This window comes from Cupressus sempervirens, chromosome 6 (genome assembly GCF_028749045.1).
Source record: "Cupressus sempervirens isolate cs-2001-9-10 chromosome 6, ASM2874904v1, whole genome shotgun sequence".
Taxonomy (NCBI): Eukaryota; Viridiplantae; Streptophyta; class Pinopsida; order Cupressales; family Cupressaceae; genus Cupressus; species Cupressus sempervirens.
In genome coordinates, this window is record NC_143123.1 from 214,189,263 (window position 1) to 214,261,351 (window position 72,089).

At 33.5% G+C, this 72,089-nt stretch overlaps 2 protein-coding genes, 1 long non-coding RNA gene and 1 pseudogene across 3 annotated transcripts; all 4 read left to right on the top strand.

Annotated features, from left to right (window-relative positions):
- Window positions 1-14,677: 14,677 nt before the first annotated feature.
- LOC149552025 (uncharacterized) lies at window positions 14,678-16,295 on the top strand. The gene is made up of 3 exons (XR_016352851.1): window positions 14,678-14,792; window positions 14,993-15,071; window positions 15,747-16,295. It is a non-coding gene; the product is annotated as an uncharacterized LOC149552025 (long non-coding RNA).
- Window positions 16,296-23,333: 7,038 nt separating this feature from the next.
- On the top strand, window positions 23,334-26,141 carry LOC149552026 ((S)-8-oxocitronellyl enol synthase CYC2-like). Its single transcript, XM_089787506.1, has 3 exons — window positions 23,334-23,477; window positions 23,683-23,736; window positions 24,837-26,141. Exons 2-3 carry the CDS (start codon window positions 23,692-23,694, stop codon window positions 25,983-25,985), a joined length of 1,194 nt encoding a protein of 397 aa, XP_089643632.1. The 5' UTR covers window positions 23,334-23,477; window positions 23,683-23,691; the 3' UTR covers window positions 25,986-26,141.
- An 11,063-nt stretch (window positions 26,142-37,204) lies between these two features.
- On the top strand, window positions 37,205-41,875 carry LOC149552027 ((S)-8-oxocitronellyl enol synthase CYC2-like). Its single transcript, XM_089787508.1, has 3 exons — window positions 37,205-37,389; window positions 37,580-37,658; window positions 40,456-41,875. The coding sequence occupies exons 2-3, from the start codon at window positions 37,614-37,616 to the stop codon at window positions 41,605-41,607; spliced, it is 1,197 nt and encodes a 398-aa protein (XP_089643634.1). The 5' UTR covers window positions 37,205-37,389; window positions 37,580-37,613; the 3' UTR covers window positions 41,608-41,875.
- Window positions 41,876-70,131: 28,256 nt separating this feature from the next.
- On the top strand, window positions 70,132-71,325 carry LOC149552028 ((S)-8-oxocitronellyl enol synthase CYC2 pseudogene; annotated as a pseudogene).
- The last annotated feature ends 764 nt before the right edge of the window (window positions 71,326-72,089 follow it).

A 72,089-nucleotide genomic window follows, 5' to 3' on the forward strand; every position in this document is an offset into this window, starting at 1 on the left:
AATATTTGGTTAACCTTATAATGCACCACTTGTTAATGCAGGTGCATCCTATGAGCATAATATAAAGGAAAACTCCCTACTAACTGATATTTGGTTAACCTTATAGTGCACCACTTGTCAATGCAGGTGCAGCCTATGAGCATAATATAAAGGCATGGAAAGTTTGCTAGACCAGTACTTGTATAGAGAAAATTGTATAAGATCTATTGAATAAGTGATCAAATTTGTCTTATAGTATGTGTGGTCATAGTACATGCAAGGGGTAGCAAAACTAGATGAGATAATATAGAGCAGAGTTTGGGAAATGCTTCACGTGTTTAAGCTTCAGCAAGTAGAAATGTTGGCACAACATTTGTCACACCCTCTCTACCTCCTAGTACACAAAGGGTTTTTCCATTTATAGAGGCATTTTTTGTATTATGTGAGAAATATCAGTAAGTAACTAGTGCCACTTAGCATGATTCAGATGATGCTAGTACTAGTGATGCTACACAAATTAGAAAAGAAGAGGTAGGCATGACTTTTGTTAAGTTTGCTAACAAGCATCACAAACTTCTCAATACTTTTGTATGACACCATCTTGTGTTTTTGGAGATCCCTCTCTCATGTTAAAAAAACCTAGTCTAATTGATTTTGACAATAAGTGATCATTTTTCCACTCATGGATTAGACAACAAAATGAGCAGCACAACTATAACCCTCTTTGAATTTGTGTTCGTAGAACATATGTGCTAGAAGATTCTTATAGTCAATTACGGATGTGATTTGTAAAGGGCACTTGATAGTGCAATTTCAAGGAGAGGAGGGTATTAATGTTGGTAGCTAAACAAGAGAATGGTACCAATAACTGTCAAGGGCGATATTTGACAAAGGAGCACCATTGTTTACTACAGTTGGAAATGAATCTACTTTTCAACCCAATCCAAATTTTGTTTATCAAACTGAACACCTATGTACTTCAAATTTATTGGAAGAGTGGTATTGATTTCACCTTTTATCTTTGTTGGTAAATTTTTTTTTTTGTGAGTTGACTATTAATAGCTGTAGTTTTTTCTATCAATGTTTTTGGTAGGTTGCTAAAACATTATTTGATGGTCAATTGTTGGATGTTCACTTCACCCGATCTTTCTACAAACACATACTTGGAGTTAAAATTGCATACCAAGATATTGAGTCCATTGATCCAAATTACTTTAAGAACCTAAAATGGGTGCTTGAGGTGAGTGACCACATTGAGCTTGATTAATAACTATTACCTAAATTAGATATTTCGTCATACATACACTGTTGTAAATTAAGGCCATTGATCTAGATTACTTGAAGAACCTAAAATGGGTTTTTGCTAAGCAGTTCCCAATGTTGTCAGCTCTAGAAATATGAAATTACAAAACCTAACTATATCTGTAGTATATGAGTACAAAATCATTGACCAATGAGAATTTCATTACAAACATATAACTACAGCTAGATTCCTTATACTGCATGTCCAATATATTTTCTTGCATAAAAATTTAGAGATCCATCATTAGAATATAGTAGAGGAGTAAATGAAGAGGTTGACACTCTTAAAGATATCAGATGGTGAGGTTAAAATGGTGCAAAGATAAAAAGTAAAGGAGACCACATTACCTCACACATGATTAAGAAAAGGATTAGTAGGTGACCACAGATAACAATGCACCATTGGAATGGTGCAAGCATATCAATGTTTGAGACAAATTTAAAATTTACTATATGAGGACAATCCATATTTCCTCAATTTGGAAATTAGAATAAAGGAGTTGAATGGCTTCTATGAGTTAGAAAACCAAGAGAAACTTGATCTTGTCTTGGAATTGGGAGGTTGTATAAAATGTGCAAGTAGGGGCAACATATATAACTTTTCTCATGGTGTATAGGTGTATTATAGCACAATAACCTTAGCAAATGATGTAGAAGACTAGAAGTAGTACAACAATACTAGACCTTTTAGCAAGGGGTTCTTAGATATTGTTTAGTTTTCTATTGCAAAAGTAAGCATAGGAAGTCCATCAGCTGTGGATATTATCCCCAGGTCAATGTTACACTTATAGACTGTCATTATAGGTCTTGTTTGGATATTTCTATGTTCTTGTTTAAGCCTACAGTCCTATCTAATTCCCACTCTACAAAATCTATCATCAGTCTACAAAAAACTTAGCTTTCAACTTCAAAGAACTGCCCTTAGAGTCTAGAAAAATAAAATCCTAACTAAATCCACTTAATGAAATCCAACTCCTCTGTGTTTCTTCTTTCTGTGTATTTTTGTATCTATTTATAAAATGCAAAGCCATGGGTATTAAGGGGGAAAATGGAAAAATCATACACTTGTTATAAATACAAGCACAAAGAGGCAAAGGGGAGATATAGCATACATCATAAACCATACATTCAATAGCCTCTACTTGAATGATTGTGTTATGTTGTTATAATCTCGATATCAGATGAAATGGCTTCACTAGGGTTCAACATAATTTTTCAAGGAATTTAGTAAAGGTATAATCTCTGCCACACTACACAGACTCATGCTACCACCTCAACTCATTTCTAGAATATGCATGCATGTACGAATGATTGGATTTTCTAAAATGATTCCCCCTATCTAAGAAGGAAACAAAGGAAAAATCATAAAGTTGAATTCATAAGATAATCAAACAAAAAAAATTGGGATGTCTTCAAGACAGAATCTAATATACCAAAATAAATATTTAAAGGCTTTCTAAAACATTGAGGCCTTTGAAGGAAAAAATGTACAACAGTTGAAAGCCACACAAGGAAAAAATCACCTAACAACCAAAGGAAAGACACCCAAAAGAGCAAAGTGGAAAATTTTAATGCACTTCTATTACAAACAAAATTTTAACCTTGGAATCATTGTCTATAGGTAGAAAACCAGGTTTAAAATGTTGGTTGGCTTGTAACCTGCATCTGTCACAACCACAAGAAAGTACATACAACATGGGCAAAAAAATAATGTCAAAATGATACCAATTACTCACCTTTAGAAACCTTGCCTTGAATAGAACCTAAAACATTAAAAAGCCAGAAGCTCATAGAGAACTATTGTTTTGCAAGGAGAGATTAAAATAAGCACAAGGGAGGAAAATACATGAAAAATTCATAGACATCTAAACCCAAGGGATTAGTGCCTTGAATATGAATTGTTTGATGAAATATAGCTCCCTAATAAAAGAACAACACTGGTCATAATGTACCCATCCACACAAAAATAGAACATAGATATAAGTGTCTCTATAAACCACATTAAAAGATATGACAACATTCCATACCAGATCTGATCCATTAAAAGCTCAAAAAGTAGAAAGCAAAACATCGAAATGAGTAAAAAACTGTAAAAGAAAAGTATGTATATCAGAAATGCTGACCATAAATAGCAGGAAAGCTTCTAGTAAAAAATATAGCAACACAGTAAACCTTGCATGTAGCAGAAAAGTTATCAAAGGTACAAGCCACAACCAACAAAACCAACAAGTAGATAAAAAAATTTGTGCCCATGTTTTCTATTTGCAACCTTACTTGATCCCTCTTTCTCTCTTCCTTGAGAAATTCGTGGACATTTAGAAACCTAATGAAGAAGAAATATCAATGAAATATATTAGCCATCATATTTATTTTCCTGAGTGGGATGCCCATAGAATTTTAGGCCATGATGCTCATTTCTCCAATTATGAAGTATGGCACCATTTATCACACTCACCATTTACTTAGACAATGGCCTTTTTATGATCTAATTTAGAAAAATTAAAGGTTGATAACTAGAAATCTTTGGCTTAACAAAAAGAACATATTATATTGTCAAATCCTTATTTGTGTGAATATCCATATAGATATTCCCTCTAATGGAATCTTTATTTATCTCATGTCCTCCCCTTCCATGTATTTCTGTGACTAGAGAATATCTTATATCTGTATAGTGAGCACTGCATATGTGACAAATTTGTTCTGTATATGATCTGAGCTTCATCAATTTTTATTTGTGAGATACTTAAAGCAGTGCATGTTTTGTATATGCTAGAGGTGTGTTTGAACTGTGAATAAGGAACATATCTTGAATGTTAAGAGTTAACAATGTCTAATTACTTTATCTCCTAGAACAAAATGTTTAGAAAACATTCAGGTAATTATTATGATCGAATTCTCAATGAAGGCATTGCTTGTGTGAATTCCCACAAACATAAGCTAGAATACAATCTTTTTAAAAGGTACCCATAAATTTATTTGTAATTATTATGAAGATATTAACAATGAAGGCTTTGTTTGTGTGAATATGCTCATATATAAAATAGATGACAATCATTTTTTTAAATGATTTCTAGGTAGCCATTGTAACATATTTTGTTTGGATAGCAATTATCATGTGTGGAAACTTGTTCACTCAACTCTATGGGAGAGAGTTTAATGAGGATATAGAACATATTCAAAGAAGTACAGACCTTAACAAATCAGAGTTTTTCAAATACAAAAGGAAGAAAACATTTTGACATCCTATACATGATTTGATCAAAGGAAAGTCTATGTCTAACATCCACCAAACATCTTCAAAAGAAAATAAAATATATCAATCATCAGAGAGAGTTTAATGATTATGTTTCTGACTTGTGCTTGATGTCGATGTTTAATTGCTCATCGCCAATCCAAGGTAACTATTACCCATCTTCTAGTGAAACCAACTTTCCCAGCGATTTCCAAATGCCAGTATTGAGGCAAACCTATAGATTCCCAAACTGGTGATCACCAACGTGGGATGTGTAGATAGATAGTAGTTGGTTCCCACAGGGTAGACTTCTTGAAACTCTTGAAATATTTCCTTTCCATGATATCATGTGTTTCCAGTGGTAAACAACTCCACTGTTGTGACTAACCTACCATAAAATGAATATAAAGGGTTTCACCCAAATAAAGAATTTAATATCTGTACAATACCAACATTACAAATAGAAAAATAGGTGAGATCTAGTATAGATCCATAAGCAAATTTACTACCTATATCAAGTGCAGATCTAGGTATCAAAATAATAGGAACACCCAGCTTCTTCCTGAGAATCTTAACTCTAACAAACAAAGTTTTAGATGGTCCAAGGCTGTGAGCAGTCGACAATTTCCAGTGCAAGTAGTCTTTTTCTAGTGGATTGAAAACCAAAAATCCCCAAGACCAAATTAATTGCAAACCACAAACCTCTAATGCAAATACAAAAAAAATTGACTTGAAATAGCCTATTACTATAGGGTTTTTACCTGTTTATTACACAGATCTGAATTGTTCCCCTTCAAAACGATGATAGCTAGGGCATGAATACAGATCAAAATAAAAAAACAAGAGCTTCCTGCATACAACTAGATTAAAATAGCGAATCTTTAACTCAATACTTTCAGTCATCCTTCCCACCCCTGTTGATAACTTTTGATCAATACTTCTAGTCATCCTTCTCACCTCTGTTGATAACTTGTGATTATGCTCAATACTTCCAGTCATCCTTCCTGACTCTGTTGATAACTTGTGATTATGCCCTATTCAGAACTGGAGTAGTAGTCCATAAATTGTGTTGTATGTTGTAAGTTTGGGAAATATCATGGTAAATATCACATTTAGTCTTATATTATGAAAAGTCATGATTTCCACAATTGTCTTTATTTTAAAAAATTATTAAATTATTAAATATTTTAAATATAAAAATATGTTAAAGAAAAAATATCAATTTTGTCTTTAACTACTGTCCTTAATATCGCTAGTGTGTAGTAGTGGGATGAATTGATCTAAAGTAAAATAATGGACACAAGTGCAAGAAAATAGCATAAAACAACTCTAAACATACAAACCCTATTTTAGCTCTTTAACTCTCATGGCTCCCTCAAACAATTCAACTAGAATAATTTCTCTTGCCATCTTATAGGTCTATAAAATAAATGTAGTGGAGAGCCTATGAGTAAAATAAATGATAGTCTATAATATGAATCATCAAGCTTAAAAGGAAAATCAGAGAAGATTAATACTTACAGTTTAGGATTTGGAAATTAGTAATGTGGAGACCATTATATGAAAAAAATCAGGGGAGATTTCTATGAAATCTACAAGAAGAAATTGAGGTTGACCACAAAATCATTAATAAAAACACACCTAATCATGAAATAGTTGCAACATCTACCCTCTTGCCAAGTTTCCTGGTGACCAACACACGCAACAAACTAACCAACACATGTAGAAAACATGTGGATACCTTGAACATGATGCATATAATTGACAATTTTCTATAGCTAAAATTGAAAAGACTACCCAGAAAAATTGAAGTAACCAATGATAAAATAGTATTGTCAAAATATTGCTCAAAACCTTTATTTTATGAAGATTACACATCATTCCAAAAATAGATTAATACCAAAATGCTTGATGAAAGCTTAAGTCTCCTACCTAGTGGAAGGGACTAATAACAAAATGAAAATAAGCACTAAAGAAAGGATAAGCAAGGTCACAAGATAGGAAAATCGAGAGTAATAGTCCTAAATATTTAAATAAGGAAAATGGAGAGTAACGAGTCTAAAATATCTAAATAAAGAATAATAATAGCAACAATAATTAAATTTTGATTTATCACTATAAACATTTATAGGTGGTCAAACTCACATAATTTCAAATTTTCTGGTTAGTAACTTAGTACAACTAAAGACCTAGAGTTACATCCATTAGTAGAGAACTCAAAAGATATATAATATATAGACCATTGGTATGCAAGCTACAAATGACCCTATATAGTCTAAAGAAATCACCAAGATTTAAATTGACTAAGTCACAAAAAGACACACAATTGCTTGCATATTCAAGTGCAAGGAAGCCTGAATCTTTACAATCAACATAGCTATATTTAGAACATTCTAGAAATATTTACTATAGATATGACCAAACCACTATCTATGACTACAAATATTAGAATCAAAGTCGCTACAATTGCCTCTAAAAGCTACATAAGAAGAAAGCCATAAGTATCCTATATACTTAATAAGGTTCCAGACTGCAGTCCAAGGAACCTAGGGTGTGTTAGAAATATTAATTCATGTTAATCGTTTGATGCTTCTAGATTATTAGGTTTAGGTTTAGGGTGTGTTGATTAAAGTATTTTCTAGAAGTTTGAGTCGGCTATAATATTTTCTAGAAGTTTGTAGATATTTTGTCTTCTTGGCTAATGCTATATTTCTCTAGAATATTATATGCTTGCCTATAAAAAGGCACTATGTACTCATTTGAGATCATGGTGAATGAAATATAATATATTTTATTGTGCGGCAGCACATTGTGTTGTTCTGTGTTTTATTTTATTTTTCCTGCTACCCATTCAACATATTGGTATCAGAGCCCAAGGTTAAAGATCATGGAAAGATAAAGATTTTCGAGCACAAGGATCAAAATCCTGGAAAGTTGAAGACTACAAAGTCAATGGCTGAAAAATATTGGAAAGATTTGAGCTAGTATGAAGCTAAGCTAATATTTTGTGTTGAGAAGTTAAGATAGCAAATGGAAATGTAGAAAAGGCTGATAATGAATGGTTGTTTAAAGTTATAATTCTATGAAGAGGAAAATGTGTGACTTGATTTGTTTCAGATGTGTTATTATACTAGTTTGTAGAAAATGAATGAATGAAGTTTCATGTGTTAATTGCTGAAAGGGGTAAATATTTATTTGTGACAAAAGCTTTGAAGAAGTTCATAAAGAAGTCTTGAAAGGATACAATAGTGAGTTGTTGAAAAAGGATAAAGTGTGTTTAATCTCTTTTATTTCAATGGGAAAAGTTGGTAGAGTTCAAAAAGAGAAGACAAATAAATTAGAAGAAGACTTAGTGATGGTGAAGAAAGAAAATGCAAGATTATTGTGTGAAAAGGATATTTTGCAAAAGGAATTGGAAAAAGTAAGAAATGAAATGTGAGAAGAAAAGTCTAAATTGTTAAATGCAATTAGTGTCCATATAGAGGCAATTGAAGAGCTAGAGGATAGGCTAAAATTTGTGGAAGAAGTACATGATTGGCAGGTGAAGAAAACATGTAAGCTTAGAGAGAAAAATAAAGAATTAGAAGAAAAGTTAAATTTTTTTGATGATGTTTAGAATATGAACAAAGTTTTAGAAGAAAATGTGAAGAAATTGGAAGAGGAAAATAATATGTTAAAGAAGGAATTGTCTACTTTGAAACAAAAGAAAGAATGTTTGAATGTGAAACCATTTGTAAGTGTTGTATCATCTGACACAAATGATTTTCTTGATTATGCAATTGAGAAATGTGATTTTGCTAAAGCTAAAAGTGTTTTTGATGAAAAGTGTAAGAAAGTAAATAACAAGAAGTTTGCAGATTTTGTTTGTTATGATAATAATAGTATTGGTTTAAAGATTATGGAAAGAATGGGTTTCAAAGGTAAAGGTCTAGGAAAGGATGAACAAGGATTAAGAAATCCAATTGAGACTATAGTCAGGCCAAAATATGCAGGTCTTGGATATGATGCAGGTAGTGGAAAGATGAATAAAGGTTCAACAGAATCAATTGAAAGCATAAAGATTGTGCAATGTACACATTGTAACAGGAAAGGGCATACAAAGGATAGATATTGGGATATACATCCTTGTAATATTTGTGGCTTGAAAAATCATTGTTATAGACATGTTGGAGTAGAGACTGGAAAAATGATTAAATGGTAGGTTGTATAAAAATGGATTGTGGATGGAGTTATGGATCGAGTTGGCAAAGAATTGTAGGAATAATCAAAGGTTTATTTGGGTACAAATGTTCAAATGTAAGAAGGAATGCAGAAACATTGGGAAACTGATTAGAGAAAGGCATCAAAGAGGCAAAAGGTTACTGGCATTTGTGACAAATGAGGCAAGATTATCAATGGATCTAGTCAAAAGAGGAAATCGTTGGTAGCCAATTGTTGACAAAATGTTTGTAGAAATTAAAGGTTGTAGCCTTGGAAGACACTACTCATGCAGTAACCGATATGAAGATTACATGGCACATTGGAATTTGTATGCTAAAAATTTTGATAGTAGAAATTAGGGGGGAGTGTTAGAAATATTAATTTCTACTAATCGTCTGATGCTTCTAGGTTATTAGGTTTAGGTTTAGGGTGTGTTAGTTAAAATGTTTTCTAGAAGTTTGAGTTAGCTGTAATATTTTCCAGAAGTTTGTAGATATTTTGTCTTCTAGGCTAATGCTATATTTCTCTAGAATATTGTATGCTTGCCTATAAAAAGGCACTATGTACTCATTTGAGATCATGGTGAATGAAATATAAAATATTTTATTGTGTGGCAGCACATTGTGTTGTTCTGTGTTTTTGGTTATTTTTTTTGCTACCCATCCAACAAGGTGATGAGGAATCATAAAAGTGAATGCACTCCCATCATATCAATGAGTACAAACATAATCCTAAATAGAGGTATTAAATTAACTTAGTGCATAGGGATTTATGATTCTCTTCTCAACAACTATAGTTTGGGAGTCATTGCATGGGAGGTGGCTATCCTCGATCCAAACTATACAGTTGACTCATTTTCAAAAAAAGTTTGAAAATTTTAGCATTTGATCTTGATGATCTACATAGTTTGTAGTCGAAAACAACAAAAAAATTTGAAAAAAATCACTACATTTTTGTGAATCTTGAAAAAAAAAGGTTTGACTTTATTTTGTCTTTAGTACATTTTGAATGGAGATTAGCCTGTCCCCAATGAAAATACATCCTCACATACATGGAAGAAAATATTCATGGGGATTCTTTGAGGTATTATTGTTGATAGGCTTTCACTTGTGGGCAAGAGCCACCAGAATTTCTTCATACTGTAGCTTCCAAATGAGAACTTTGTTATCGAAATGTTTCTTGTTGATCATTCATGTTGTGCTAGTAGATACTCTAATTCACAATATCCAAACACTCGATGTGCATTGGAGCTATTGTGGTGGCTTTGCCAATGTGTTACTTGCTGCAGGAATGGTGCCACAAAGCTTCTACAGTGGGCTTCTCCTCATCCGTCCAAACTGTTGGATAAAAATGCCACTAAACACCTTGCTTCGAACTCGCATCAGACACGGATGTGCTCACTATGAATTACCACCTTAGCTAACATATATAAAGGATGCACAAGAAATACTATTTATAGTAGTAGAGTTATTTAGAGAGAAGATCTCATATCAAAGAAATTGTGAATATAGGGGCGCTTCTTATCTTGCTTTAAGTTGTTTTATTATGAGTGTTTTCTTTGTTGTTATTTCCAATTCACTTGTTGATCTTATAATTAAGAAAAAGATATTTGAATTATAGGAGGGAGAGTTTCAGGGTTAGCCAATGCACTAGCATTCCATAAGTAGATATTCCACAAAAAAGCTCATTAAATTTCTCATTTACTTCAACAATTTAGAATCTTCATTGTCACATAGTCATTGTACTTGAATATGTGGCCTAATTCTTGGAAGGCACTCAATGCTTTGGACATACCAGATTCTCTTTGCCGATTTTACACTAAATTTGATGAATCCTATCATAGCCTATATGGCTCTAAAGGACATTGTCCATCTCAGCAAATGTTTAGAACAAGCCATCAAATCTATTAACATGGCAGATTGTGGAGTAGAGAAGAGGACCCAGTACTTGAATGTGTTCCAATAGTTGTGATAAAAGTTGTTCACTTAATACCTATACTTATTGACTTAATGTCCAATTTTTTTGACAATATTGTACCAATACTTGTGATGCTAACTACCCAAAATTGAATAAAATGTACCCTGAGTTATAAAAATTAACCAATGATGTGATGCCACATCAACTGTTCAACTATGGGTACCCTTTATGCACAACCATTGGTCTCATTTTTTTTTGGGTTGTTTTAGACAACTTGGAAAAAAACATGATGATGTGGCATCATAATGGGTGACATGGACTTGAAACCTTAGTTATAAGTACATGACTTGCCAAGTAACCTACTGTAAAAAATTGGGAGCAATTTGAAATTTTTACGCAGGGTTTTGATAAGTGCAAAGTTAGGGTGTTCAAGTACTGGGTCCTCCCCTAGTTGAGATGGAAAAAATATGAGTATGATTTCAAATGAAAAGAAAAGCCAAAACTGGGCGAAGCCCAATCTGACTATCACATGGTTGATGACCCATACTCTGGAGCTTCAGCCAGTGAGGTACTTACCATTGTTTATTCATAGTTGAAAGTTTAAAGCATATCAGTAGAATGGTGACATTATTTATTCCATTCATGATCGTTCCTTCCTATTAGAATGAGATATTGATTACACAAATGAATGATAACATAACACTGATGTAATTACTTTATGAATTTATCATTTCAAAAGTGAAGTTCGAAAAAAATTAAACAGATCTTCCACATTAAAATTGTTATGGAAAATCACTATTATAGAATTGATGTTGAGCCACTGGGCCATAACCGATCATCCCAAAATCTGTCAAGGTTGTATAAAATTCTTGCAACATTGCCTCAAAAAAATAGAGATTAGTTAAGCTTGTACACATTGTTTACATGTTTGCATTTAAAACAAAATAAAAGCATTAGAGAAACAAGAAATAAAATCAGTTTGTGATTGGAGCGGAAAAATCAGAACATTGCCACCAAAATCAATCCAAAAATTCATATGCTTGGTTCCACATTTCATCAAGAACTGCAAAAATGCAAAAGAATTATCCACCACTACATGGTTCTTTATTTGATTGAAATAAGAGACAAAATTATTATATGCCTATGAGTGACCATACCTTCTAGGACATTTTCTTTTTCTTCTGTTGTGAGTGTGTCTCAGAGATTACTCCTGTAAGACCAAACAAATTGTGGTACTATACCCCCTACTAAGCATTGCCTAATCCATTATCATAAGCTTCTAAAATGTCTTTGGCTAGCACGATCTTTGAATATTTTCCCATTGCCAAGCTCAGGGTTACCCTCGGCGAAGAAGTGGAACAAGTTTTTGTGAACCAATTCAAACGAAAAACTCTCGCCTAAATAGGACCAGTGTAATTAGGGGCTTCTATGTCATGATTGCAAGTATACGCTGACCAAATTGGTTGCAAAGAGGTAGAAATCTTCAAGAAAATGTAATGTAATGGGAAGGTTCAATGCTACATTTCATAATTATTTCAGAGTGCATGCTACTTGTGTAATAATGGAATGGGCATCTTGAAAGCTCAAAATTCACAAAGTCTTGGCTTGAACATAGATTTTGTAAGTATTTTATTGTTGGACTTATTTTTTTAATTACCCTTCTTTATGAAGTTCAAAATAAATAAATAATTTATTAATTAATTTACTCTTTATTGGTAAGTTGATTTGAAGCTTATTATTCATGACAAAGCTACAACTATGGATTCATAAACATTGAAAAAATCTCATTTATAGTTTCTATTTCAAAGATTGTATTAATCCATATTAAATTATTGATTGTTTCTATTTCAAAGATTGTATTAATCTATATTAAATTATTGATTAGATTGGTGGAGGCATGCAAGGTATGAAATGTTTGGAAGGATGGTCTTTTATTTTTGTAGTGTTGATTTGTCATTTGATGATGGCTAATAAATTTTAAAATAATTCTTTTGTCACTCCAATTATGAATTAAATGAAAATAATGATTCTCCAAGTGTATTATTGCTACATTAAACAACTTTTCCAAGACAGATTATTGTGTTAGAATTAGATTTGAAGAATCAAAAACTAGTTTTATTTTGTTAATTCTTAAGCTATGATAATTGGGTATCAAATAAGAAATGTTTTATAAATTATAGTTACAATACTTCAAAGGCGGAATATGTTGTTGAATGATTTAGGTCATCATAATTGTTGTTTCTTTGCACTTATCCTTTAATTTGTTTGTGATTTATTTATTCGTTCTTTAGTATCCTTCGTTAGTTTTAGTTAGTTATTGAATGATATAAAGGAAACATGAGTATTTTTCAAAATATAAATATTTCTGAATTAGTTTATTGCCTACCAACCAATTTTTAATATGTTATTCATTTTACTATAATTTGGAGAATAGTATAATTTAGATTCTTTAAAAAATAGTTTAGTATATATAGATATATCAAACATGATTATTATAAATAGACAAGAGCCTACACAAACCTCTCTCTTATTAGAGAGGGGTGTTGGGTTATTATAATTTTTAGTCTTGACATAAGTAAATAAAATGGAACACAATTTAGTTATTTAAATAAAATGAAACAAATAACTAGAAGATGTTTTAAATAGTATTTAAATATAAATATATCAATATTCAAGTGAAGTTAAAAAATTGAAACAATTAAATCATATAAATTTATATATACGAAAGACAACAATTTTCCAATAGTTTGAATGGTGGGTAGACCGTAGTTGATGTAATAAAATGATATATAATCAATTGTTAAATGATTTTTTTTTAAATAGTAATTTTGTAGCATTACAAAACAACAGGATGGAAGCGAAGGGATAAGTGTTAGTATGACAAAGGGAAAATTGAGGGGAGAGTGTAGAGAGATGAATCGACATAAAATATCAATCTCTGGGATAGTCATTAAGGGATCAAATAATAAATAATAAGAAGTTATAAATTGATAAGCTACATATGTTGCCTATCAGCTATACACTTGCACTAGCTTGGTGGAAGTGCTAGTGTTAAACAGTTCATCTACCTTATTGGACAATGATATTTGTACCATGAAATACTCAAAACTAACGAATAGGGGTTTCATGTTCCAGAGTATCGTGAGATTTTTGAATCATTCTTTTTGCTATGTAGATTTTCGTTTCATTTTGTAAACTCTGGAACCTAAATGAGCTTTGGAATATCATGTCTGTTGAGCAGAGTTGCAGTTAGAGCAATGGGTTTAAGAATGAAAAAACATGAATGAAGATTAACAAGTATTCAAAAAACAATGAACTCTTGCCTATCTCAATTCCACTTAAATTTAATGATATTAGGTAGTCATTTGCAGATGGATAAGATTGTTTCTTAGGAGTTCCCTTGCAAGAAGCATAGTGTCCTCTATATTTCTATAATAATCCAGCAAGCATGTAAGTGTCAATTTAGATTTTCCACCTATCCCTTATGGGTTTACCTCATTGCTCATGGTAAGCACTAAGGTGGCTTGCCTTTGTAAAGTAATCCACAATAGTAGATAATAGTTGATTCCAACTTTGTGTTGACAAAACAACACAGTGTCACTCCTCTGCAGAAGGCTTTGTCATGACCTACATGCATCCTCCTCCTTTTTGGAGAGTGGGACTTTTTTTTATTCCCTTTCTTGTTTCATGTGATAAAGGATTTTTTATTCCCTTTTTGGAGAGTGGGACTTTTTTTTATTCCCTTTCTTGTTTCATGTGATAAAGTATTTTTTATTCCCTTTTTGGAGAGTGGGACTTTTTTTATTCCTTTTTGGAGAGTGTGACTTTTATTTATTCCCTTTCTTGTTTCATGTGATAAAGTTATATTTTTGGGTTTGAAATTACAAAGAGGATAATCTCTATCCTCATTCCTCAATTTCTAACCTTCTAGAACTTTTTCAACATTGACTAACTTGTCTCCCACATTGACTAACTTGTCTCCCATTGAAGTAGAAGATATCATATTGAATCTTGTTTCTTTCATAAATCAATGTTTTAATTCCACTCAAGGAACTAGACATAAAGCAAACTCCACATAAGTCACCTCATTGTTAACAAGCTTAACATTCTTGATTGTTCAAGCTTTACATTCTTGATTGTTCAAGCTTTATTTTCATTCGAAGTAAGAGCTCACAAAATTCTTATAGAATTAGATCGAATTCATTTGTATTTTTTGATGATCTTTATTCATTGTTTGCAAATTTGTTGGACTAGTCTTGCTACTTGCAATTCTCTATTTAGTGGATGAAATAGCAATGAAAATATAGATATTCTACCCATTATGCATCTCCATCTCATATTTAGGTTTACGTGCTATGGCAGGTTAGCATTCAGGTTTTTTTTTGGATCCCTCACAATGAGTTGGTACTCATGGTGGACAGGCACTCTTGGTTCTAGAGTTGTAAGTGTTATAATTGTTCGTATGTTTCATTTATAATCTTGCTTAACGTTTGAGAGATTTAAGGTTTGAACTATGAGATAATCAAAGACAGCAAAGTAGTTATCAACCCTACTGGCTATATTGCTCTGCAATGGAACCCAACTCAATCAAAGTCCTTTGTAGGAACAAATGTTAATTTTATCGAATGTCTCAAAGAGACAAATAATGTTGATTAGAGTTTTAATTTCCAGGAAAGATGAAGCTCTAGCTATAATAAATGTTAATCAAGGTTTTAATTTCTAGGAAATATGAAACTCTAGCTGTAATAAATGTTAATTAGGGTTTTGATTTCTAGGAAAGATAAAACTCTTTCTGTAATAGGCTTCAGGTGCTTCAAATATTTAACATGAAAAATATTTGTAAAGATAATCAATTAAAATAGCATAAAGTGTAGGGTTAGTTTGTAAACAACTATTTTATAAATCAATCAGTTTGAACCATTTTTGGGAGGGGAAATAGATTTGTGTGATTTTGACAAGTTTGTAATCTTTTAGTTTCGTATAATTGGTTGTGAAAACAAAAGGATTTAGAATTACTTGGGAATAATTTACGGATATATTTGATGCTGAATTGATTGCGGAGCAAGAAGTATGGGCTACTGTGGAGCTGCTAAGAACCAGGCCTTCAATTGTTCAGATGGAGATGTGCTCAAATGGAAAAGACTGTGGAAACTACTAGCAGAGAAATTTGAGCTGGAAATGTTACCATATGAAGGCAAAGAATTTTGTCTGGCTGAAGCAATGAAAGACAAGGGACCTATCTGGGAGGCAATTGTGAAAGAAAATAGATTATACCCTACCAAAATTGAGGAAGTTGGAAATTGGTGGTTTGTAGACATTTTACTAAATGCTCCATTTGAGAGTGCCCTTAGCATGAACAAAAGTAAAGAGCATGGTTTCTTTGGGTTTCGTAATATAGAATCATCTTTCATGTCATGGATTGATAAGATGAAGTCATTTAAGATTATTCCATAGCTTTGACCTACATGCATGAAACCTATTGCCAGACGGTAGAAGATTAGCAGGCTTGGAGTAAGCTACATAGCTTGTCTTCATTCTAGTTGTAATATTGTATGCTTTTAGACTTTGAAGTATTTGCAACTTAAATGAGTTCTGGTGTCCTAAACATAGTATGGTTGTAAATAAAAGTTCATCAGCTATAACGTATGTATTTACCTTGACTGCATCAGAGTCCACTATTAACGATGATATTAAATGTGGAGATCATTCAAGAATTTCAAGAATTTAAACAAGAGCTCTTGGCGAGCTAGAGTCCCTCCCTTTTGTTATGGTGGGAAGAATTATGAAAATGAGAAACATGAACTAAGTTTAGAGCTCGATTGAAGACTTTAGAATATAAAATTAGTTGTTTACTTGATTTATAAATTTTAAAAGATGGTTTACTTACATAATAATTTATATATTTTTAACAATTTTGAAGTAAATTTATTTTATTAACATTATTTTAGTATATTTAGTAAATTTTAATATATCCTAATTTATTTTTAAGTTTATTAAATATTTCTATATATTTATTCTAATATTATTAAATATTGTCCAAGTAAAGTATTTTGATCATAAAATTATATAAATTATATTTTACAAAAAATTTCATTTCAAAAGTTTTGAGTAATTTTTGAAATATTATTTTATAATTATCTTCAAATATTTTTTATAATTTATATTTTACATTTTAATATAGTATATTAGATATCTTATGATTTTTCAGTTTTGGTTATATATTTTAGTTGATATAGATTATATAATCTGATTAATAATCGACAGAATTATAATATTATATTAATTTATAAAATAGAAAATCAATTAGCTAATATTTATATATATTTAAGTTATTTTCTATTTTGTTTCATAATAAAATTTATATAATTTTAAGTTATATAATATTTATATTTATTTATTTTTTCAAATTTATTAAATATAGTATTGTTATTATTTTATTAATGAATTGATTAACAATGTAATGTTAATTTTTAAAATTAAAAAATGAATGTTAAAAATATGTGATAATATGCAATTAAATATTTTAATGATAATTGAACTTCCATAGTCCACAATAATATTGTTTTTACCATTGGCATCTAGTTGGAAAACCACTTGTCTTTTTGAGAGCATGTGCCAGTTGTCAGGCCGAAAAGTGAGACTACACTATTTTTTAGCGACGCTACCAAAACCAATGCTTTTCTGACCAAGTTAGAGTGTACGGGAGGACTCAAGCACATACTCCTTATTAGTCCCTACTGCCCATAGGCAGGGACTAATGTTTGGCAACGTCTATACAGCCACGAAAATGCACTTCCATACGAAGGAGAGGACTTAGTTAATTTTTTAAAAAGTTAGAAAAAGCAATGTAAAGGAACTGCATTTTTTGTGGCTATATAGCCACGGGCCTAATGTTTTCATTTCACTTCTCCATTAGATGATGCTTCGGGACTCGAGAAAATGTTAAAACAAGCCCACTAAAATCCACCTTGGTCTTGCATTTTCATTTACCATTATTTTCTGTTTGGTTTTTTTGTGTTTCTATTGGTTCCAGATGATTTTTTCGGGAGTCTTTTCATTATATCGCCAAGAAAATTTGATTTGAAAAAGTGTACATTGCATTCCACCTGTTGAGCATGTGCCTTTTTGCATGTTCCTGACAATTCTCGAGCTTCTCAAAGTCTGTTTTCAAGATGGGGTTTTCTTATTACCATCATCTTCTCTACTTTACCCTACCAGAAAATTCTCCTGCTTGTGAGTTTATCTTGCTCCTTTTCTCCTTACTCTACATAGGCACATTTCTGTCTTCATCTCATCACAATTTCAAATGTAGTCTTGATTGATTTTGTAGTTATGACTCATTTATGTGGTAATTTTGCCTGCCTCGATCTATTAGGGCTTTATTTTTGTCTCTCTATTTTCTATGTTTCTGTGATCTTAATGAAGCTCCTGTGATTCTGTGATTGGAAGTCACCTTTACATGGACCAATTTCCCTTATTAACAAAGAAATTTAAAAATGGTATACAATATGTTGTATTCTTAATTTTCCCCATTGTATCTCAAATTTACAATATTATGATCTTTCCTGCTCAATTTGCATGCTTAACTTTATCAGAAGACACTCTACATTGTTCGATGTTTTCTTTGAGGAAATGATTTAGTTATTTTTTAATGGTGCATTTCATCTGCTCGACTGTAAATCACACATTTTCATCTTTCAAAACAATCGACTAGGTATAGTAAAGACAAGCTGGAGAAAAACCCATTCGACTTGACATTTCTCAATATTTATGTTCTTCAAAAAATCACTGAATATCTTCATAACAGCGACATTGAGACTAGAATGAAACCATGGTTTATTGTAAAGTTCCCCAAATTCCTTTGTATCATCATAGGAGTTAACTCACCCTACCATTTTAAGGGATCACCAAAATTGCACCATTCTATAGGGAGGCCAGAGAATTTTAGGGCACCAGTAGTATCAAAAACGGTATCAACGCCCCTACTCTTCTATGGGTAGTTTGAGATCCATTGTCATTTTACCTAGAATCGTCAGTGTCCATGGGAAAGGCAAGGGTAGTAATGGAAAGGCAGGAGTACATGAAGCAATTGCCATATAATTTGGGAGGACTCAGAGCTAGCCCCATAATATGAGAGAAGGGGCCCCGTAACTTATTAGATGTTGCATTCTCCTAGATTTTTAGGTTCGATTACTCTAGAGTCCCATTGACATTGTCCATATTGAATTTCTTGTCTAAGCCATTACTATTCATATTTCCTACCAACTCATGGACAAGATCTGCAAAAGGGGAAGGGATTTATTTGCAATACCTGTTGTAGATAATTTTATTTCTTTTCAGTTTTTGAATTGTTGTTTACCATTTTTTGCTAGTAAGTTTTATGTCAAAAACATATTTGGGAGAATTGACGACTAAAGAATCTATAGGCTAGGGTAAACATTGGGAAAAATTACGATGTGAAAAACTCCACATTCGATTCTCTTACAGTTTTTCTTTACACTTGTTATTTCTTTGTAGTGATGGAGAGTGTCTGAAGCACAACTTCATATACTTCTACTGAATCTTAACATACATTTCACTGCCTTCAATATGTGCAGTCTGCACTTGCAGATGCCATCTTTCAGAAATATTTTAACCAAAGATCTCCAATTAGAGTTTCCCTCTGCCAGCTCCAAAAAAAAAATTTATGTTATCAATTATATGAACTACTAATATATGCACTATACATTCCTATGCTTTTGAGTCATGTTTTATGAAAGTAATTATTATAATGAGGGCCATGATGTACACAATGGATCTACTCACCCTAACTGTGTCTAACTTTCAATGAGAACATAAAGTTTATATATTTGGTAACATCTAAAAATTAGAAGAAACAGTTAACAAAAAAAAAACCTAAAAAAGATAAGACTTCTGATCAATTATGAAATTATGAAGTAATACATTCATAGAATTATGGAAACATCCATGTGTGACTATGCTTCGTTGACATGTAAAAACCTTTCCTTGGATCAATGGAGATTTTCAGCAGACCACTTCACTCAAATAGACGTTCCTATCAATGTGCATTGCTAAGTTTAAACCCGCAAAAACCATGCACACCTGTGTTGAAGTGTCCTATGATGTACTACTTATTCTCTTCTATCTGTTAATCCTGCCCATGCGACAGACAACTCTCGCTAACCCTGCCAAAGGCAGGGACTAGTGCTCCACAGAGCCCTTGTTTTTGTATCTGTAACAGCTCGATATACTGCCGATGATCTCATTTTCAAAATTCAATACTCACCTACAAAACAGCAAGTATAACCATTGCTGTACAACTAAAATAGACTCGTCTGCTTTTCATTCGTGACACACAACTACACATCTCCTTGCCTTTTCATATATGAAAACATGCATCGACTAAAATTTTAAAAACTCCAATTTCAACACAATACCATGCACTTCTCTTCACAAATGGCTCCATCATGGTCAAAAAAAACTCATATCGCTTTCATTTACGAGCACATCCATTCCTAATGGATTTGAAACATGGTGTTGAATAAGCATACGACCCATGTTCTTCATGCCCCATACAATTTCTCACTGCCACGACAAAAAAATAATAACGCTACGGGTCCAATATAAAATATGGCCTATAAAGTAGCTGGACAGACAAGAATCTGAAACCATTAATGGACTGCCCAAACTCATCCGTTGCACATAAGGACTTCACTAACAATGTTGGGTGCTCTAATTTATGCCACCAATGAAGGGCACAGTATGTAGCCACGTGTCCCCCCCGATGAGATTAATTACAGTAAAGAGTTGGTCATCAAAGAAGCTCATAACGTGGAAACCCGGCCATTGAACTCGCTCTGCAGTTTCAGCACGACGTCTGCCATTTACCGACATTACTAAATTTTATGTGTGGTTGTTTGCCAAAAACACTCATATTAAAAAACCACAAGTGCCACGAGATTGACAGGTTGCCATATAATATGTAGTGTTCCCGTACTGAGTCTGGTAGAGGTGACAGGTATTAAATGTACTTCACCCACCTTGTTCATATTTTTTTGATTTTTTGGATTGGAAAAAATGACAAAACCCCAGCAAAATTGGGAAGGACCAATAAGAAAATAAGAATAAATTAATTTAATAATAAAAACTTTAGCAAACTTTAGAATCTGATTTGCTGAACTTTGACAAATTAATAGGAGGTGAAAAGAAAACATTAGGACTAATAATAAGTGTATCTAGCAAGGTTGATGTTTATGTGTCCAATAGGAAAAATATTTGATCAAAATATGAATGATTTGCTTTTTAATGCTAAAAATGATTGGAAGCATAAATATAAATATAACAAAATCAAGTAATTGTTGCACATAGTGTTAGTATTTTGGAGTTCTATAATGTTTTTTCAATAAATATTTAGAAAACATTGTATTTCTCCATAAGTTTAGGGGAAATTAAATAGAAAAATATTCAAATTAAATATTAAGTGATTTATAAAAATATTTAAATTTGAATTTTATAACATTTTTTTGAAAGTTTAAAATGATGGAATAGTATAATATAAATTAATTGTATTATCTAATTTAAAAATCTATTGAAATGATTGAGTAAATATGCTTGTACATTGAGATGATGTGCAATTGTTCATGTTTAAGTGAATATTTCGATTTACGTCCAAATCTTCTTAGAACACCCAAAAATTCTTCATATAAAATAAAAATTGTCTTAGCAAACCACCAAACTAATTTGCTCAAGTTGAAGCAAATTTACAAGCTAAACATACTTTATGTAAATTAAGATGCATTCAATATTGATAAGGAAAACCATAACCAATTGAGAATCAACATAGTCAGCATATGGATTCCAAAGGTGTAGATAGATCCTAGTCTAAACATACATGAGCACTAAAATATATATATGTAGTTTGTATTTCTTAAGCATTTGTTGAAAATGTCACACTTATGATGATGGATTTTGTAATGAAGGTAACTTGTTGGACAAAGAAGTTATTATTGACTTCAGATTCATGGTCAGTTGATATACAGTCTTGATTCCATATACACTAATTTCAAGGACCGATCTTTATTCTTAGGTTTTCTATTTCTCCAGTGTGTTAGATCCATACTTTGCACAACTAACTAATGATGGTTGTGCAATTCACAAAAACAAATCCAAAACACACATGTTGAATCAAAATTAGAGGTTAATCTAACCCTTTCTATTAGTCATTTTATGTTGACTTGAAGTACATAATATATATGTGCCATCTTTGGAGTTGTATTTAAGGTCTAACCCTAAATCATGTTTAGATGTGATTTAACAAGGGGTGCATGCGCCAAAGTCTAGTATTGCATGAAAGGGAAATTAAATTAGTTACAATTTTTAGCAAAAATTTGTTGACGATAAACTTTTTTAGCTACTTAATATATATATATATATATATATATATATATATATATATATATATATATATATATATATATATATATATAACTTAAATCAAAGTACCAAAATATGTAGTAAGTTTGAGGGATAGTATTAATGGTATAAAAAATTGGGCAAAATTGTAAAATAGTAGCTAATAAAACATATGCAAACTTTTAAAAAATAACATTTTACAATTGTCAATAATAAACATCAATGTAAAACTAACAAGAAATATATATAAAATAAGAAATAAAAAACATTTAACTTTATATTTGAACTTGGTAAGATAACTATTAAAATATAGTGTAAACTTAAAGAAATAACATTTTACAAATTACAAATATAAGCATCAATGTAAAACTAATAATAAATATATTTAAAATAAGAAATATAAAACATTTAACTCTATATTTGATTAAAATATTTAAATTATACAACTTAAAAAATATTTAACTCTATAAATTCATATGACTTCTTTTTCATAAACTATCTTAAATAATAAATGTATTTAAAATAAGAAATATAAAACATTTAACTCTATATTTGAATTTGGTAAGGAAAATAGATAGGGATAATTAATATTGATTAGAGATTCATTTGTGAGGTGGAAGATAAAAATGATTGTTTGAAAAAAAAGTTAATCCACTTGTCACAAATGTGAAAAAGATAAAGTTGTAATGAATGCATTCATTAATAGAGTTAGAAAAACATGCAAATTAATATAGTTTTTGCAAACATCAGTATGTCTTCAATTTTTTAGATTTATGTAACTAATATGCACTCTAATGATTCCATTAGTTTCCTACCAAAGACAGGGACTAATAATTGATACCTAAATATAGTTAGAAAATTCATCATAATTATTAGAAATTGTATTATCTGTGCGCATGGACATTTAAGGCATTCTCTATATGATTTCCTATTGCCTTCAATCCCTAGAAATTTTAATCAAAGAAGATCCATTCATTTTTCACACCCCCAAAATTTATTATATGAACTTATTTATATAAAAAAATTTAAATCATTCTTTAAAAAAAATAAAATGAAATCTTCTTTAAAAAATCCTCCATCCCTTATATTGTATTCAACGTGATAATTTCCCATCGTACAATTCCTGTTTTTTTCACATAACTTTACAACATAACAATTTCCCATCCGACAGTTCTAAATCACATTTTCTTCCTCAATTTCTAACCTTCTAGGATTTTTATCAACATTGACCAACTTGTATGCCATTGGAGTACAAGTTATCATGATATTGAATCTTGTATGCCATTGGAGTAGAAGTTAGAAGTTATCATGATATTGAATCTTGTATGCCATTGGAGTCGAAGTTAGAAGACATCAAGCCGACTACAAATCAATCATCCCATTGTTAACCAGCTTGACATTCTTGATTGTTCAAGCTTTATGCTTTTTTGTTGAGGTAAGAATCCAGGATATCCTCGAAGAATTACAGCGAGTCGATTTGTATTTTTCGGTCGTCTTTATTCATTGTTTTGCAAATTTCTTCCTACTCCTGCTGCTTGCAATTCCCTTTTTCTTTTGTTGGATGGAATACCGAATTAAAATATAGATTTTATGCCTGCTATGCATCTCCATCTTGTGTTTTGGTTTATGTGTTACGACAGGTACTCACAATGAGTTGGTACTCATGGTGGACAAGCGCTCTTGGTTCTAGAGCTGTAAGTATTTTAGTTGTCCGTATTTTAATCGAAGACAACAAAGTAGTTATCAACCCTACTGGCTACGTTGCTCTGCAATCGAACACAACTCGTTAATCGAAGTCCTTCGTAGGAAATAAATGTTAATTTTATCAGAAGTCTCCGAAGACGAAAATAAATGTTAAATTAGGGCTTTAATTTCTAGGAAAGATAAAACTCTAGCTGTAATAAATGTTAATTTCCAGGAAAGATAAAGCTTTAGTTGTAATAGGCTGCAGGTACTTCAAATATTTAACACGAAAAATCACTCTTGAAGATTCCAATTTCCATAAATCAATCAGTTGGAACCATTTGTGGGAGGGGAAATAGATCTGTGTGATTTGAAAGGTTTGTAAATGGTTGTGAAAACAAAAGGAGTCATATCTGAATCAAAGACAGTGATAAAGAGGGAAAGTGATTAAGTGACAGACCTCCTAACAGAAAAAAGTGATTAAAGGATTTTTTTGGGGAAATATCATATTAAAAAATTGTTATATCTGCCAATTATGTCCTCCTAACCATTGAAATGAAATCTATAAGACATTATTCAAGTTCCAAACAACAAATTCCTTAGTTAGAATCCATTCTGAATTTGTTATTATGGCTTCACATGCTATGTCCGTAATGCTCTTGAATGCCTTAATTCTGTTCGAACGATCCCTGCTGAACTTAAAGAACTGGGATTATGGAGGATGAATGAGGCCCCAAGATGAATTATCCCAGACGAACAATAGAAGCCCATTATGCTCATTTTTTGCTTCCTCACAGCTGTGTGCTGCATCCATTATTTGCCACCAACAGATTATATTTATATAAAAGGTCTTGTATCAAAATTTGGACATTAATCTATTTGCATGTCCAGCTTGCAGTAAAGTTTAGGGAAATGTTGGTTATATGGAGATGAGATAAGAAGCTGATATTTCCTCCTGTACTAAAACTCAATTGTCCATTTCTTATCAATAGAAGTGAATACTCCATCATCATTCAAATAGGAAACAACGAGTGTTGCAATATTTGGGCTAGCTTATTCTTGTCTTGTATTATCTAGCAAAATTTTGTATGTGACTTTTATCTACACGCAGGGGAGAATCCAGCAAAATATTGAAGGTTCACAAATAAGATCTCACAAGCAAAGGGTCGCTCTGATCATTGGAGTCACAGGAATTGTAGGCAACAGCTTGGCTGAAATCTTGCCTTTGTCTGACACCGCTGGTGGACCCTGGAAAGTTTACGGTGTTGCAAGGAGGCCTAAGCCTGATTGGTCTCCAGATAATCCAGTTGAATACATTCAATGTGATGTGCTGAACAGGGGAGAAACCCTAGAAAGGATTTCTACTTTGAAGGATGTGACTCATCTTTTTTGGGTTTGTTGGGTTGGTAGAGAGACAGAGGACCAGAACTGTGAAGCCAATGGAAGAATGTTCAATAATGTCTTAGATGCACTACTGCCTAATGCCCAAAATCTTGAACATATCTGTCTGCAGACTGGTTCAAAACATTATTGGGGTTCATTTGATAGTTTGACCAGTGGAAACATTCAGTCACATGAGCCACCCTTTCATGAAGGGCATCCTAGGTTACCCGGGCCTAATTTCTACTACACGCTTGAAGACATACTGTTTGATGCTGCAAAGAAGAAAAGGGGACTAACTTGGTCCATTCACCGCCCTACACTCATATTTGGCTTCTCTCCATGTAGCTTAATGAACATCATTGGTACTCTCTGTGTCTATGCTTCCATTTGCAAATATGAGGGGCTTCCTTTCAAATACCCAGGAAATAGAATTACTTGGGAACAATTTACGGATATATCTGATGCTGAATTGATAGCAGAGCAAGAAATATGGGCTGCTGTGGAGCCTAATGCTAAGAACCAGGCCTTCAATTGTTCTAATGGAGATGTGCTCAAATGGAAAAAACTATGGAAACACATTGCAGAGAAATTTGAGCTGGAAATGTTACCATATGAAGGTGAAGGATTTAGTCTGGCTGAAGAAATGAAAGACAAGGGACCTATCTGGGATGCAATTGTGAAAGAAAATAAATTATACCCTACCAAAATTGAGGAAGTTGGAAATTGGTGGTTTGCAGACATATTACTAAATGTTTCATTTCAGAGCGCCCTTAGCATGAACAAGAGTAAGGAGCATGGTTTCTTTGGGTTTCGTAATACAGAATCATCTTTCCTATCATGGATTGATAAGATGAAGTCATCTAAGATTTTTCCATAGATTTGATCTGTGTGCTTGGAAACTATTGCCAGACAGTAGGAAGAGTAGCAGGTCTTGAATAAGCTAATTAGCTGGTATTGAGTCTAGTTGTAATGTTATATTATATTGTATGCTTTTAGACTTCGAAAATACTACTTGTTATGAAGTTTAAGTGAAGTGGTTTAATCTTAAATGAGTACTGGTGTCCTCAATACAGTATGGTTGTAAATAAAAGTTCATCAGCTAAGCCTGTGTATTTACCTTAACTGCATCAGAGCCGGTTATATATGATTATTTGTTTATTATTGACAAATTTCTTTAGATATTAACAATAAAGTTAAAAAACTATAACTACTTTCAAAAAGTTTAAAAGGAATGAGGTTGGGATTGTGCCCTAGAATAATAAAAAAGAGTATTATTCCTTTCAATTATTAAATTATTTAAAAATTTAATAATATTTTTGGTCAATAGACATTGGTAATATAATAGTAATTTTAGTTTTCCAAAAACAAAACATGAACAATCCATCAATCTACACACTTGTTTAGCTGTCAGGCCTTCTGAGAAGGTGGGGCATATCTGTTGCAATATTGGATTGTTTCTAATATTGGATTGATTCTTTCCTAAACTATTCTTTCCTAAATTGATTTTTTCCTTTCCTTATTCTTTCCTAAATTGATTCTTTCCTTTTCTGTAGCTATATGCATATGGCGCACAACTATATATGTACCTATACAGTTTTATGTGAATACAAGAATGAAAAATATTCTTCTTGATTTCTGATTTTCAAGTTGGTATTAGAGCTTTGAAGCTTGAATCATTTGTATCCCTTCATGGAACCATGGTCAATTTAGATTCAGAAGTATTTGAGAGAAAATCTGCTCCCATTATTATTCAATATGAAGGTTCATCGTTCAAGGCAGGATTACACTCAATGAAACAAATTATGATTTGTGGTCTCAAATCATGGAGATGCATATTGTTGGGAAGGAGAAACTCTCTTTCATTCGTGGTAACTCACGGCCACCTATCAAGAAGGATGATGGATATGAGAAGTGGTATGCAGACAATCAAAAGGCCAAAAGATGACTGTTGATATCTATGTCCCCAGAAATTATGAAGTGATACATTCGCTTACCCACCACTCAAGATATTTGGAAAGATCTTTCTAAGGCTTTTTATGATAGAGCAGATGAATTGCAGGTGTTTGTCTTGAATCAGAGGGCTTGCTCTGCCAAGCAGACTGGCAGAACACTCTTTGTGTATTATGGAGAATTAACCAAGATTTTTGGTGAGTTGGATCATCGTGATAAAGTGATCATGGAAAGTGAGAATGATGTTGAATCTTACCAAAAATCAGTTCAGTGACAAAGGGTGCATATTTTTGTTGCTAGATTAGATGGTGACTTCAAATAAGTTCATGGTGGAACTTTGAGAAAGGATCCTATCCCCAAATTAGAAGCATGTTAAGCATTGGTCCACCATGAATTTGTTCGATGCACAACAATGATTGGAGAACCAGAAAAGACTAATGCTTCAGCCATGGTGACTCAAAACTGATCAAATTAGAATGGGCCTCCTCAAAATCCGCCTAAGATCACTAATGGTGTTAATAAATCCACCTACAAATGCACTCATTACAATCAAACTGGTCATACCAAAAGTCACTGCTTTGAACTTGTTAGACAGATCTCAACATTAGTAGGTAATGGTGGTAAGTCTTTAAATATGTCTACACTTGTTTCTAATAGTGCATGGATAATTGATTCTGATGCTATGAATCATACGACATTTGATTCTAGACAGGTCTCATCCCTTAAACTGTCCTCACAAAAATTTGTTTCCACTGCCAATGGGTCTCCGGCCCTAGCTATTGGAGAAGGATCCTTACCTCTCACTGATAATTTGAATCTAGATTCTATTTTAGTAGTTTCGTCTTTGGATTACAATTTGTTGTTAGTTTCCCAAATCACCACTGCTTTACTTTGTGTTGTAATTTTTTGGCCTGATTTCTATGTGTTTAAGGACATCCAAACGAAGAAAACTATTGGTTGTAGTGTTAGGCGAGGGAAGTTGTATTACTTGGACTTGGTGTCAAAGAGTTTGGACAAGCTGTGTCAAGCTCTAGCGACGGATGGCTTTGAGGGGGACAAGCAAAAATCTGAAATCTAGTTATGGAATCAACTTCTGGGACATGCTTCCTTTGGTTACCTGAAGAAATTATTTCCTAGTTTATTTGCAAAATTTGATGTTTCTAGCTCCCTATATGAAGTTTGTGAACTTGCAAAAAGCCATCATGCTTCTTTTCCATTAACTTTGAAAAAAAGTCCAGTTCCATTTATGATCATATATTCTAATGTTTGGGGTCCGTCCAAAGTCACTACCTTGGGTGGATCACTTTGGTTTGTTACTTTTATTGATGATTGTACTAGGATGGCTTGGGTATGCTTAATGAAGTCTAAAAGTGATGTGAACTTGTTATTTCAAAAATTTTATAACATGATTCGTACTCAATACAATGCACAAGTTCAAGTTCTTCGCAGTAACAATGGAGGTGAATATTTGAGTTCTGAACTTCAGTAGTATCTAGAAGCACACGAAACTATTCATCAAACTACTTGTTCCAATACACCTTAGCAAAATGGGGTAGCCAAGAGAAAAAAATGTCACTTGTTGGAGGTTGTTCGGGCTTCTCTAATAGAAGCCCATATACCATTATCCTATTGGGGTGAAGCACTTACCTTTGCAACATATTTGATCAACTGGGTACCCTCCAGCACTATTGACTTCTAGACACTATCCCTGGCTCTCGCTGAGGCGGTTGTTGCTCTAGCTGTCCCAAATTTACCTCCTCATGTCTTTAGTTGTGTAGCTTTCGTACACCTCCATAAGCATCAGCACAACAAGTTATATCCTCGAGTGTTGCAATGTGTCTTTCTAGGATATGCTACTTATCAAAAGGGGTACCGATGCTATCATCCTCCACCCCAACAAATTTTTATTACATTGGATGTAGATTTTCATGAAGACTCGATGTATTTTTCCTCTGAGCCTGAACTTCAGGGGGAGTACCAAAAGGAAATTCAGACTCTAGACTATGATGATGACATCTCTGAAGATGTAGGTAGCTTGGACATTTCAGAAGATGTGGATAACACCTCTGAAGATGTGGATGTTCACATCTCTGAAGATGTGGGTGTAGACACCTAAATTTGATTACACTGCTTTGGTAATCTAATTTAGCCATCTCTAAAGGCATCATTAATTAAATTTTTTTATTTAATTAATCCTTTGTCATCCCCTAGTTGATTAATTTAATTAATCATCTATAGTCCTAATTGATAAATCAAATAATCTATTATTTATCAATTAAATCCTATTCTTCTATCTAATTCCAAAAATCCCCATTTATTAAATAAATCTATTTGATAAATGAAATCCTCAAATTCAAAAACCCCTAACCTATCTCTAATCCTCCATTTAGCCTAATCCACCCCATCCACCCATACTAACCAAGCTTAGCCACTAACTCACCCACCCTCATTAATGCCATCCACTTGCACATCTCTAACATCCCTAATCTAATCCTAAACCCAAGCCTAATCCACCCCCTAATGTTGTCACATTCCTTAAACAAGTTTAAGACTTTCCTAATCCAAACCAAAGTCTCCCCTCAAAAAAACCCAACCACTAAGTCATGAGTGCTCTTACAAAACATAAAGACTCTTACAAGCCCACTCATGACTCTTACACCCATCTTCCACACTCTTCCCTCTTCCACACTCATTCCTCTTACATCCCTCTTACATACTCAACCCCACTCATCATGTCTTTAACCAACCCTTTACCCTACCCTCTCACACTCATCCTCCTTGTGACAAGTGTCACCTTCCCATTGGTGCTAAACAAGCACAATCCATGTGCTCTCCTTTGAGTGCATCTTAGCCCTCCTTAAGCCTTCATCCATCCTTGCATCTAAGCCCTCCATCCCTCTACCCCTTAGCCTATAAATTGAATCCCATCCCAAGCCATTTCATCAACAATCTTTGAGCTAAAGTTACCATGCTATTTGGAGAACCAAAGCCATCAATATTACCCTTATAATGCCAAATTGAGAGCTCACAAAGCTACCAATTTGCCATTACCCATCTCCATTGAAGCAAGCTTTTGAGCATCTTGAGCATACATCCACAGCAAAAGGACACATCTACAGAATCAAGAAAGCATGGAGTGCTTTTTCTTGTGAGGTTTGCACTTCTTGTTTTCTTCCTTTGTCTAAGCATATATGTGAATTTAGTTTTTGGTTTGTGAATGTTTACTTTATTTGTTAATGTTCTTTGCATACTGATTCTGGTTCTACAGTGGGCACCTTGGAAATCTCTGAAGAAGGGGAACTCTTTGAACTTGTTAATCAAGAAGTAGGTGAAACTTTCGATCAAAGTAGTGATGAACACCCAGAAACTAAAGTTGTGGGTCCACCTCTATCCGAGTCCCTCACACCACACCAATTGCTTACTAAGGATGTTCCTAAACCATCTAGAAAATAACTACCTCAGCGTCTCACCAGAGGTATCCCTAAATCCACATGTGAACCTGAACTTTCTAGTAAAGTTAAATATCCTATGAGTCATTATGTGTCTAACCATTTTTTGTCAGTATCAAATCAGTCATTTGTAAATCAACTATCTACTGTATTTATTCCTAACAATGTGCAGGAAGCCTTAGCTGATCCAATGTGGAAAGCTACTATGAATGAGGAGATGAAATCATTATAGGAAAATAAGACCTGGGAGCTTGTTGATTGTCCACTAGGAAAGAACCCAACTAGATGTCGATGGGTTGTTAATCTTTCAATAACCAATCCTTCTTGCCATCTTGAACTAGTCTTCAATTGATATAGATCATAAATTTAGCTTTTGTCACTCCACAATAACAAGACATGCAATTTAAGGTGACAGACTCCAAGTGCTTCTTATACTCTAATGTACAACCAACAACCAACTTTGAAACCACTTGACATATTCAAGGACAAAGAATTCCTAAAAGACATGTCTAATCTTGCAAAAAGAATATGCAATAGCATGAATTCCACATAAAACTAATAATCATTGAACAAACTTGGAAGAAATACCACTAGATTATCATCAAGTTGGCTTGCAAATGCATATATTATATAGACATTGTTAATATACAATTACTATAGGTTTATAACTGATCATTCCCCAAAACTATGGAACTACAAACATACTAGAGTTATCTCAGTTGCTTCTATGAATCTATTCTACTTCCTAACCATGGAGCATACTTTCCACACTTCTCCCTTCCTAAACTAGAACCACTACCCTACTTATATACAAGATCAGCAACCATAGGTTGGCTTATCTAATCATTAATTTCAAAGACAAAGGAAACATATTACAAATAGATAGGTCAAGACCCAAATCATAAGAACAACCCCACATGAATGCATTGTGTTTTGCGAACATACAAGATGGTTGATTAAATGTGTTAAAACATAGAATAATGTGCCAATTGTCTTTGCATGTTGTGAATCTTCATCACAAGTTACAACTTGCCACGTTGACTATTAGAATAGGAAAGTCAATATAGGGTTGGACCAATCTTAAGATAACTTCATCTAGAAACATTTAAATACTATGCAAAGATAGATATAAGACCTTCATAATGCCTAGACCATGTCATCAGAATCATAGAGGAAAAATAACCAACTGGATCAATTGCAAGCCAAAAAAATAGGGAAACTATCTAAATAAACAATAAACAAATAAATTGAAAGAAGACAATTATGGGTGATGCAAGATCTCCAATGACCCAAGGATGCTCTTACATAAAATTATCCCTTCATGTATTTAAGATATGGTTCACACTTTCAAATTGCGAAAAAGAAGTAACAACTATCCCAAGATTTGCACCTATCTTAACAAGTACAAGACCCATCATTGTGGTATTTTCCCTTGGTTATGGAAAGTCACACATGACACTCAAAAGGTTGGGCAATAAGAAAATGAATTTATGGAAAGGAAATGATTTTTATATTATAAACTATAAAATTCCATTAGTCATCATGTATTTCCTTAGATTCTTGAGGATTGACCAAAGAAGAATCAACATTAGCATAACAAACTCTCCAAATATATTCCTAAACAATACTAATTAGCTAAAGTAAATCATTAGAATTCATGATCTAGAAGGAAAAAATATAAACATTCAATATAGAACATATTCATATATCAAAAGTTAGAGTAAAAAACCTAGACTAGATTTGTTGTTGCATATTAGATTCATTTTTACAATTAAAAAATGGACCACTATAATAAATTAAACTATGATATTTAAACTCCAAACAATCATTTGATAATTACTAATTTTTTGACAGATTCATGAATCATATGCAAACCTATATCTTAATATATCTACATCAAAATTTTTACTAAATTTAACTTTATTTTATTTCAACATTCATTTTTATAAGGTCTAATATATTATCTTCTTAATACGGCATTAATTTATCCTTAAAATGACTAAAAATAAATATTGAGTATAGTGCTAAATTAGTTTAGATGAAAAAAGTATAAGCAAAGCATAATTTATATATTTAACATTATGAAAATAAAAAATGACTTGTTTTATTGTTTTTGTATGGCCTAATAGAATACCCAAAATATATATGTAGAAGGCTTTTTTTTGTTGGAGTGGGCGAACAAAGATCATTTGGTGGTGAATGTGGGGGGCTTGGGAGCAAAGACATTTTGGTAGATGCATGGCCCTCAAGTTTGGTGGTGATCGATGAGCTTGCTTAAAACTCAAAGCAAGCAAGCTTTAATCGATTTTGATAGATAAAAATGTTAGAATCCATCTCGAGACATTTGTATGCCTTGAGAAATAACACCAACATGGTTTGAAGTTGATTTCCAAATTTCTTTGTAAAGTGGAAGAAACTAATAATACCATTATAATCATAATAGATGTCTCTTGTAACAATATTTTTGAGGCTATCTTCAAGAATTGTCAATATTCATTTTAGTCAAGCCTATAAAGGGACTTTAAGAGAAAGCAATATTGTATTTTTGAAGATTAATTAGAATACGAGGGGCATCCTATTTATTGAGTACTACGAGTTTAGTAAAACTTGCCTAAGTATGATGAATCCAAATGAGTGTTTTTTTATGTTGGTCATAGTTTAACTTTGTTGATTTAATTAAGATCCTTTGATATTCTTGTAGTTTTCAAGCTTGACTAGTATGCATGTCTCATTGAAGATTCTTTAATTTATTTCCTAGTAGATGTTTTACCATATCAAACTACATTAAATAACACTTAATATAATTGATAAAATTGAGCTTGGAAGGGGTCATCACCTATTAACGCATTGAAATGGATGGTTAGCATGAACAATGCAATATTAGAATTTAATTGCAATATCCAAGTTTGGTAGCATGATTTTTCATAACACTAATTCAGACCAATTCTTAATCATAATGCTAAATTTAATCTTAATGAAACTTCAATCCTAATTTGAGCTTTAACCACAACATGACACTAATCCAAACCCTAATTTTTGAATAAGTCTTACATTTATAAAGAAGATAAATCAACAATCAAGATCAAATGTATTCATTCTACTAGCTTATACATGACTTACATGATCTCACTTGTTATTTATGTTTATTATGACATATTGAGTTATTATGACTATTTTGTAATGTCCCAAAATTTTAATAAAATATCTTAATCAGGTTAATTAATTAAATGGTCCTAAAATTAAATAATAATATCACAAGGACTTATTTAATTAATTGATTTAATTAATAAAGAGGCCTAATTTTATTAATTATCCTAAGTGTTCGTTGTGTAGGGATTCTCTTGTAAACCCTTAGGATTTATCTGTGACGGGGTATTTAAGTGTGACATGTAGGTAGTTGTTAGTATGTGATTTGGGTTATTTTCTTCGTTCAATATATTCTAGTTGGAGTTCTCTGGTGTTCGCCATTGCGAAGGTGAGATATCTTCCCTACTTGGCTCTCATGGTTTCGGTGGGATTCAACCCTCACCTTATTCTGACCTTTGTACTACCTTGCTTGGATTTGGAAAATCAAGGTGTCATTGTTGTTTAGGGATATAATATTGTGCTTCTGTGATAATTTGTAAGTCTTTGTATTTAGTAAACTTTTGGAATTCAATCATCTATTTTAGTTTTCACATTCTTGAATTTTACATCGACATTTCTCCCAGACTATCCAACCTTCCACTCGTACAACTTCACACTACTTTCCCCTTAGCACAACTTCTCCCTTCGTACTGACCATCACCACTGTAAGAATTTGCCTTAGGGCAAAATAACACCAAGATCAAGAAGCTTAAACACTAGCACAATATGGACCAATAATTGATGATCAGAATAACAATAATAAGAATATCATATGTACATACACATTAGAAGTACTTGTATATAAAGGCATCTAGAATGACTAAGAGTTAGCAAAGTGATAAGCCTCACAACTAAGCACATGTCCACCAAGAGTGGATTATCCTCCATTGAGTACAGGAGTTTGTGTGATGATGAGAGGATAATCTTACATAGGTGTATCTTGTAAAGAGATGTTGTAGACACCATGTGCTTAATTAGAGTGCGAACAATTGTGTTGTCTACATGACAACTCAAATATATATGCAAACTCCTGTGTTGTCACCAAGACAACTTATATGACTACACATACTCCTAGGTATCTATATGACAAATAATAAAATAATGCATTTAACCTAAGTAAACTTAAGTAAAGTGTAATAATAATTAATTATTTACACTAACAACCACACTCCCTTCAAACTTGTCGTATGCATCTCACCTCCCCTCTTCCATCTGTACTGTCAATCACTTGGTACAAACTTTTCCCCTTCCCATACTCCCTCTTTCCCAACTACCATACCCACATATTCATATGGTCCCCTGTTTGACCATGTGCACTACTCCCTCATGGACCCCATACAATGTAGGGTCAATGACAGGAACATTACAATGGTATTAGAGCTGGTGATTCTACCAGCTTGTTGGGGGAATTGAGAGTCTAGACTTGGATCACACTATGGCACCCAACAATGCCATATGGTCTCTCTTAGTTTCTAGCTGATTGGAAGGCACATCTATTGGTCAAATACTCTAAGAACACTTTTACATGCAAATTGAAATATGACGATATTCAGGACGATTGATTCAAGCTAATTGATGACATCATCTACTACAAAGACATAATCCATTTCATACTCAAGTCCAAGATGAAGGAAAAGATTTTGGAAGAAGACACTTGTGCAAATAGCATTGAACCAAAACTCGATGATGAACCTAATGGAAATATGAGTTCTACCAATGACTCTCTAGATAAGAAGGCTCTACCGGTAGTTGTTCATCTTCCTGGTGATGCAGACTTGATTAAGGATTGTTTGTAGGAGCAATCTTTAGAATTGGTTGAACACGGAGTTTACCCCTTGGCTGAGCTTGAGGCATACATAATTTCTACATCTTTGTGTGAGGGACATCCTCATGGAAACTACAAGTTGTACCCAAGCTATGAGCATGAAGGTATGAAGGCTTTGGATATGATCATTAGAATGTATCAATAGGATCCTAAGGACTCTGGACTTGGCCATGTCTATTTCAGAGTGGCACAAAAAAAGCTTGATGGATATTTACTTTTCTCACCTACATCCAAGTATGTGTACATGATCAAGATGTGACATGAATACTTCAGTATATACAACTATTTGTGCTTGGTTTGGGATTCTGGAGTTGCAATGGTCAAACCGTTTGATGATGGATTGCTTGAGGGAAAACAATCTTTGCATGATGAGGATTTGTAATGTCCCAAATTTTCAATAAAATATCTTCATTAGGTTATTTAATAAATGGTCCTAAAATTAAATAATATCACAAGGACTTATTTAATTAATTGATACAATTAATAAAGGGGCCCAATTTTATTTAATTATCCTAGGTGTTTGCTCTGTCAACATTATTTTGTAAACCCTTAGGAGTTTTCTTTGAAGGGGTATTTTAGTGTGGCATGTAGGTGTCACCTTTGTTCAGGAATATAATATTGTGCTTGAGTGATAATTTGTTACATATATGCATTTGGTGTACATTTTGTATTTGTAAAACATTTGGAATTCAATCATCTATATTAGTTTTCACATTCTTGAATTTCACATCAGCATTTCCCCTAGACTGTGCAACCTTCTAGTCGTAAGGCTTTACACTACTTTCCCCTCGGTACAACTTCTCCCTCTGTACTTGCCATCACCACACTCCCTCTACTCCCTTCAAACTTTCTGTACATATCTCACCTCCCTTCTTCCATCCGTACCATCAATCACTCTATACATATTTTTTCCCTTCCCATACTCCCACTTTCACTACCACCATACTCACATATCCATGTAGTCCCCTCTTTGACCTTGCACGCTACTTCGCCGTGGATCAACAAAGGGAAGATTACATTTTATTTTATTTTATATTTTCAATATAATATTTAACATATATATCTACTGAATAAAATTGTAGGTATTGTTGATTTGAATGTGAACAAGATCATGGTGTTGGACTTGGATGACCCTAAGGGTGTGGAAGAGTCTCCTAGTTTAAAAAGAACTAGGTGAACAAGAAGGAAGTTGTAGGCCAAGAATGACGAGCTAGACAAAGGGGATGTCAAAGCAGTCATCGAAAAGATCAAGGAAATGCAAGAAGAGATGGCTCTTGTGCCAACCTAAAGTGTGATTAGTTGTTTGTCTAGCTTACTACTCTTTTTGTCTTTTTGAGTCCAATGGATAGGTCTGTAGTTTGGTTTTGTTGTAGGCCTCGGTCAGTATTGTGTTGGTTTCGCAGTGGGTTGCTGGTTGTGTGGGGGTGCACATTGTTTAAAGTGGTGAACTATTTTTAATATTTTGTAGTAATTGTTAAAATTTCGAATTCCCTATAAAAAAACCTATTTTGACCCTTAATAAAAAAACACACATATGTAACTATCACTTAATTAAGTTGTACCTAATACACTTTTTAACACTTTAATTCAAATACGCTTATGTAAGTTGGCAAATTATAATGACCTCTCCTTTCCTCCAAAAAAAAATCCACAATACTTCATCATTCCTTTTGGACCACTTCTAGGAGTTTCTTGCACATTCTTCTCTTTTTAAAATTCTAAAAATGATATTTACTTCCTCAATTTATTTCATTCTAGAAATTTTCCGACTTCGGCGCCATTAAAGGAGTTCTAAAATAATCGAATTTTATAGTCTTTCACAAATAATGTTCGAATTTTGTTAAATTAAGCAGACGCTAAGCGCGAACCAACACACTGTTGACAAGCCCAAAAAATTCCAGATCGTCTAGCTCCATTCGTTTCATTTTCAGGTACAAGATAAGAAATCCTATGTAGTCATTAAATCTTGCCGATGTGTGTTTTTTTGTTTCATCCTTATTTATTGTTTTTGAATTTTTTTCTTAGTTCTGTGGCTTGCAGTTCCCCCATTCATGGATAGAATAGCGGAGGAAAATGTATTAGTTCTACCCATCTTATGTCTAGTGATATTTGTGATGGCAGGTTACCATTCGGGTTTATTTTTTGATCCATCACAATGAGTTGGTATTCCTGGTGGACAGGCGCTCTTAGTTCTAGAGCTGTAAGTATTTTGATTGTCCATATGTTTATTTAATTTGATCTATTTGCGATAGATAGAGAGGTAAACTATGAGATAATTGAATGCAGCAAAGTAGCTTTTAACCCCACAGGCCACACTGTCTGTGCGTTGGAACCCAACTCCTTAATTAATGCCCTTTGTAGAAAATACATGTTAATTGGGGTTTTAATTAGCAGGAAAGATGAATTCTAGCTTTAATAGGCTCCAGATAGCTTCATATTTTTATATTTATTCTCTTAGTTAAGTACTCAGTTGGGCAATCTAGTTGTTATTGTCCGCAATCTGAAGTTTGGTGAGGCTCAGGGCTTTGGCAATCCTAACAAGTAAAGAATCATAGCCTAATGCAAAACAGTAGGACGATGTTCTGATTAACATCAATAAAAAGAATAAGCAATTGTGAAGATAATCATTTTTAAAAGCATAAAGTGCAAGGTTGAGGTATGCACCCAATTTTCATGAAGAATCAACTTTAACTATTTTAACTATTTGTGGGAAGGGGGAAAGATCGGTTTGATTTTGGTGAGTCTATATTCTTTCAGTTTCGTGGTAATGATTAGGGAAGATAAATCAGTCATAATGGGGCTGGTAATTTAGTGGAAAAACATTCCAACAACAAATGGGAGGTTCTAAACTTGACTCTAACCTTAAGTTCTTTATCCTTACCACCATGTTAAAGTTTGTATGGACCAATTAGGAGTTTAACTGAAGAACTTCTATTTACTGTTGGGATCTTCTGCTACTAAACTATCAACCCTCTTTATGATTGGTCCATTCTTAATTCAAATATGACTAGCACAAGCAAAAGCTTAAAGAATAACATAAACCTTACACCACTTTATACATAATGGAAACTTAGTTTTTATACAAATCAAGTAGAAGTCTATGATCTCCCATTTACTTCTGAGGTGCTCTGATAATAAACTGCCAGTCCACTTTTGTACTGGTTCATCTTTATTTCAATTATGGCTCCATTTTCAATAATATTTCATCAGCCATACCAGAACTGAAGATGATCTGTTAACAAGAAGATATTGATGGTACTGGTTCATCTTTATTTCAATTATGGCTCCATTTTCAATAATATTTCATCAGCCATACCAGAACTGAAGATGATCTGTTAACAAGAAGATATAGATGACTTAGTAGCAGAGCATCCCAACAGTAATAAGAAGTCTTAAATTCAATTCCTACATCCATGAAAAAAAATCAAATTAACTTTTAATGTAGAAGATAACGTATGAATTGTATCATTCTTTTTAAGTCCTTGCTTCCTTGTTTTCCATTCATACTACGTTCCAAATGTTGGAGGCATAGAATTATTCATCCATACCTTTAAGAGAAGTCCAATAAATTTGTTTAAAATAAGTGAATATATAATTTAATAGAGATTGTAGAATTAACCAAACACATGATTAATTGTGTCATATTGTCATATATTAGCAATTGAATGGGGCCATCAGTTCCCTCAAAAAAATTTGCACTTGCTACTAGACAAAATAAGCGTAGCAGCTTTGCTCTCGTACTGTCGCAATCCCTGCTGAACTAAAAGAACAAAGCTGATTCAAGGGAATATTTTTAGTGATGATAGAGCACATGGGATTGTTATGGAGATCTTGGAGATTGGCTGATCATGGAAGATGAATGAATGTAGTCTTCTTGTTGGACCACTCTATATTTTGTTTTAATATTTACAAAAGCAGATTATACAAAGTAATAATGTGGTTAGAGATATATTTCTTAGAAATAAGATGAGTTGGGCCCATTTTAGAAACCCGCAATTTCAAGTTAGATAACATTACAGATGCAGTCCATGAAAGAATTCTAATTATTTAGAACAATGAAATCATATATTCATCAATAAGTGGTAAATCTGATTTATATGTTCTTTTCCATATAAGATATGCAATAAGGAGACATGGTAGGGTGCCTTAGCCATTCTCCGTCCATGCAATCTTTCTCTATTCTTACATCATTGGAGATCTTTGGATTTGTTAACATCCCCTCCTCTTTAGGCCATATCTTATATGACTGAGATTCACATGCCAGTCAGACATGCTGCTGATTAATATATAATTTTTGTGTTTTAATAATAGATTTATTTCATGAACTGCATTTGTAATGTTGCCTAACTTGATTGTGGGTTTCTTATCTCATTCTAAAACCAAGACTGCATCATTAACTATATTATATGCTATGCTGTGTTTTATCTGATTTTCTAAATTCAGGACAGAATATAGACTAGTCCAGCAGAAGGACATCGCAATGGAGTCACGAAGAAAATTATCCCAGATGAACGATAGAAGCCTATTATTCTCATCTTCGCTCACTCAGCATGAGTGATTTCCCTTCCTGACTTGGCATTGCCTTTGTTTCAAGCTTTGTAGTCTTTTTGGTCCACATGCTTTGTTATATTCAGGGTTTTGGGTTTGACCATGGAAAAGAGCCGGTGTCATTCGCAGCTCTGTGCTGCATCATAATCTGTCACCAATAGAATATATTACATATCGGTTTGAAGTCCAAACAAATGGACACTAACTTAATTTGCATGTCTAGCTTGTAGTAAACTGTAGGATGATTGTTGGTGGTAAGAAAATGAGATCAGAAATTGAATATTAAAATATTTCCTTCCTCTTGCTAAACTCTTGTCCATTTCTTAGCAATAGAATTATATTTTCACCCCCACCCAAATGGGAAATAATGAATGAACTCCATAATTTGGGTTAACTTACTGCTGTATTATCTAGCAAAGTTGTGTATGTGACATTTTGTTTACATGCAGGGCGGAGGCCAGCAAAACGTTGAAGGCTCAGAAATAAAATCTGACAAGCAAAGAGTAGCCCTCATTATTGGAGTCACAGGAATTGTGGGCAACAGCTTGGCTGAAATCTTGCCTTTGTCAGACACTCCTGGTGGACCCTGGAAAGTTTATGGTGTTGCAAGGAGGCCTAAGCCTGATTGGTCTCCAGATAATCCAGTTGAATACATTCAATGTGATGTGCTGAACAGGGGAGAAACCATAGAAAGGATTTCCACTTTGAAGGATGTGACTCATCTTTTTTGGGTTTGTTGGGTCAATAGAGAGACAGAGGAAGAGAACTGTGAAGCCAATGGAAGGATGTTCAGTAATGTCTTAGACGCTCTATTGCCTAACGCTGAAAATCTTGAGCACATCTGTCTGCAGACTGGTGGGAAACACTACCTTGGCCCATTTGATAATATTACAAAAAATCGAAATATTCAGCCCCATGAACCACCCTTTCATGAAGAGCTTCCTAGGCTACCTGGGCCTAATTTCTACTACACGCTTGAAGACATACTGTTTGATGCTGCAAAGAAGAAAGAGGGACTAACTTGGTCCATTCACCGCCCTACAGGCATATTTGGCTTCTCTCCATGGAGCTTAATGAACATCATTGGTACTCTCTGTGTCTATGCTTCTATTTGCAAACATGAGGGGCTTCCTTTCAAATACCCAGGAAATAGAATTACTTGGGAACAGTTTACGGATATATCTGATGCTGAATTGATTGCAGAGCAAGAAATATGGGCTGCTGTGGAGCCTAATGCTAAGAACCAAGCCTTCAATTGTTCTAATGGAGATGTGCTCAAATGGAAAAGACTGTGGAAGCTCCTAGCAGAGAAATTTGAGCTGGAAATGTTACCACATGAAGGTGAAGGATTTAGTCTGGCTGAAACAATGAAAGACAAGGGACCTATCTGGGATGCAATTGTGAAAGAAAACAAATTATACCCTACCAAAATTGAGGAAGTTGGAAATTGGTGGTTTGCAGACATTTTACTAAATGCTCCATTTGAGAGCGCCCTTAGCATGAACAAGAGTAAGGAGCATGGTTTCTTTGGGTTTCGTAATACAGAATCATCTTTCCTATCATGGATTGATAAGATGAAGTCATCTAAGCTTTTTCCATAGATTTGATCTGTGTGCTTGAAACCTATTGCCAGAAAGTAGGAAGAGTAGCAGTTCTCGAGTAAGCTTTATTATATTGTATGCTTTTAGACTTTGAAAATACTACTTGTTATGAAGTTTAAGTGAAGTAGTTTAATCTTAAATGAGTACTGGTGTCCTCAATACAGTATGGTTGTAAATTAAAGTTCATCAGCTAAACCTGTGTATTTACCTTGACTGCATTAGAGCTGGTTATATATGATGAGTTTAAATATGAAGATCGTTTCACTCATGCCAAGGATTTAAATAAGTGGCATCTAGCAAGGTTGATGCTTGTGTGTCGACTGTGAAAAATATTTGATCAAAATCTGAAAGTTTTTGCTTTTTATTTTTACAATGATTGGAAGCATAAATATAACAAAATTAAGTAGTTGTTGCACAGCAACCGTTTACATGTATACATTGATAGTATTTTGGAGTTCTATAATGTTTTTTATGGTATAAATATTGATAAAACATTTGCACAGCAACCGTTAAAATGTAAATATATTGTTACTATAATGCTTTAGTATAATACTGATAATTAATTGTGGGGTGGGGGAGGGTAGGGTGGGTTTACAAAATTAAATAAATTTACTATTAAGTGAGTATCTTAAAATATATAATTTTTTATTTTTAATATCTTTTTAAAAGTGTTAATGTTTAAAAATAATGGAATGGTATAATATAAAATCATTGTATTAATTAACTTGAAAATTTGTTTAAGTGACTAGTAAATATTTTCGTATATTCAATTATGGTATCTAGGAGAATACATTGATGGTCCAATGATACTTCTGAATTGAGAGACACAACTTTGTACAATAACACAAACCTTCATGTCGATGAAAATACATGTATCCACAAGGAAAACCATGACTGATTGTGAATGAAGGCTATGTAGGAATGTATGCACTCCAAAGAAAGTGATTCCAAAGGTGTAGATAGATCGTAGCCAAAAAATAAATCAGCACTACAAGAAAGTAATTTATGTAGTGCACATATCTTAAGCATTTTCTTAAAACGCCACATCTTGTGATGAGTATTTTAGTAGCTACAAACTATTTATGTTTACAACATAGGTGACTATGGATGAAGAAACCTTTATTGGTTGAGATTTTAAGTTTCAATGCTTTAATGAAAAAGAGGGTTACAAATTTATTAAAACAGAAAGGATTACAACAAGGAGAACTCGATAAAGAGCTCTATCATGAGCAACAAGTTCATCAAATTCTTGCACCATCTCAAAGGGAAGCTGCCCCCTATTCATAATATTCTAGGCCGAAGCATGACTAGAAGCCCATTTGGCCAAATAATCAGCAGCTCTGTTCCATTCATGAGGAATGTAAGTAAACCTAACAAACTCAAGAGAGGTACAAAAGAGAAGAGTTTGATTAACAACAGCGGCCAGTTGCCAACTAACATCCTCAAGCTTCTGTGAAGAAAGCAAGTTCACCACCATTGGGAGTTAGACTCACAGATAATCTTGTGCCATCCCCACAAACAACATTGTACTTCCATGAGGTTGTTAGTTTAGTCAGCCTTATGCACTGAGAAAAATAATTTAGTGCCACCAAAACTACAACGAGCCACTCCCCCAATACCAGCAGGGCCTGGATTCCCTTGGGAAGAGCCATCAATGTTAATTTTCAGAACTCCATGGGGAGGAGGATTCCGATGCCCATCCTGATTCACCTGTCCTTTCCTCTATTTTCGAGGCTGCGTGGGCACTTTTTGATATCATTGAGTTGCAACCCCATCCTAAAGATGAAAATTGAGGTGATTGCATATAGCAAGATCAACCAGATCCATACCCCCATCTAGCGCACACTTCACTTGAATAGTTTCCTGAAGAGAATGGGAGATCTTCCACCAAAGATGCATAACACCAATCCGAGCATCTTGGAGGTGGTTAAGGAATTCTATTCTAGCAACTAGATGCTTCAGGCATTGAATTCTACTTTCCTAACTCTTATTCCAAAAAGAGAGGGGGCTAATCAACTGCGGTTTTTTAGACCAATTGCCTTATGTAATGTGGTTTACAAAGTCATTACTAAGTTGATTGCTGAAAAAGTGGCTTCCCATTATTATCTCAGAGGAACAAGGTAGTTTTGTTGCTGGAAGACAAATTTTGGATGGGGTGATTATTGCTACTGAGGCTATTCATTCTATGGCTAGTTCAAGGGAGAGATCAATGTTTGTTAAGCTAGATATGGCTAAGGCCTACAATAGAGTTAAATGGAGTTTCCTAAGGAATATTCTTCTTACCTTTGGCTTTAGCTCTAACTGTGTGAGTTGGACTATGAGTTGTGTTACTTCTGCCTCTTTTTCAGTTCTTCTTAAAGGTCAACCTTCCCAGCTATTTGATGCCTCTAGAGGTCTCTGCTAGGGTGATCCTCTCTCCCCCTATCTTTTCATCATCATGGCTAAGGGCTTGGGTAGATTCATTAAGTATCAGGTGTCCCAGAATTCTATTTAGGGGTGGCGGTGAGGTAATGGTTTACCTACTCTTTCTCACCTTCAATTTGTTGATGATTCTGCTCTTGTGGGTCTTGCTAGGATCAAGCAAGTTGAAGCCTTTCGACATACTTTGGATATTTATTTGGCAGCTTCAGGCCAGAAAGTTAATGAGCACAAATCTTCCATTTACTTTTTTAACACTCTTGATTCTATTTAGTAAAGGATTGTTGATATCCTACAGTTTCAGACTGGGTTGCTTCCTTTTACTTATTTTGGCATCCTTATTGTTGTTTCTAGGTAGCCACGACTCTTTTGGAAAAATTTGATTACCAAGCTTCAGGATAAGGTAAATCATTGACTCATAGATGGTTTTCTACTACTGCTTGGGTTACTCTTTTTCAATCTATTATTCAAGCTCTTCCTACTTATAGAAGCATGGTTTAGGCTGCTCCTGTTTACTTTCTCAAGGAGTTTGATGCTCTTTCTCATAAATTCCTTTGGAGTGGTAATTTGTATAGTATTAAATGGAATTTGATTAGTTGGGAGACTGTTTGTAGGCCTAAAAAGGAGGGTGGTCTTGGTCTTCGATCAACTCCCTTGAGTAGTCAAGCATTGGCTGCTAAGCTTTATTGGCGATGGTGCTCTGGACAACATCAACTTTGGGCTCATATTATCACCCATAAATATTTTCATGGTGCTGATCCTTGCTCTATTTTTGCACTTCCTCTTGAAGGTCGTGGCTCTATGGTCTGGCATACTCTGAAGATTGGTGTTGTGTTAGTCAAGAGAGGTCTGTTCTGGATATGTAAGGGAGGCTTTGAGGCTTTGTTTTGGTCTGATGCTTGGGATGGATTCCCACCCATATTATCCATGTACTCTCATCTTCAGACTCTCTATGATTCTTTTCATGCTACTGGATGGGATAAAGTGGCCCATTACAAGACTCATTAATTGGGACTTCTTGTTGGTTACAGATGGAAGTTTCCATGCTTTAAATATATAAATATACATTACATTATTTAGATGTTATCTCCCACTTTGTAAGACATATTTTGTAGCATTTTCCCCTTCATTACTGTATTGATGATAATTTCATGATTATGATGCTTACATTATGAGTGCTCATATATTTTTTACCCATAATTATTATATCTTATGCTTATGCCTAATGATGACCATTCTATTTCCTAACAATACTAACATCACTAATAGATAATACTTACATGTGCTTGTAAGATCTTGTCTACTTTAATCTATGGTCCTATTTGGGAGCAACATTGGGGACACCTTGGTAACTAGCATTCTTTCATCATGAGAATGTCATTTTCAAATGATAACACATTGCCCTTGTTGACCAAAATGATACCCAATGATGTCATTGGCCTTAGATCATATATTTGTTGAACATAGTTGAAATCGGCTTCGGCTATGCTCTAGATAGAATGCACCAAAAGTCCATTTTCTTTAGATCTCCAAAAACACGATGATTCAAAGGTGCATTTTGTCTGGAGCATAGCCGAATCCATCCTCTCTCTCTCTCTCTCTAACATCACATTATTCTTTTAAATCTATATAACACTACTTTCTAAAATCTTTTTTTATGTTATAGACTTCTAAGATGAACCCCCTCTCTCACACACATCCCATTATTCTTTTAAATCTATATAGCACTACTTTCTAAAATCTTTTTTATGTTATAGGCCACTCATTCCAAAGAAGCATGCAAGAAGAAAAACCATTCATATCTACATACATATCCTTTTGACGAGTTCTTAAATTTACTTTTACTTCAACGTGCATTGTTATGGTAATTTGTGTGGTGTTGAAAAATATAATGATAATAAATACATTGCACTTTTTTATTTCATTTTCAATTGGTTAATAAAACCCATTAAACAATAAGAGTACAAGTGGTGTGATTATTTTTCAAGACTTGATATATAGCCTTGATTCTATATAGCTCATTCCCAAGGATTGGTATTTATTATTAGTTTTTCTATTCCTCTACTATGTTAGATTCATACTTATAATTGGTGATGATTGTGCAATTGAAAAAAATGAACCCAAAACACACATTTGGAATCAAATTTTGAGGGTTAATCTAATCCTTTCTACTAGTAGTTATATGATAGCTTGAAGTATAAAATATTACATGTGTATCTTTAGAGTTGCATTTAAGGTCATGATTTGTCATAGTTCCTGCCTAATGCGCTGTGAAAAATTAAATTGTTGTCCTATATGCTGGATTTAATAAAATACAAATATACATAATAGTGAAAATTATATAATATTATGAGAGTAACCTAAATTAAATTAGATAATGTTATTAGTATACAAAATTATATAACTGTCATGTATAGTATATTAAATAATTTTTTAATATAAATTTAAGATAAAGTTAGAAAGTTTATATTTGATTGAAACAAATATAGTCATATTTTTAGTTATAATTTTTATATTAAATATTACATGTAACTTTACTAACATAATAGTTTTGTTTAGCAAAGAGCCTACAGCACAATGGTAAATTGTGAGCCTCTTATCGAAGAGGTCTTGGGTTTGAATCTACCCATGCTTAATAAAATAATAATTAATAATAATACATAATAATTAATCTTGGGTTCGGCCTCTTATCGATAAAAAAAAAAAACATAATAGTTTTGTTAAAATTATTAGTTCTTATATATTCTTTCACAAATTTATATAATCTTAATTTTAGAATATTTTGAATTAGAATAAGGTAAATTAAATTTGATTCTATTGATCATTTAAAAAACTAAGCAATTAACTTTTTTATGAAATTTTTTGTTATTCCATACTTAAATCTTAATGTTAATTTCAAACTAGAAAGGAATAATTTTTTTTTTAAAACATAAATCTACACTGAAAATCTATAAATGTACTAGTTGGCTAGTCATATGGAGATGTAAAAATGAATGATAATTTATTTGACAATGTTTTAGTCAACTTCAATGCTTTTAATGTACTTGGTAGAAAAATGTGACCATTTCTATCTAAATTGAGAGTGAAAATACAATTTTCATGGATGAAAAAACATTGCTAGACAAGTACTATGACTATCATTTTGTAATTGCATGGCTATGACCCATTCATGCTAGATCTCTAAGTAGTTTGACATTATAGGTTAGAGAAGTGAAGAAGAAGCTTATTCATCTCCTCATTTACAGTTAATTTAAAAGATTTATTTTAATTACTAATTACTAATTTGTACGAAGCAGCTTATTCACCTCCTCAGTTATAGTTAATTTAAAAGATTTATTTTAATTACTAATTACTAATCTGTATATATATTAAAAAATATAAATTATGGACTATTTGTTTATTACTGACAAATTTCTTTTTAGATATTAACAATAAAGTTAAAAAGTATAATTACTTTCAATTATTAAAATATTTCAAAAAATTAATAATACTTTTTCCAAATATATAATTTTGGTCAATAGACATTGATAATAAAATAAAAATTTTAGCTTTCCCTTCGTTAGATCTATAGGAGGATTGAGAAGAAAGAAAATGCATCTACTATATTAAGGATGTGTTGAAACAGAACGTGTTGGTTGGGTAGAGGCACACGAAAATCAAAACACAAAAATACAATGTGCTGCTGCACAATAAAAATATAGTATTTCATTCACCATGATATGAAATAAATACATAGTGCCTTTTTATAGGCAAGTGTATAATATTCTAAAGAAATCTAGCATTAATCGATAAGACAAAATTTCTACAAACTTCTGGAAAATATTATAGCTAACACAAACTTCTAAAAAATATTACAGCTAACACAAACTTTTGAAAAATACTTTAGCAGACACAACCTAAACCTAATAATCTAGAAACATCTAATGATGGACAATTAATTCTAAGTAGAAATTAGTATTTCTAACTCCCCCTCCCCTAATTTCTACTATCTACATCATTAATATTTACAATTCCCAATGCTTCTCTCAAAATCTCAAATTGTTCCTGTGCTAAAGCCTTGGTGGAGATATCTACAAGTTGCTCCTCTGATCTGCAATGCTGTAGATTAATTTCTCTATTATTAACCAGCTCTCTAATGAAGTAATACCTTGTGTCAATATGCTTTGTCCTCTTGTGAAACACATGGTTCTTTGAAAGTGCAATAGCTGACTTGTTATCACAATAAATTGTAGTAGGTCCATCTTGAGCTTGCATTAAGCCTTTCAAAATTCTTCTCATCCATACTGCTTGACATGCTATTATTGTTCCCACTACATACTTTGCTTCGACTGATGAGAGAGTTACTATAGGTTGCTTCTTTGATGTCCAGGCTACAATGCCTATCCCAAGATCAAATGCATATCCAAATGTGCTCCTTCTATCTTCAACATTCCCTGCAAAATCACTATTTGTATATCCAACTATTTAAAAATCATTTGCAGTAGAATACAATATGCCATGATTCATATATCCTATAATATATCTTAATATTATTTTTCCTGCCTACCAATGTGAGTTCTTGGGTGAGTCCATGAATCTAGAGATTAAACTCACTCCATGCATAATATCTGGTCTAGTAGCAGTGAGATGCATCGAACTACCAACCAATCTTCTGAATATACTTGAGTCAAAACTTTTCTCAATATCTTCTCTATTTAGTTTGGTGCCTACTAGCACAGGTGTAGAAACTGGACTAAAATTTATTAATTTAAATATTTTCAAAACATCTTTTGCATATTTACTTTGATAGATGAAAATTCCTTTATCATTTTTGTTAGCGTAAGGGTATGTGCATGATCATGGTAAACCAAACTATGGCCTTAAGTGGTAGTGAAAAACTAGCAAATCAAGGTTATGTCAACTTGACACATAATTTTAAAGTGGTTTTAGACTTTAAATCAAAAAGTTGTAAGAAAATAATCTGTAGGAAATTGAATGTAGTTTCTAAATTACTAGGCCTTATCTAGAGAAAAAAAATTTGATTGGTCAAAAGTTTGGATTGTAATGCAGTACTACGAAAATTTTAGGGCAAAAATAAAAAGTAGGTATATGCCTGACCACCTTAATCAAAATCAAATGATAATATTTTTTAATATAATTATAGATATAAAAAGTAGACTCATGCCTGGATGTGACGCATATTTTTTGGTATTTTTATTTCAAATAAATAATTAAATATGAATTTTTTACTTAAACTTAAAAAAAAAATAAAAAAATCCCGTGTCTTACCACCTTAACTAATTGAAAACTTTACCAATTTTTTTTTTTTTCCCTTATACTAGGTGAAGCATAGAATGTGATGCAACTTTTGGATTTATTCAATCAGTATGTCAATTAACACTTTATAATCATTTTCATTGAAAATTAACTAACAAATACTTATTGAACTTAGAATTTGATAGCAATTATATAGATGGAATCTCGAGTGTTATAAAAAAACCCTTTTCATTTCATTCAATTTCGATAAAAATAACATTGTCAGATGGCTACTCGAAGTCTAAGTGTCAGTGAAACCCTTCTCAAACACGTTTTTTGGGTTGAACAAATAGGCTTGGTAAATACCGAGCCTAATTGGATACCCAAAATAAAATTAGGTATCCGATCTGTAATCAGATACTCGATATGAAATTGGGTATTTGATCATTGTGAGTTTTCCAATTGCAATTTTGGAGGGAAATTTGAGAGGAAAGATTTTCCAATTACAATTTTGGAGGGATGGAAATTTGAGACAAAAGAAATTTTCCAATTGCAATTTTGGAGAGAAATTTGAGAGGGAAACTTTAGAGAGTTTTAGAGGGAAATTTATTTGGGGGAAGTGTCGACATTAATATTATTATTACATATGATTATGATTATTGTTAACTATTATTATTATATATGATTATAATTATTATTATATATAGTAATATGTATAATTATTATAATAATAATTATAATAATAATAATAATTATAATAATAATTATTATTATAATAATTATTATAATAATAATAATTATTATAATAATTATTATAATAATAATTATTATAATAATAATTATTAAATATAATATAGTTATAAATATAAATATTATTATTATAACTAAATATAATATAGTAATATATATGATAAATATTATTATAATTAAATATATATAGTAATATTATATGACTATTATTATATATAACAATATATATGGTTATTATTCTTATTAAAACTATAATCTAGTAACATATACGATTATTATTGTTATATAATCTAATAATATATTATTATTATTATATGAAAATATACAACATTATATTATTATTAAATATAATATTGTCATGAAATGCATCGAAAGAGGTCACATGTTAACCTATGACCCCTTTCGACACATTTCATGACAACATATGTCCCTAAGGCCCCTAGTGACCCCTTTCGACGCATTCCCAATGGGTCCCTAGGGATATACATTGTCATGAAATGCATCGAGAGGGGTCATAGGTTAACCTATGACCCCTCTTGACGCATTGGAACCAACCAAATACATCCTTAGGGGCCCTAGGACCCCTAGGGACATAGGTTGTCATGAAATGCGTCGAGAGGGGGCATAGGTTAACCTATGGCCCCTCTCAACACATTGGAACCAACCAAATGCATCCCTAGGGGTCCTAGGGCCCCTAAGGACATACATTATCGTGAACTGCATTGAGAGGGGTCATAGGTTAACCTATGACCCCTCTTAACGCATCCCTCTTGATGCATTAGAACCAACCAAATGTGTCCCTAGGGATCCTAGGGCCCCTAGGGACATACGTTGTCATGAAATGCATCGAGACTCTCGATGCATTGGAACCAACCACATGCGTGTCATGAAATATGTTGAGAGGGGTCATAGCTTAACCTATAACCCCTCTTGATGCATTGGAACCAACCAAATATGTCCCTAGTGGTCCTAGGGCCCCTAGGGACATACATTGTTGTAAAATGTGTTGAGAGGGGTCATAGGTTAACCTATGACCCCTCTCGACGCATTGGAGCCAACCAAATAACCTATGACCCCTCTTGACGCATTGAAACCAACCAAATGCATCCCTAAGGGTCCTAGGGCCCCTAGGGACATACGTTGTCATGAGATGCATCAAGATGGGTCATAGGTTAACCTATGATCTCTCTCGACACATTGGAACCAACTAAATGCGTCTAGGGCCCCTAGGGACAAAGGTTGTCATGAAATGCATCGAGAGGGGTCATAGGCTCGATGTATTAGAACCAACCACATGCATCCTTAGGGGTCTTAGTGACCCTAGGGACATACGTTTTCATGAAATGCATCATCCCTCTCGACGCAATAGAACCAACCAAATGCGTCCCTAGGGGTTCTAGGGCCCCTAGGGACATGCGGTGTCATGAAATGCATCGAGAGGGGTCATAAGTTAACCTATGACCCCTCTTAATGCATTAGAACCAACCACATGCATCCCTAGGGGTCCTAGGGCCCATAGGGATATATGTTATCATGAAATACGTCGAGAGGGGTCATCCTATGACCCCTCTTGATGCATTAGAACCAACCACATGCATCCCTAGGGTTTCTAGGGCCCCTAGGGACATACATTGTCATGACATGCATTGAGAGGGGCCATAGGTTAACCTATGACCCCTCTCAATGTATTCGAACCAACCAAATGCATTCCTAGGGGTCCTAGGGCCTCTAGGGACATCCGTTGTTGTGAAATGCATCGAGAGGGGTCATAGGTTAACCTATGACCCCTCTTGACATATTAGAACCAACCACATGTGTCCCTAGGGGTCCTGGGGCCCCTAGGGACATACATTGTCATGAAATGCATTAAGAGGGGTCATAGGTTAGATGCATTAGAACCAACCAAACGCATCCCTAGGAGTCCTAGGGCCCCTAGGGACATACGTTGTCATGAAATATATCAAGAGGGATCAGGTTAACCTATGACCCCTCTTAACACATTAGAACCATCCACATGTGTCCCTAAGGGTCTTAGGGCCCCTAGGGACATACATTGTCATGAAATGCCTTGAGAGGGGTCATAGGTTAACCTATGACACAACCTATGACCCCTCTCGATGCATTGGAACCAACCAAATGCGTCCCTAGGCGTCCTAGGGCCCCTAGAGACATATGTTGTCGTAAAATGCATGACTTATTAGAACCAACCACATGTGTCCCTAGGGGTCCTAGGGTCCCTAGGGACATACGTTGTCGTGAAATGCATTGAGAGGGGTCATAGGTTAGCCTATGACCCCTCTTGACCCATTAGAACCCCTCTTGACGCATTAGAACCAACCACATGTGTCCCTAGGGGTTCTAGGGCCCCTAGAGACATACGTTTTCATGAAATGCATTGAGAGGGGTCATAGGTTAACCTATGACCCCTCTTGATGCATTAGAACCAACCACATACATCCCTAGGGGTCCTAGGGCCCCTAGGGACATACACTATCCTAAAATGTGTCGTTAACCTATGACCCTTCTCGATGCATTTTAGAACCAACCAAATGGATCATAGGTCATAATAATAATAATAACAACAATAATAATATATGTTGTTATATTTAATAATAATAATAACATATATTAATAACATATATAATATATTACGTTATTATGTTTAATAATAATATAATATTAATATACATATCTTATATTTATATATTATAAGAATAATATATATTATTATAAGAATAATATATATTATTATAATATAATTATAATATATACAGTATTATTATATTTATAGATTATAATATTAACATTTATTAATAATAATAAGAAGTCATACTAATATATAATACATAAAAAATAATCTTAAATAATATTACTTGTCATACATTCCCCTTAATTCCCTCCAAAATTTTGGCATCAATATCGGATATCCAATCAGAAATCAGATATTCGATTTATTATTGGGTATCTGATCTTAGATCAAATACTCGATTAAACTGGCATGATTTTAAAAAAATATTCCTTGTCACTGCAGACCCTTGTTCCGGCCGTGGAGACCATCCATTACCCATGGCCACCCCATACTGAGGAGTCTCCAAGGTGCTCTAAGTGCGTTTCAAGGTTGATCTTCTGAGGGTTGTAACTCGAAGCTCCTGAGGGCTATTGATAAAATATTGAATGCTATAGGACAGTGATGCCAAGCTCTAAAATAACCTATCTCATTTTTGAGAGATCACATTCTATTTGGATTCGGCATAACAATCTTGCTTGATGCTAAAACTTGCAGTGTGCCTCAGTTCATAGGTGCACCACAGTGTAACTTTGAAACCACTGATCTTGGCATCAAATTGTTAGTGCCATTAGCTCCGAATGGGCGGGTGAACCCTAGTGACACCCTTGTTCTGGCTGTGGAGACCATCCATCATTTGTGGCCACCCCATACTGAGGAGGCTCCAAGGTGCTCTAAGTGTGTTTCAAGGTCAATCTTCCGAGGGTCTCAACTTGAAGCTTGTGTGGGCTATTGATGAAACGTTGAATGCTACAAGAAAGTGATGCTGAGGCATAAAATAACCTATCTCATTTTTGAGAGATCACATTTTATTTGGATTTGGCACAATGATCTCGCTTGATGCCAAAACTCGCAGTGTGCCTTAGTTCATAAGTGCACCACAACGTAACTTTGAAACCGCTAATCTTGGCATCGAATCCTTACCACCATTAGCTCCAAATGGGTGAGTGAACCCTAGTGACACCCTTGTTTTGGCCATGGAGACCATCCATCTTCCACAGCCACCTTGTACCAATGAGACTCCAAGGTGCTCTAAGTGCATTTCGAGGTCAATCTTTCGAGGGTCGTAACTCGAAGCTTGTGTGGTTATCGATGAAACATCAAATGCTATAGGATGGTGATGCTAAGGCCTAAAATAACCTATCTCATTTTTGAGAGATCACATTCCGTCTAGATTCGGCACAATGATCTCGCTCGATGCCAAAGCTTGCAGTGTGCGTCAGTTCATAGGTGCACCACAACATAACTTTGAAACTATTGATCTTGGCATTGAATCGTCAGCGCCATTAGCTTCGGATAGGTGGGTGAACCCTAGTGACACCCTTGTTCTGACCACGGAGACCATCCATCGTTCATGGCCACCTCGTATAGAGGAGACTCCAAGGTGCTCTAAGTGCGTTTCAAGGTCAATCTTTTGAGGGTCGCAACTCGAAGCTCATGCAGGCTATCAATAACCCCTTACCAAGCTTGGTGAACTTTTCTAATTAAGAATTTAAAGTTATACCAAAAATTGCTAAAAAATGCAAATACTTTTGCAACTTTTTCTTGCAAAGTGAAAAATGAATGCAAAGAGTCAGTTAGGGGTTTGAGCATGACCATAAAAAGCTGGAAACACCTATATAAGGTGTGAAATGATAGTATGCATTAATGAAGCCAATTTGTTAAGTGGATCAGTATGGGTAATTTGATCAATGTGAGAAATGTATTAATGTTATTCATATGGATATGGTATTAGAGAACCAAGTTAAAAAGGTTTGATCCAATCAAGTCTCTTATGTTGAGATATTTTGAGGTTATGTTGAAATTGAAAAGTTGTACTATGAGGATAGTAACAAAGTGAAGGGCTAGTTATCAAAGATTATGAGTCTACAAATGAGTTCGTGGTTGGGAATAGAATCCATTGTTGAGGAGTGGAGTCCTTAAGTGTGTTGAGATTAGATTTGAAGCCAAGAGTTAGTTTCAAGGTTGAAGCTAGAGTTTAAAATTAGATTTTGGGTTATGTGAACCTTGTGTAGGAGGTTAACAAGTGTGTTTATGTCATGATAGCACTTCAAATCAAACACTGCATCCAAATTTGATAATAAAGGTTGTTAAAATGTTATTCACAAATTATTGCATTTGAATCGAATATAACAAACATGATCAAAATTAATGATATTCCATAAACATGAACAATACACATGATCCACGATAAATTGAACAATACTAGATACTAAATTAATATGTATATCATTGTAAACATAAGTGACAAAAATATATATCAAAATACATGTATCCATAGACAAATTACACAAATATATATCAAAGGTCAAATTACAGAAATATATATCAAAATACATAGATCCATATACAAAATGTGGCTGATCATGCCATCAGAATGTGTATAATATCAATGTTTCTGTAAACAATGTGACAGATGCCATCTCAAAATGTCTCATGATGCATCCTATGAAAACTATACTATCCTAAGTTGCTGGTGAATGATCAAAATACAACCTCTTCGCTACACTAGGTGGATCAGATGCCTCCTACATAAACAAAAAAGGAAAACCCAAAGTTAGACTACTAAATTTATATGAGTCTTTGTATCTAACATTAAATTACTCAAATACATAATGATATATTTTTTTAATGATCTTTTATACTATTAAACTTTCATAATAAATACCACTCTCATCGACCTCCTGTTTCGATGTATGTTCAAATATGTTTGTTAGATGAATCTACAACTTAAACTATAACATTATAATTCATAGCATGCTAAATTTATAACATATTTAATCAAGAATTCAAACTACAACTTACTAGTGTAGGCTCCTCCTTAGGATATGGTGGCTGCATCATCAAAGAGAAAAACTCTTCCATCCAACCTCGTGTGTACTAGGAGTTTCATATCAGATACAAAATAGTAGTTGTTAATATCACATAAATTAGTTTTGAATTTATTTATGAAGATAAGAAAAATAAAAAATAAATGATAATTATACATAAAATGGGGCTGTCAGTGCGAATGGAAATGCCTGAGCATCTATGACGCAAAATTTGCATGGGCTCATCGCCAGTAGCCATGCCCTATACAATAAAGAATGTAATTAAATTTCATTACCACAAACATTTTACAAGAATGCATCGATATTTAATCAAATATAAAGCACCTAATTACCTTTCCTTTGTCAATGGTTCATAGATCATCCCCCACACTTTGCCCCCCAAGGACAGGTGGTACCTACAACATAAAAGAAAGATTAGAAACCATATATGCTACAATATCAAATAGAAAAAAATAATGAGAACACAACATAATGTATCATAGATGTCTCAATACCAAATGAAATAGCTGAGAATGTGGCATCATCAACCTGTCTCAACTCCTCCTCAGTCATCAACTAAATATGAATGAAGATCACATACATGTATAAGTTAGTATGGCTTAAAAATTAAAATCACTCTATTATAAAAATTAACTTTAAATTGCATATGTCATAACAAAAAAAATTATACACGTACCGACATAGAAGGAGTCCATGCCTCTGCATGCCCCTCCTCTCTCGCATTAGGGTCTATGGCCTCTACACATGCATTTGGTGTATCCTCGTCTAATGCAAGCTGATACTCAAGAAGATCACCTATGAGACCCAGAAAAATATTCTTGCATGTAATGCAAGTATGAGGCACATGAATGTGTGATGAGCTAGCTGATGATGAACTTATGCCAACATCATCAACATGGGGAGGCAAGAATGACCTAGCTTGAGATATCAATAAGCTACTCAGTCTATGGATGGCTCTAATGGTCTAAGAGGTAGCCTCTACAATAATATCACGATGCTACACTCGAGGAGGGGGGGAGACATCAGCAGGGGGTCAAAAGTGCTAGCTTTCTTCTGCTAGGAAGAGGGTCTATCCTAAGGAGCTCCTAGACCTACACCAATGTTGGGCTTCATGCTCCAATAGTTCACCTTGACTTTCAACACAAATTCTGCATATAATTTTCTAAGGAAATAAAATGGTACCTCTAAATTTCTATGTGGAGGGATGTCAAAAACCATCCACCAACGATCCCAAAAGTTTGCACGTATGGCATCATTTGTGCACCATTTAATCGATAGTTTAGGCTTTTTGTGGTTGATTGGTAAACCAGTTTTTTGGTTCGCAAAAAGGGCAACCAAATCATCTTTACTTATATTGAGGGCCGCAACTTCATCATAGTCCAACCCATCATCAAACATCTCATGCATTTCATCATGCCAACAAAGAGTGGCATTTTGTTCCTTGGTAAGTGTTTCAATGTTATCCACTATTGTGTTTAATGTGGATAACATAGGAGCCAATGCAGGTACAATATTATATGTTGTCTCCAAAGCCCTCAATTTAGTGAGATTTTCAAATATCAAATCCTCGATTTGAGGAGGGTTTTGAGGGGGTAAATGATCATTTGGTGGACGATTTTATGGGGGCACTGGATCATTTGGTGGGAGGTTATGAGGAATAGTATTTCTTGCCTCAGTATCATCATTTTGGTCACCCATACCTATTAATTCGCAAAACATAATTTATATTAAAAAAAACCTAAATTTTAACAATTTCTATCAAAAAAACTTAAATTCTAACAAATTCAACTAAAACTAACAAATATATAATAAAATTTGATAAATTTATACTAAAATTGATTAAAAATATTAAAAAAATACCTATTATCATGTATCCGATTACAAAATAGATATCCGAGCTCGAAAAATACTATATCACTGTCAAAATAGCAACCCTCAAGTTGTGTTTTTTTTAAAACTAGTAGTACGGTTATCAGGTATCTGATTTGATATCGGATACCCAATATTATCAGATATCCAATAATATCAGGTATCAGATATCAAATTAGATACCCAATAAGGGTTGGGGGCCTACGGTATAGGTTTGGTATCAGGATGGGTTGAAAAAAGTTAGAGCAGATTTTGAAACACTTTTAGACATTTTCAAACTCTACTTTTTTCACAACGCCACTTTTTGGCACACCATGACCATCACATACCCATAAATAATTAGTTATTATTACACTTTACTTAAGTTTACTTCGGTTAAATGCATTATTTTATTATTTATCATATAGACACCTAGGAGTGTGCGTAGTTATATGAGTTGTCTTGTTGACAACACATGAGTTTGCATAATCATCTGAGTTGTCATGTAGACAACACAGTTGTTTGCACTCTAATTAAGCACATGGTGTCTACAACATCTCTTTATGATATACACCTATGTAAGCTTACCCTCTCATCATCACACTAACTTCTATGCTCAATGGAGGATAATCCACTCTTGGTGGACATGTGCTTAGTTGTGAGGCTTATCACTTTGCTAACTCCTAGTCATTCTAGATGCCTTTATATACAGGAACTTCTAATGTGTATTAACCATATGATATTCTAACTATTGTTATTCTAATAATCTATTATTGGTCCATATTGTGCTAGTGCTTGAGCTTCTTGATCTTGGTGTTATTTTTCCCTAAGGAAAATTCTTACATGGTATTTGAGTTGAGGGAGCTTCTCTTCACATAGCCATTGGAGACCATTTTTGTTTCACCTCTTGGAATACCATGATTTAGATCTAGAGTATTTGTAGTTATTGGGAGTTCCTAGAGCCAAAGTGGACCTTACCATTGCATCCAGAGGATTGATTCGGTGAATTTTGATTATAAATTTGCCTACTCTAGGCCATAGTGGGAAAATTCTTTTTGCAAACCAGAACTCGAAGGCCCAATTTGTGAAATTGGTATGATCTCCTTAGATCTAAACATTTTTGTGTCTCTACATTTTTACTTTTTGGATTTGCATTTTCTTTCTGAAATTCTGTGAAAAAATTGGCCTTTTAGGCTAGTAGGAGAGATTTTTTTTTCAGGACAAGATTGTTGCTTGCTAGTCCAAATCAGATATTGGCATCATATTTAGAAGGTCAAAAAACTCCCAAATTGACTTTTATTTCATCAAAATTGGACATCTAAGGTGAAATATAGAGTCAATTGATTTTTGGAGGTGCGATGGCAGTGATTTAGGAAAAATAATTGCAGAGGTGATTTTCAAACAATGATATCTCCCTCATATAGACTCCTTTTTCCAAGAATTTTTTGTTTTGTTTTGGGGTATAATTTCATGATCTACACATTGGTGTAGGATGTTTGAGATCTTTGTTCCTGAATTTTTTTGCAAATCGTAAATTTTGATTTTTGCAACTTCAAAGGCTTAGTTCGGGCTAATCTGGACACATATTTAGGTTCCATTTTTTTTGAAAGTGCATAATTTTTCATCTACTTTCTAGGTATCTAATCATATTATAGGCTTGTGTGGACATAAATACCACTTTCAGAAATAGGTTCCTTTTTGCATTCTATTGCTTTGATCAAACTTCAAAATTGTTGTACATCTGAGCTACATTGCAAAGTACCATATTTGAACTCCAAGAGGAGGTTGAAAATAGTAAATTATGAAGTCCACTTTTGTCCATTTTGACAAGTGGCTTATTATAAATGCACTACATATAAAGTGCCAAAAGCATTCATTTTTTTTTTGGGGTGGGGGTGGTGGGGGGGTTATTTGATATAGTGAAAAGGGGTGTGTGTCTTGTGTACTTGTGTCTCCTTGATATTGTGCTCTTTATTTTGCATTATGAGTTCTTTCTTTAAGTTAACACCACATAATTATGCTACTTGGAAAGAAAAGATAAAAGAACCATTAGTTGAAAAAGGTTTATTGTGTTATGTAACTGGTGTAGCAAAGAAACTTGATGATGATGCTAATGAGTCTCATAAAGAAGACTAGGCATCGAAACAAGAAATGGCCCTATGAACCTTGTTAAAGGATATCTCAAATCTTGTCAAATATCACATCAGGAATGTTAACAATCCAATAGAAGTCTAGGATAAACTTGAAGCATTGTATGGGGTAGTAGATGAAGATATGGCCTACACCATTGAGGACAATCTTCTCAAATTGGATCCTAGGAATTTTGATACCATCAAAGATTATCTTTCCCAAGTAGATATGTATAGGGCATAACTTAAGGATTGTGGTGAACCAATCAAGGATGGAAAGTTGATCAAAAATGTGTTGACTCATCTTCCTCCTGAATATGCAGCTTTTGTTTCCAATTATAATACTCACAAGTTAACAATGGGTAGTGCCTTCACTAAGCCTTCATTTGAGTCATTTTTAGGAATGTTGGTCTTAGAACACGTAAAGTTAGTGAGTTTGGGAATTCTCCAGTCTTCCAAGTCCAAAGCCTTGGTAGCTAATCAAGGGAATCAAGGTGGTAAAAATTCCAACAAGAAGCAAAAGTAGTGGAAGGCTAAGCCACAAGATGATACACAAAAATCTTCCTCTATGCATCAATATTCCACACAACAATCTTCCTCAAAACAAGGCAAGTCTTTTTCCAAAAGTAATTAGAAGAGGAACAATGTCAACAAAAGGGAGAAGAAAACTTGTGCCTATTGTAAGAAGAATGGTCATGATGAATATGAGTGTAAGGATAAGCAGATTGAAGAGTTGCTAAACTTAATGAGGAAACATAAAATTGATGTACCAAATGCCTATATGGATAAGGGATCTTCAACCACTTCAAAAGGTAAGGGACAAGCTTTGGTAGCATGTACAAACAATTCTGAGGAACGAGTACTTGATTCAGGAGTTACACATCATATGGGTGCTTCAAGGGAGCATTTTTCCCCTTTGAAACCATCACATGTACCTACATCGATGTGGAAAATGGCACTCAAGTGGAAGTTGAAAGAAAAGGAAATGTTGAGTTGGACAATGGAGTCTTCAAGGATGTTCTTCATGTTCCCAACCTTGGGTAAGTGGAAGAAGTTGGGTCTCACTTTTGGGAAAAAAGTGGAAGTGTTTTTCCTATTTTTGAAATTTCTTGTCAATTGATGTCAAAATTTGAGGCATTTAGATATTGAATATAAAAAAAAATTTGAAATAAATTTTTTAGTGTTTGGAATCTAGTTTTTGATTATGTAATTTATTTGTGTACCCATATGACAGATTTTTTTTTTTAGTATGGATTTGTAAAAACCACTTTTTCAAAATATCTATGTCAGGACCATACCACACTCGTGTACAGACACCATAATTTGACACAAAAAATGAATTTTTGTAAATCATTTTGAAGGGAGTTGTTACCTAATATACCTAAGATTAATCATGACAATATTTTTCCTTAACTTTTTATTGAAGAATTTTTTTTTATTAATTATTAATTGGATATAAAGGTAAATTTTAAAACCTCTTGTGTACAGACACCATAATTTGATCAAAATTTCATTTTTTTCAAAAATTCTTTTTTTTTTCCCTCAAAAGGATTGTATGTAGATTGATTACATATAAATTAATTTAATAAAAATTATAAAATCAAAAAGTTATTAAAGTTTTAGTGAACTTCATTATTTTACATTTAGGTACCACCTTTCATTAAAAAATAATATAAAAATAGTAAATAAAATCATAGTACTATAAAATTTATATTTATGAAATTAGGACAATGAGAGCTCTAATGAGTTTTTGTTTCATAAAAATATTTGATTGGGAAGACCCTCTAAAAATTATGGCAAGGCGTGAATTTGTTAGTTCAATGCCTTAGCCAAATCTTGAGAGGTCAAGGCATAGGCTTGGTCTCACCAAGCCTATCATGAATAAAATCCAAGGTAGGAGAAAAAAATCCCACCTAATGTTGTAAGAAAAGGGCACTCATTATTTAAAATTCAAAAAATGAGTACCCATTTTGAAAAAGTCAAATCAGCATATAAAATCCTCCCAAAAAACAAAATTTAATTTTTTAGAAATGGGTACCCATTTTTTAGTTTTCAAAAACGGGTATCTGTTTCTAAAAAATAATTTTTTTTATGTTTTCAAAAAGGGGTACTTATTTTTTGAAAATAAAAAATGGGTACTCGATTTTTAAAAAAATGGGTGCCCATTTTTTAAATTTTTGATCGAGTGCCCAAGCCTAAAATGGCTACCCATTTCTAAAAGAGCATGATCTCAATCCACGGACTTCTATGGAATTGAGACCTAACTCCTTGCTTCTATCCCCTTAGCATCAACCTTCTTTCAATCTACCAAATAACTCACCGTGGATGTGGCAACAAAGTGGAATTCCTTCCTGATTCAGTTGTGGTGAAAAATCTGAAGGATGATTCTATGGTGGCAATTAGAAAGGCTAATCATGAGACAAGACTTTATTCTTTTTCTCATTTTGTGCCTAAGTCCACTTTCCTTGACTTGTTGACCCACTCAAATTCACAAAGTAAACTATTGCATGAGAGGTTTGGACATCTCAATTACTGCTACCTTCAACAACTTAGCAACAAGGATAAGGTCATAGGTCTACCTCAAGTCAAGTATTTAGAGGGTGTATGTACAAGTTGTGGAGCAGGCAAGCATCCTGAAGAGAAATTTGACAAGGGGAAGTCTTGGAGAGCTACTATTGTTCTTGAATTGGTTCATAGTGATGTAGCTGACCCATTTCCAATACCATCATTCAGAAAGGCTAGCTATGTTCTCACCTTCATTGATGATTTTTCATGCTACACTTGGGTGTTCTTTCTAGCTCATAAGAGTGAAGTGTTTGATAAGTTTATCACCTTCAAAGCTCAAGTTGAAGAGCAATCAGGGAAATCCATCAAAATTCTTCAAATAGATAATGGGAGGGAATATGAACTCTAGGCTTATAGACTTTTATACTCATGAGGGCATTGATCTTCAACATTCAGTTACATACACTCCACAAAAAAATCGTGTTGCTGAATGGAAGAATAGAACCCTTAAAGAGATGACCACTTGTATGCTACAACATAATTCTCTAGATCAAGTTTTTTGGGCAGAAGCCATGTGTTGTGCCAATCACATCCAAAATAGAAGTCTCCATAAGGCCTTAGATGGAATTACACCTTTTGAGGCTTGGTATGGTAGAAAACCAAGTGTAAAACACTTTAAAAAATTTGGTTGTCCAGCATGGGCAAGGATACCTCTACAAATATGGAAGGCATTGGAAGCTCAAAGAAAACCTTATACATTTGTTGGATATCCTAACCACATTAAGGAATACAAACTCATGGATCTAGAGACATATGAAATCTTCTTTGAAAGGAGTGTTCACTTTGAAGAAACTTGTCCAAGTTTGGCTCCTTCACCTACTTCTTTCTCCTTCATGGAAAGTGATGATAGTGATGATAGTGACTTGGAATATGATATTCCTTCAACTTTGACTCATGGGAAATCACCTTCATAGGGTCCACAAATATTTGAGGATATTCATTCTTCTTCTTCCACTAGACTTCGTTGGGCACAACAAACACTTGATTTAGTAGGTTCACTGGTGGGGAATCCTTCAGATACTAGGAGGACAAGGTCACAACACAAATCATTTCCACATGCTTATATTGTCATTGCTTCTGATCCACAATCATTTAAGGAAGCATCAAGGGTTCCTAAATGGGACAAGGCCATAGAGGAAGAATATAACTCTTTAATGAAAAACAACACTTAGGGCTTAGTTCCTTTTCCTAAGGGAAGAAAATTGGTTCAATGTAAGTGGATCTATCAGACCAAATTTGTAGTGAATGGAAGTGTGGATAAGTATAAGGCTAGAATTGTTGCCAAAGGTTTCTCATAGGTTCCTGGTATTGACTATACTGAGACCTTTGCATCGGTAGCTAAGATGAACTCCATTCATTTGACACTAGCTATTGTTACAGCTCATGGTTGGGTTGTTCATCAGATGGATGTGAAGAGTGCCTTCTTGAATGGTGATCTTCTTGAGGAGATTTATATGGAGCAGCCACAAGGGTTCATACAGGATTCTACTTCGGTTTGTAAATTGAAAAAGTCTATCTATGGTCTTAACCAAGCTCCTCGAGCTTGGTACGCCAAGATGGATTCCTTCCTACTCTCAGTTGGATTCCCTAGGTGTCATTCAAATTTGAATGTCTACATTCTTTAGAGGGATGACTCACACTTGATACTCATGCTTTTTGTAGATGATTTGATCATTACAAGAAGTACTTCATCCATCATTGCCAATGTCAAGACTTCTTTATACAAAAAATTTTCTATGAAAAACTTGGGTTTACTTCATTATTTCCTTGAGATCACACAGTCTTCAACATGGATCACACTTTCTCAACCCAAGTATGCTCTTGATTTACTTTCTCACTTTTGCATGAGTGATTGCAACCTTACACCTACTCCCTTTCTTTTAGGTGTCAATTTATAGCCAAAGTGTTCCTCTCCACTTGTTGATGCTACATTGTACATACAGTTGGTTGGGAGTCTCATCTACTTGACACATAGACACCCTGACATAGCTTTTGCAGTTGACATGGTTTCTTGCTTCATGCAAGAGCCACATGAGCTTCATTGGAAGGCTACCAAATGCATCTTGCACTACATATAGGGTACACATACACATGGGATACACTATGTAGCAGGTACAAGACTACAATTGGTTGGATATACAGACTCAGACTATGTAGGGGATCTTGATTCTCACAAGTATACTTTAGGTTACATGTTTCACCTTGGTTCTGGCCCCATTTGTTGGAAAAATAAGAAGCAAAATACAATTCCTCTTTCTTCGATTGAGGTTGAGTATTGAGGAGGTATCATTGTGGCTACAGAAGCCTTTTGGTTACAACATATTTTGAAGGAGTTTAGATTTGACATATCTAAACCCATAGTCATTTATTGTGATAATCAGAGTGCTATTGAGATCACAAAACATACAGTTCAACATTAGCGGACCAAACATATTGAGTTTCATATGCACTACACTAGAAAGTTGATTCATGAGTAGATCATTGCATTGCAGTATTGTCCTACAATAGAGCAAGTTGTAGATATCTTCACCAAACCCTTCACTGAGGTCAAGTATCTTCATTTGTGAGATCTCTTGGGGGTGTAGGATATTTCAGAAAGGGGAGTCCCTTGACTTCTCTCTTCTTTCTTATGGGAAGGATTTTTTCCTTACATAAGGTCTTCTTCTCTCTCATCTTCTTTATTGTACTTAAATATCTTTTGGGGGGAGGGTTTTTCACATGTGGTTTTCCCTCTTTCTCCATTTTTAGAGAGATTTCAGTGTATTTCATAGCATTGTATGTAGAGCATTTCATTTGTACATGGGTACCTAACATGGCCTAGTAGCCGAGACCCGTCATGCATTTTCATCATAGCTTTTGTGAGCTTAAGTGCATTCTCCTAAGTTTCACTTAAGGGGGGGTGTTAGTGTAAATAGTTAATTATTATTACAATTTACTTAAGTTTACTTAGGTTAAATATATTATTTTATTATTTATCATATAGACACCTAGGAGTATGTGTAGTTATATGAGTTGTCTTATTGACAACACAGGAGTTTGCATAATCATCTGAGTCATCATGTAGACAACACAGTTGTTTGCACTCTAATTAAGCACATGGTGTCTACAACATCTCTTTATGAGATAAACCTATGTAAGCTTATCCTCTCATTATCACACTAACTTCTGTGCTCAATGGAAGATATTCTACTCTTGGTGGACATGTGCTTAATTGTGAGGCTTATCACTTTGCTAACTCCTAATCATTCTAGATGCCTTTATATACAGAAAATTTTAGTGTGTATTGAACATATGATATTCTCATTATTGCTATTTCAATCATCCATTATTGGTCCATATTGTGCTAGTGCTTGAGCTTCTTAATATTGGTGTTATTTTTATCTAAGGCAAATTCTTACAATTTTGAGTAACTTCATTGCCAAGAAAATATTTCATCAATCCTAGATCTACCATTTCAAATTTCATTTTCATTGCTGATTTAAACATGTCAATAGATAGATTACCTATGAAACATATAAACAAACAATCAAAATCTGACCTTGTTCATTGATCTTGGTATATAATGTAGGTTTACTAGTGCTTCTCTTGAATGTAGGTTTACTAGTGCTTCTCTTGAATTCATTCTATCATACCAGGCTCTTGGAGCTTGCTTCAATCCATAGAGAGCTTTCTTCAACTTATAAAATTTGTCTTCATATCCTCTTATTTCATATCCTGGTGGTTGCTGCACATAGACTTCTTCTTTCAAATATTGTCTTAAAAATGCTGATTTGACATCCATTTGATGAACCATCCCTTTGTTTTGAGCTACAAAAACAAGTGCAAATGTCTCATTATAGTCAACCCTATATTCTTGTGAAAATCCTTTGGCAACTAACCTTTCCTTATATTTGTCTACATATCCATTAGCTTTAAACTTAGTCTTATAAACCCATTTTACACCAGTGCAATCTTTGTTCTTAGGAAAATCAACTAATTCCCATGGATCATTTCTCTCAATTGATTCTATTCCATCATTCATTGCATTAATCCAATGTTCTTCCTTAATTGCATCTTCAAAATATATAGGATCTTGAGCAAATAAAGAAAAATTTGATTGCAAATCTTGTTTACTTCCTTGGTCATAAATCTCATTTAATCTTCTAGTTTTCTTGCTTGTAATCCTTGATCTCAATTGTGCAAGTATAGGGTTTGAATCATTACTTACTTGTGAATTTGAAGATTCTCCATGTTCAACTTTATTTTCTAAGTGATCTCCTTGTGCACTTCATGGTGAAGTTCCTCCTTGGTCACTTGGTTGATCCTCTTGATCTTCATGATCCTTTTTATCCTTCTCATATTATGGTAATGTTGCAGCACCTATAACCTTTGAGTCTACATTTCCATTGCAAGATTCATCCTCTTTAAATACAACATTCCTACGTGCAATGAAATTTTTGGTGATAAGATTAAACAACCTATATGCCTTAGATTGCTCATCATAGCCAACAAAAATACATTTCTCACTCTTATTATCTAATTTACTTCTAGCTTCTTTTGGAACATGTGCATATGCAATACAACCAAATACTTTGCTCCGAGAAACACTTTGAATCTTACCACTCCATGCTTGTTTTGGAACCATGTCCCTCACAATATTTGTTGGACTCCTATTCAAAATATAAACATCACAAGAAACTATCTCAGCCCAATACTTATTAGGAAGATTCTTACCTTTCAACATGCTCCTTGCCATCTCCATTATTGTCCTATTTTTCTCTCTACTACACCATTTTGTTGTGGTGTGTAACTAGTAGTAAATTGCTTTTTGATTCCATGATCCTTGCAATAATCTAAAAACTCATTTGACTTATACTCTCCTCCTCTATCAGATCTCAATACCTTGATCAGTAAAGCATTTTGTTTCTCAACAAAAGCCCTAAATTCTTTAAATTTGCCAAAAGTTTTAGATTTGTATTTAAGAAAGTAAACCCATGTCTTTCTACTAAAGTCATCAATAAATATTAAGAAAAAAATGCTCCCCCCTAATGATGTCATTTTCATTGGACCACATATATTTGAATGCAAAATTTCTAAAGGTAACCTTTCTCTATATGACATCCCTTTTGGAAAACTCTCTCTATGATGTTTGGCCAAAATACAACTTTCACATGGACTTAATGATGCTTCAATTGGGGGTAAGCCTCTTACCATTTCCTTTCTTTGCAATAAAGATAATCCTTTGAGATTTGGATGACCATACCTCAAGTGCTATATCCATGTCTGATCTTGACTTGTTGCCTTGAAACTTGCCACAATTTCATCAATCATATTGCTCTTCATCCGTAGTGGAAACATTCTGTTATTTGTCATTTCTACCCTTACAATCACCAAGTTACTAGGAGGCATATCAAATATAGTGCACGCATTTTTCTCAAAAAGAACTCTATAACCTTTTTGACTAAGTTGCCCCACACTTATAAGATTATGTCTCAAACCATATATAAAGTATACATAAAAAATATATTTCTTACCATGTTTTTTTGTGACATTGATTGTACATTTTCAACTTTCTTCCACTATCTCATTATTTCCCAACTTCACTTCTGATTTAATTGATCTATCCAAGCTTTTAAAAAAATCTTTGTTTCATGTCATATAATTGTTGCAACCACTATCTAGAAACCAAAAATATTTTGAACTCTCTTGGGTTACATTGCAAGTAATGAACAAAGTCTCAGAACCACTCTTAGAAAAATTTTCATTTTTCTTACTCATATCAGCTTGTTTCTTTTTCCACTCTTTTGGAAAATGTCCAAACTTCTTGCAATAATAACATTGAACATTTGTTTTATCATACCTCTATGATTTCTAGCTATTATTACATCCCCTTGAATTGAAGTATTGATTTCTCATTCCTCCTAGATCTGGACTCTTTCTTTCTTCTTTTTGAAAATTATATATGCCTCTTTCTCTAAATCCAGAATTTTCTCTTCCTCTGCCTCTACCAAATGTCATTTGTGTTTTGATTGCATTCTCTAGTGAATTACAATTATACTTGTTCAATTTTTCTTCATGATTATACAAGGATCCAAACACCTCATCTATGGATAATGTTGTTAAATCCTTAGATTCTTACATTGCAACCACAATATTATCAAATTTAGGAGGCAAACTTCTTAAAATCTTCTCTACAAATTTTTGATCAGTAAGCTCATCACCATGTATCCTTACTTGATTAACCACATTCATAACATGATTTGAAAATTGATCTACAAAATTAGAATCCTTCATTTGTAAATTTTCAAATTCTCTTCTAAGTGCTTATAATTTAACAGTCTTTACCTTCCTTGTACCTTGATATGCAGTCTCAAGAATGTCTCAGCCTTGCTTGGCTATAATAGCTGTCTTAATTTTTCCAAGAACTAAGTCATCCGTAGCCTATCTAATAATTTACAAAGCTTTTTTACTCTTCTGCCTATTTTCATCAAGCTTTTTCTTTTGATTGGCATTTAAAGTAGACTCGTCCATAGGTTCATCATAACCATTTAAGATTATATCTAATAACTCATAGGAATCAAACATAAGCTTCATTCTAAAAGTCCAATCATCATAGTTCTTTCTAGAAATTATTGGAATTGAAGCCTGAAAATTCCCTGAAGCCATGCCTAATAGAAACTCATAAAAAAAATTCACAGATATAGCACAATAACTTACATATTTCACAATAACTTTCTATCCCCTTTCTTTGTTGCAGTCCTCCTTATGCACAATCCTTCAAACTCCTCTTCTTAACCTTGCTTTGATACCAATCTATTAGTTAGGCAGAGGCACACAAAAATCAAAACACAAAAACACAATGTGTTGTGGCACAATAAAAATATATTGCATTCATCATGATATCAAATGAATACATAGTGCATTTTTATAGGCAAGTGTATAATATTCTAGAGAAATCTAGCATTGGACAATAAGACAAAATATCTACAAACTTCTAGAAAATACTATAGCTTACACAAACTTCTAGAAAATACTTTAGCCAACACAACCTAAACCTAATAATCTAGATATACCTACTGACAAACAATTGATTCTAAGTAGAAATTAATATTTCTAATAGAATGACACTTCATCTTTGAAGGTGTGGCATACTAAGATATCTGGGAGCATTTCAAGGACAATTTGAAGGAGGGCCAATTACACTATTTAACAAGTACAAAAATGAATCCTATTTAACTCTTTCTACATGTTAATAATAGTAGTCACATCAAAATAAAATTTTACATATGCTTGAAGGATAAAAAGATAAACATGGATTTGAAACTGAAAAAATAAGTTCCCCAAATAACAACCAATTATGCTTTTTTGGAAATATCATATTTTAAAATTGTTATCCAATATCTACTAATTGATGACCTTCTAACTATTGAGATGAAATCTATAAGACATTATCCAATTTCCAACACAATAAAATATTTATTTTGAATCCATTTTGAATTTCATATTATAGCTTCACATGCTATGACTGTGATGCTCTTAAATGCTTGAATTCTATTCGAATGATCTCTGCTGAACTCTAAGAACTAGGATTATGGAGGATGAATTAGGGCCCAAGACAACTTATCCTAGATGAGCAATAGAAGCCTATTATACTATTTTTTTCTTCCTCACAATTGTGTGTTGTATTTTTTTGTATATTAATTTTATTTAAGCTCTCATTTTGGGAATAAAATGCAAGATCTTGTTGTTACAAAGAGAAGCAACAACTAATACACTATAGGTCATGCCTTGCTGCATCTATAATTTACCACCAATAGATTATATTATATAAAGGTATTGTATGAAAATTTGGGCATTAACGTAATTTTCATGTCTAGCTTGGAGTAACTTTGGGGAAATGTTGGTTATATGGAAATTAGATATATCCTTCCTCTACTAAAAGTAAATTGTCCATTTCTTATCAATATCACTCAAATAGGAAATAATGAGTGTTGCAATATTTGGGCTTTCTTGTCTTGTATTATCTAGAATTTTTTTGTATGTGAATTTTATCTATACACAAGGGAGAATCCAAAAAAATATTGAAGGCTCAGAAATAAGATCTAACAAGTAAGAGTTGCTTTGATCATTAGAGTCACAATAATTGTGGGCAACGACTTGGCTGAAATATTGCCTTCATCTAACACCCCTAGTGGACCTTGGAAAATTTACAGTATTGCAAGGAAGCCTAAGCCTAATTGGTCTCTAGATAATCCCATTGAATACATTCAATGTGATGTGCTGAACATGGGAGAAACCCTAGAATGGATTTCTACTTTGAAGAATGTGACTCATCTTTTTTGGGTTTGTTGGGTAGTAGAGAGACAGAGCACTAGAACTGTGAAGCTAATGGAAGAATGTTCAATAATGTCTTAGATGCACTACTTCCTAATGCTGAAAACCTTGAACATATTTGTCTACAAACTGGTGTAAAACACTATTTGGGTTCATTTGATAGTTTGTTGAGTGGAAACATTCAGTCACATTAGCCACCCTTTCATGAAGGGCTTCCTAGGTTACTTGGGCCTAATTTCTACTACACACTTGAAGATATACTATTTGATGCTGCCAAGAAGAAAAGGGGACTAACTTGGTCCATTCATTGCCCTACAAACATTTTTGGCTTCTCTCCATGGAACTTAATGAACATCATTTTACTCTTTGTGTCTATGCTTCCATTTGCAAACATGAGGGGCTTTCTTTTAAAGATTTGGTAAATAAAATCACTTGGGAACAATTTATGGATGCATTTAATGCTAAATTGATTGTAGAATAAGAAATATTGGCTGCTATAGAGCGCAATTTTAAGAACCACACCTTCAATTGTTCTAATGGAGATGTGTTCAAATGGAAAAAACTATGGAAGCACATTGCAGAGAAATTTGAACTAGAAATGTTGCCATATGAAGGTGAAGGATTTGGTTTGGTTGAAGCAATGAAGGACAAAGGACCTATCTGGGAGGCAATTGTGAAAGAAGGTGGAACTTGGAGGTTTGCAGACCTTGTACTAAATATTCCATTTGAGTGTATCATTAGCATGAACACAAGTAAGGGGTATGGCTTTTTTGGGTTTCATGACACAGAATCTTCATTGTTATCATGGATTGACAAAATGAAGTTATCTAAGATTATTCCATAACTAACATAAGCATGAATGAAACTTGATATCAGAAACATATTATTAGTTAGTGGTGTTGAGTTTTCATTTTGCATGATGCTTAACGATAGGAATCCTTTCAAATTCCTCTCTTGAAAAGCTAATCCGAGGATCAAATCTAAGATTCTAGGTGATCTTGTGACCTACTAGAATCTACTCAATTGAAGATAAATGTGAATATTCATGAGGAGGCCTTTTCTGGTTCTAAAATGATTTGGATAAGATGTATGGTCTGCTTGCTACTTCAAAAGAATAACCACACAAAAAGGAATATATTTTTCTATATTCTATTTTTAAGATGAACGCAGTCTAACAATGCAACTATATGAATTCCTAATTTAACCAAGGGGTTAGAAAAGAAAATAACAAAGAGAAGGTGACAAGAAATTTAAGTAAAGAAAATAAAAAAGAGAAGGTGACCAAAAATAACATAATAAAATTTTGGCTCAATTACATTCTATGAACATACATCCACAAAATATAACACAATTAGGCAAGAATCGCTACACTCCAAATGTGAGCACCAAAAGTATATATTATTGCAAAATAATATTGGCCTTCAATACATATTACATTATCGTATTTGTAAGAAATATTATGCTCAATTTGTGTTGATAGTGAGAGATATCTTTATGCAATCATATGCTTCTAAACTAATAAAACAAATCTATTTATGTACAAACTGACTATCTAATTGGTGCTAAGTATGACTCCATCCATTTTATATCATTAATTGGATGTGTGAG

What these genes read in the sequence shown, in the direction of transcription:
- LOC149552026 (XM_089787506.1), top strand. Translation starts at nt 23,692, where the DNA reads ATGAGTTGGTACTCATGGTGGACAAGCGCTCTTGGTTCTAGAGCT. An exon ending in GCGCTCTTGGTTCTAGAGCT is followed by an intron (nt 23,737 to 24,836) that starts GTAAGTATTTTA and finishes ATCTACACGCAG; the next exon opens with GGGAGAATCCAGCAAAATAT.
- LOC149552027 (XM_089787508.1), top strand. Translation starts at nt 37,614, where the DNA reads ATGAGTTGGTATTCCTGGTGGACAGGCGCTCTTAGTTCTAGAGCT. An exon ending in GCGCTCTTAGTTCTAGAGCT is followed by an intron (nt 37,659 to 40,455) that starts GTAAGTATTTTG and finishes GTTTACATGCAG; the next exon opens with GGCGGAGGCCAGCAAAACGT.